General features: G+C 32.6%; 7 protein-coding genes, 1 long non-coding RNA gene and 1 other non-coding gene across 18 annotated transcripts in view; 2 read left to right on the top strand and 7 right to left on the bottom strand.

Annotated features, from left to right (window-relative positions):
• Positions 1–837: 837 nt before the first annotated feature.
• Positions 838–911, bottom strand: TRNAI-AAU (transfer RNA isoleucine (anticodon AAU)). Its single transcript has one exon. It is a non-coding gene; the product is annotated as a tRNA-Ile (tRNA).
• Positions 912–3253: 2342 nt separating this feature from the next.
• Positions 3254–6267, bottom strand: LOC108479996 (UDP-rhamnose/UDP-galactose transporter 1-like). Of its 2 annotated transcripts, XM_053023181.1 has the most exons (6): positions 6100–6267; positions 5595–5857; positions 4484–4668; positions 4132–4332; positions 3845–4006; positions 3254–3758 (listed from the first exon to the last, which is right to left on the bottom strand). In XM_053023181.1, the coding sequence occupies exons 2-6, from the start codon at positions 5725–5727 to the stop codon at positions 3417–3419; spliced, it is 1023 nt and encodes a 340-aa protein (XP_052879141.1). In that variant the 5' UTR covers positions 5728–5857; positions 6100–6267; the 3' UTR covers positions 3254–3416. The 2 variants fall into 2 exon arrangements, with proteins under 2 accessions (XP_052879141.1, XP_017638372.1); XM_017782883.2 differs by having other exon boundaries at positions 5595–6267.
• Positions 6268–6687: 420 nt separating this feature from the next.
• LOC108479995 (ankyrin repeat domain-containing protein 2B) lies at positions 6688–9724 on the bottom strand. The gene is made up of 9 exons (XM_017782882.2): positions 9551–9724; positions 9394–9449; positions 8843–9027; positions 8287–8499; positions 8022–8170; positions 7721–7886; positions 7546–7638; positions 7085–7224; positions 6688–6996 (listed from the first exon to the last, which is right to left on the bottom strand). Exons 2-9 carry the CDS (start codon positions 9428–9430, stop codon positions 6897–6899), a joined length of 1083 nt encoding a protein of 360 aa, XP_017638371.1. The 5' UTR covers positions 9431–9449; positions 9551–9724; the 3' UTR covers positions 6688–6896.
• A 1386-nt stretch (positions 9725–11110) lies between these two features.
• Positions 11111–19003, bottom strand: LOC108476631 (katanin p80 WD40 repeat-containing subunit B1 homolog KTN80.3-like). 2 transcript variants are annotated; one of them, XM_017778899.2, is made up of 19 exons: positions 18003–19003; positions 17737–17884; positions 17436–17566; positions 17053–17170; positions 16689–16915; positions 16039–16141; positions 15814–15884; positions 15581–15655; positions 15342–15485; positions 15004–15235; positions 13744–14436; positions 13202–13258; positions 13007–13125; positions 12785–12919; positions 12575–12649; positions 12356–12468; positions 11992–12108; positions 11833–11901; positions 11111–11688 (listed from the first exon to the last, which is right to left on the bottom strand). In XM_017778899.2, exons 2-19 carry the CDS (start codon positions 17762–17764, stop codon positions 11625–11627), a joined length of 2571 nt encoding a protein of 856 aa, XP_017634388.1. In that variant the 5' UTR covers positions 17765–17884; positions 18003–19003; the 3' UTR covers positions 11111–11624. The 2 variants fall into 2 exon arrangements, with proteins under 2 accessions (XP_017634388.1, XP_017634389.1); XM_017778900.2 differs by having other exon boundaries at positions 11111–11685.
• A 3587-nt stretch (positions 19004–22590) lies between these two features.
• Positions 22591–24699, bottom strand: LOC108479249 (ferredoxin-thioredoxin reductase, variable chain-like). Its single transcript, XM_017781726.2, has one exon. The coding sequence runs from the start codon at positions 23338–23340 to the stop codon at positions 22849–22851; it is 492 nt and encodes a 163-aa protein (XP_017637215.1). The 5' UTR covers positions 23341–24699; the 3' UTR covers positions 22591–22848.
• LOC108479248 (sphingoid long-chain bases kinase 1-like) lies at positions 24423–31310 on the bottom strand. Of its 2 annotated transcripts, none has more exons than XM_017781725.2 (9): positions 31109–31310; positions 30245–30969; positions 29773–30144; positions 28697–28790; positions 28550–28587; positions 27307–27453; positions 26879–26978; positions 25169–26106; positions 24423–24866 (listed from the first exon to the last, which is right to left on the bottom strand). In XM_017781725.2, the coding sequence occupies exons 2-9, from the start codon at positions 30710–30712 to the stop codon at positions 24717–24719; spliced, it is 2307 nt and encodes a 768-aa protein (XP_017637214.1). In that variant the 5' UTR covers positions 30713–30969; positions 31109–31310; the 3' UTR covers positions 24423–24716. The 2 variants fall into 2 exon arrangements, with proteins under 2 accessions (XP_017637214.1, XP_052879414.1); XM_053023454.1 differs by having other exon boundaries at positions 30245–30728.
• A 6863-nt stretch (positions 31311–38173) lies between these two features.
• On the bottom strand, positions 38174–42600 carry LOC108479595 (WD repeat-containing protein 26 homolog). Of its 7 annotated transcripts, none has more exons than XM_017782297.2 (6): positions 42292–42600; positions 41726–41789; positions 40732–41550; positions 40208–40309; positions 38995–39624; positions 38174–38620 (listed from the first exon to the last, which is right to left on the bottom strand). In XM_017782297.2, the coding sequence occupies exons 3-6, from the start codon at positions 41524–41526 to the stop codon at positions 38405–38407; spliced, it is 1743 nt and encodes a 580-aa protein (XP_017637786.1). In that variant the 5' UTR covers positions 41527–41550; positions 41726–41789; positions 42292–42600; the 3' UTR covers positions 38174–38404. The 7 variants fall into 7 exon arrangements, with proteins under 7 accessions (XP_017637786.1, XP_017637791.1, XP_017637788.1 ...); XM_017782302.2 differs by having other exon boundaries at positions 41748–41789; XM_017782299.2 differs by lacking the exon at positions 42292–42600 and adding an exon at positions 42183–42266.
• Positions 42601–55065: 12465 nt separating this feature from the next.
• On the top strand, positions 55066–56357 carry LOC128285320 (uncharacterized). The gene is made up of 2 exons (XR_008275818.1): positions 55066–55152; positions 56191–56357. It is a non-coding gene; the product is annotated as an uncharacterized LOC128285320 (long non-coding RNA).
• Positions 56358–59923: 3566 nt separating this feature from the next.
• LOC108476701 (uncharacterized) overlaps positions 59924–61548 on the top strand; it is a 2109-nt gene continuing 484 nt past the window's right edge. Inside the window, exons 1-4 of the mRNA XM_017778978.2 lie at positions 59924–60200; positions 60298–60329; positions 61018–61224; positions 61334–61548. The exon at positions 61334–61548 is cut by the window's right edge and continues 484 nt beyond it. Of these exons, the coding sequence (XP_017634467.1) occupies positions 60020–60200; positions 60298–60329; positions 61018–61224; positions 61334–61548 (635 nt within the window). The 5' untranslated portion in view covers positions 59924–60019. The remainder of the gene's footprint in view (positions 60201–60297; positions 60330–61017; positions 61225–61333) is intronic.

Genomic DNA, 61548 nt, shown 5'->3' with positions numbered 1-61548 from the left:
CTTGAACTCTTTCCTCTTAGCTAGGGTTTCCATGAAAATAATTTGGGGAAAGATGATGAAAAAGATGATATTTTGTTATTTAATTTAATTATCATCTTTTATTTTCCACTTTCCAGTTTAGTCCTTTTCTTTTGTTAAATTTCCATGGAGAATCATCATAAATATCTACTAACTTCTCTTAATAGTCTATTTTCCTTATAAGGACCTCAAATTTTGAATTCCATAGCTATTTAATCCTTCTAGCTACTAGAATTCAACTTTTGCATTTTATGCAATTTGGTCCTTTCTATAATTAAACATGAAATCGATAAAATTTTCTTATCAAAATTTTCATACGCCTTTCCTATTATAATGCAGACCATGAAATATTATTAAAATAAATTTTATTTTCGACTTGGATTTGTGGTCCCCGAAACTAATGTTCTGATTTCATTGAAAATGGGTTGTTACAGTATCAATTCAATTGTGAAATTATTAAATTATTCTTTCATATACATTTTACATTTATTTATCTACACTAGCATATACTTGTATTAAGGTTTTACTGAATTGATATCACGGGTCAATTGAACACTAAATTAATTGTGAAATTACTAAATTATCATTATATACAAATTAAATTATATTAAGATGGTGTTCTTTATTTTTATTGATAATAAATCAAAAAAATTGATCATAAAAATATTTGAACCCAAAAACCATATACAATAAATATTTTACTTTACGTTATAACAAAAAATCAAATAATTTTTAATAGATATATTTGTTACATATTTTTTTCAGGTGATTAAATAATCAAATGGTATATTCTCATCCTATAAAGCAAAATAAAACACGTGGCCCATGCAGGTCTCGAACCTGCGACCTTGGCGTTATTAGCACCACGCTCTAACCAACTGAGCTAATGGGCCACCGATATTTCTGAAGGAAGAAATAATAATGGGAAACAAAGTTGTGCATTTGGCAATTTGTTCATTTCTTCTGCACAGATAAGTTGGCCACCATGTCATATAAATTTATTAATTGGATAGTTTTTATATACATATTTGCAATAATGTCATTGATAGTATCTCAACATATAATATAAAATAGGTTTTGATATCTGATGTGCTTTTCATTAATAAGTAGTTTATATTTACTCACAAGTAAAATAAACACTTGAATTCTTTAGAGATCTAGAAATTACCATCGCTTACCTCTTCACCAATTTGATATGCTCATTAATAATTAGTTTTTCTTTACTTACAAACAAAATAAACACTTGAATTCTTTAGAGATTTAGAAACTACCATCGCTTACCTCCTCGTCAATTCGGTATGCGTCATTAGCAAGATACATAAATTTTAATGAGAATCTATGATTGATCAACAACCCAGTTTGGGAAGGTGGTTTAATGGCCACAATGCAATCTAATAAAGCATCAAGGACTAAATGGTTAAAATTACCCTAATCTCAACTTCCATTCATCTCATAAGACTAAAGGTCAATTTAACATTGTCTCTCAAAGCAATTTTGATATAAAAAAACATTTGATAAAATTATTACTAAATAAAATGCTTTTGAGTTTTTTAAAAGTGCTTTTGAGATAATAATAAAAATTTGTCAAAAGCAAAGTAGAAAATTTTAATTTTACTTAAAAGTGTTTTTGAGAAGCAATGCTAAGCTTACCCTAAGTTGAGATGTTGAAATATTTTTAAAATATTTATAGTATTTCGTTAAATAAAAATGAAAGGATTTAAGAAATATAAATTTATAACTTTTGGTTATTAATTAATAATTATGGCTATTCATGATAATGAATTATATCTCTTAACTATGAAGAGTTATTTTTAACAAAAAATTATAACTACTCAATTAATATTTATTACATCCATTTAAAAACGTTACTTGAACTGTTATATTAATTTAAGAGATATAATTATAAAAAAAACCTATTAAAAATTATTTTAATGAAAAGACAAGAGAATTTCTATAAATAGAGATACGGTTTCATCCGGATAATATATCAAAATATCGTTTGGGAAATACATGGTATAAAAAGGCTTATTACTATCTAGTGTCACGGGGTTAGAATTTAAGTCTGGCAAACTGTACAACCTTAAGCGACTAAAATAAAAAAAAATGGCAAATTCAAAAGACAAATGAACTCGAATAGAATAGAAAAGCCACAAGAAAATAATAGCACACCAAGTGTTTGAGTAAATGTTATAAAGTATTCTATTACTCAAGAATGAAAGAATGAAGTAATTACAAATGAATGAGGCGGACTCTATTTATAGTTGAGCTCTCCCAAATCCAACGATATAGATTGAATTACATCAATAATTGAGATTAATGCCTATCTACAATATGAAAGTTCTAAGATATTTAAATTTTATACATTCTTATCTCGTTAGAATTTACATTAATCATCTTGATAAACATACAAATTACTAGAGTGTTTACATTTTAATTAAGATCTAACTAGATAAATCTTAAGTCTCTTCCAAGTAATGAATCATCCTATTAAGTCGAATAATCCAACTGAATATAAATAATCTAAAATGTGTGCATCAATTATGGTCTCCTTTGCACGTCTATATTACTTTATATCACTACTTGAATTTTTTATTCAAAAATTATAAAATTTTTATTCAAATAATGGGTGTGTATATGCCTAAAGACATTTAAGCCTTTTACATTTTACTAAATAATTTCCGTAAAATAAACATTTACCGAAACTTAAATTTCCATTAATTGAATTTAATTCCATTAATTGGATTTTAATTAAAGTTTGTTATTTTTATATATTATCCACTAAAAATTCAGTTAGTGGATAATAATTGTCATTTGAGTCAGTATTAAAATTTTAAAATTCAAAAGTTTAAGAACTTAAAAATAATCCAATTGAAGATTATGAACTAAATTTACAACTATGTTTAGTACAAGATTAATAATTAAATTTAACCAAATAGATTTAACAGTTACTATTCGGATCAAGGCTAAAATTTTAAATTTTGAGAAGCACAGGGACTAAAATTGACCAAGTTAAAAATATAAAACTAAAATTGATCAAATTAAAGCATAGGGACTACACCTATAATTTTCATTAAGTATAAGGATTAATAGCAGAATTTAACTTTTTTCTTGAGACCTCCGATTTCAGTTTTTAAAATATTTATTTAAAGTAAAGAGAAATGACAAATTTTTCCTTGACAGGGAGGGAGGGAGGGAGGGAGAGGGGGGGAGGGGGAGAGAGAGAGAGAGAGAGAGAGAGGAGGAAAAAATCATTTTCCATTATAACTTAAACTACAACGAAATATCAAGAAATAAAAGGAGGAAAAAAATGAATAAAGAGAAAAAATTGAAGATTTTTGAAGAACCAGTGGTTAGCCAGTTATTGGAAAAACAAAAATCCCTAAGATTTTGGGCAACAACTATCCTTGAGATTTGCCAAGCTCAACGTCCTTGAGTAGTGATGAGCCGTCCACTTGCTTTATCAGTAGCTTTACATCTGATGTAGCATCTTTTCGGTAGTGCATTGGCTTATCTCCCTCAACTGCCCAACTATATATTATCATCCCATTCACAGCTATGCTCATCCCTAGTATGTTTTTCAATGTCAGCTCTGAGTCAAACAGCATCCATCCTAATATCAACACGCATACTGTTTTCATGTGTCCTAGCACTTGGAAAGACACCGCCGAGAATCGTCCAATGCACAGGTACTGGCTTATGTTGCAGAAAACAGCTAAGGAACATGACAGTACTATGAAAAACTGCAAATTCCCCCATTTCATACTCATATCAGATTTCTCCTCATAAAAATCGTCAACTTTGTTTTTAAGAGACGAGGAATACTTACAAATGCAGCTGAGGAGATCTTATAACTTGCTAGTAACTTGCCAGTGAGGAAGTAATCAACGAATGGACCAAGCAACAAAAGAGATAAAGCTTGGATTGGAGCTGTTTGGCTAAGCAGTTCAAAAGATCCTATTGAGTACTTCTTCTGTAAGGACCCAATTGACTATTCCACAAACATTGTTAATCAATACAAACAGAAGCATACATTGAGTATTAAATGATGATCAAAGGGGTAAAGGAGAGATGCTTTCAAGCAAACAAAAGAATGGTAGAATGAGAAATGCTTACAATTTGTTGTAAGGAGGTAGATAGGACAGCTACACAGGCACAAAGAAATCCATGCGCGTTAATTTTTACATCAGTAACTGTACAAACACCTACACCAATCACCACCACCACCACTGCCATCTTGACTTTACTCGAGTAATGTTTACCATTGAGGAGCCATTCCAGAAAGCAAACAACAGGAATCATACTTAGCTTTGAAATCTGTATTACAATGATAAACATGGAGGTTTAGCTTTAAAATCTAAATCATAATGATGATACCCAAGATAAGAACTTGAACTTTTATCAAGTAAATAGGAATGAAAGTTAGTACTATCTTTCTCCTGTTATGTTTAGTAAAGAGTCATTTTACCTGATAAAATCCAACTGAATTCAACATGAGGCTCAAGTTCATCGCGGTAATTGAAGTATTGGCAACAACCGAGAACCAAAGAAGCTCCCACAAAGGAACATTCTTTTTTGTTGTGTAACCAGTGGCATTTGACACCAAACCGATTAAGGCAGTTGTACAAAAGTGGAACCCAGTTAATGTTGTCGCTGTAAAAGCAGGACATTTTTAGATTTACAGAGGCTAAAACATGGCAAGACCAGTCCAGATGGGCTAAACTACAACGAAATGTTAAAAATTACAATATTAGCAAAAGAAAAAGGTAGCGCCTTTCTCAGATTTGATAAATTGGGATGGAAATATATAATAATTTCATTGTCTTAGGCTAATCTGAGCTTTCAGATTGAATACAAAGATATTATTAAGATTCTGGAAGATCAATAGTCATCTCAACTCATCATCCCATAAAAAATTTTTGAAGTTAAGGGATAGAAGTAAAGAAGATTACAAGCAGAAGCATAGACTAGGATTGTTGAAAATTGTGTGTATCTATCATGGCCATGCCATGAATCAAGGAAAGGAGGGTTCGAGGCGAAACGACCAGGAGAGTCAATAGACGAATGGAGTGATGAAGTAAATTTACAGGTGGTTCAGCTCCAGCAGTTGATTTGTGTATATATATACACGCAAAAACAGAAGGGAACATGAATTTGAAGATTTGGAATTGGTTTTGGTTTATGAAATGCATGGTTACGTATAAATTATCTAAAACTTGATATGAATTTGAAGAGGAATTGTTTTCTTGCTTGATAAAGCCAAAGAAAAAGCAAAATCGGAAGGATAAAAGTCTTTCATCCAGCATATACGCAGTTGCTGAAAGCTAGAGAAAGAAGTTTAAATAGAAAGAAAGCAAAAACATGGTGGTAGATCGGCGCCAACTCAATCGAGAAAGGGAATGTGCCCAAACGGTTTGCCATTTCCCCCAGAATTTCATTTATTTACGCATCGGAACCCAACAGGAATTCGGCTAATCAAAATTTCGAGAAATTCAATCACGATAACGACGTAACATTTGAGAAATCCACCGGCGATCATAAAACAGAAACCAAAAAAGAAGGAAATAAAGGAAACAGACCAAAAGCGAAGGCATGACCGGTAGGGGACATGAGTTGCTTGTTGACCATGATTAACCCGACGGAGCTAATAACGTTCATTGCCCAAGCTCCCACATTAGAAACGGCTGATGAATGTTTCTTCTCTGCCTCCATTGTCGCAATCCAAATCGAATATTACCAGTCGATTGGACTACAAAGACAGATCTGAAACTTCGCCGACCAAACAATCTCCGATCCTGCCCCCGCACGCAGAGGCAGCTCAGAGCAAGATATACGAGAAAATCTGAAACATGTAAATTTTGAACGATCACGACTTTATATACAGTAGTTGGATCCGAATTATGTTCCAATTTTCTTTTTTTATTAATAGTTACATAAATTTATATATTTACGATTTAATTCTCTTTGAACAAGAACGAATGACATGGTGAGTAGTAGATCATCGATTGTTAAAGTATTTGGAAAATGTCGATTGCCCTAATCTCTTTTTAAATTTGTGAAAAATAAAAATAGAAAGAAAGAAACCGGTGTGAAGAGTGTGGATCCTATTTTTACTCCAGTTTGGCAGATGGTAGCTTCTTGGCCTCCCCCCCACCTCCCTTTTCTTTTTTCTCTCACACCTTTTTTGTTCTTTCCTTTGAATTTCCTCTTTTTATTTAAATTTATCTCATCACTTATATAGCTTCCTTCAACGACAACATTTTGTCAACTATAAATTCTGTAGGTATATGTATACGTCGCACATGAAATGTCTTTTCTTTACATGAAGCACACGTAAACTTTGTTTAATCTATATTAATCTTATCATCATCTATCTAGAAGATAAATATACTCCTTAAATAATCAATCGTGACAAGATAAATGTAGACCATTTATGTATGGTCAAAATGACTATTATAATTTGTTTGTCACATTTATTGTTGATATCTTATCTCTTTTTTTGTCACATTTTCATCTTATATTTACATAAATTATTTACAAACGACCGATACATTTTGACTGATTAGACCACTAATCTAATTTCAAAAACATTGCTTTTAAGCCGAACTTTTTTGGCATTAAGCCCAACAAATTACAATTAGATTAATTTATCAATTAAGCATTATACAATAATTCTAGAATTTAAGTGATGAAACTGTGATTAACAAAACACAATAAACATTGTTGTTGTCTACCAGTCTTCATCTACAGATCTTTCGTTCATATAACTGTATTCAGTATATTTTATTTATTTATTGTTTTGAGTTCACCACTTTACCTTCATCCCATTCCCTTTTCCTCGAGGTACAATTTAATTCATGGGCGCAATGCCCCCTCCCAACTCACAAAAACGCATCTTCCTCCAACAACTTTACTACCTCATGCTGATTGTTCAGCTTGGCTACTTCAATGGGGGTCTTGCCATCCATGTTTTGGAGTGTGCTGACATAAAAAATAAAATAAAATAAATAAATTACATAAACAAGTCAATATACATATCAATGGTTACCCAACGAGTTTGTTTACTTACACAGCAGCCCCGTTCTCCAGTAGAAGGGCCACACAGTCTTTCCTTCCATAACCAGCTGCATAATGAAGTGCAGTATTCTTATTCTTGTCCAAAGCATCCACTCTTGCTCCAGCTTCAACTTGGATTTGTGCACATTTCATCTACAATAATAAAATCACTAGTGTATTAGCTTTACCCCCAGGTAAAAAACATGACATGGAATCTATCCCTTTGCCTGAAATCTTTTCTAAGAAACATAACCTAAAACTAGCCCAATAACCCAATCTCCTACAAACTCTCCTAAACTACTAGACTAGAGGTGTCCACCGGCATTTGAGACTAGTATTGAATACTTGTAACAATCAGTTATTAAACCCATCAGATTTTCCACACAAGTTTGTCCTCGATAGACAAAACTACTTCATTAGTCAGGCAATGCAGCAGTAGGGACTACCCAGATTTCAATTATAAAATTATCATACCTCGCCATAACCACATGCAAAATGTAATGCCGTCCTCCCCTCTGCATCTTCTTCATCCTTGTCAGCACCAGAGGCTAGTGCAGTTTTCAGACCCTAAACCACAAATACAGTCGAGACTTTTTAGATTATCTATCAAAGGCGAAAAATACATGTACAAAAATTCACTCTGTCCTACCTCAACATCACCAACACTAGCACAATGATGTACAATTGACTCATCCTCATTCCCTACATCATCTTCATCGGCTGCAGCGTTACCAACAGAAATGGCTGCATCTCCTGAATCTGCAAGACCCATTGCTTCACCCAACTTCTGGAGAACTTCTTTATCATTCCAGTACCTAATCCAGAAGCCTTTCTGTTATTAATTTAGTGAAAAATAGCTAAATGCGGACATCTACATACGTTCTAAAGAAGAAACTGTTGTGCCCACAACACTATAATACTATGATGCTACTAGTAATTTGATCACCCACCTCATCATGGCTGCGGGACCACCTGTCTCTATTTCTTCTAGAATATGTTTCAATGATGGATCCTCTTTGATACGTGCCATTCTTTCCTCAATCTGGTCTTTTTGTTGAGGATTGGACAAACTTTCAAGCATGCTAGACGTAGCAGGATCCTGAAGACAAAACTAAAACTTCATCTGCCAGAAGCGAGTTCATTTAATGTGATAGAAGGGTAAAAGACTAAAAGAACCGTGAATCCGCTTAAATGGGCAACTGAGATCACATGTACCTGCATTAATGCATTACCAAGGTGTTCAGCCATGGTCATAAACTGGGGATTCTGCATAACCTGTTGCATGGTCGAATAGTACTGCTGTGGTTCAAACTCAGGCAAACTCTCTTCGGCTGATGCCCCTTGAAACATCATAGTGAGCTGCTCTGCCATTTGGTTAAATGAAGGATCTTTTGCTATCTGCTCAGCTAGTGTCTTAATGCTTGGATCCTAAAATAGACCAAGATGGTCAAGATCCACAACACATAAAATTAAAATTTGTTCAGACTTGAGACTTAAAGACAAGCTGTTACGGAAACCGAATTGTGCAAAAATGAAAAATGAGATTAAAATCAAACCAAATGAATCACAAGAAGAATAAACTGCAGAACCCACCAGAGATGAATGGACAAAAAAGTAAAAAGACCTGAAAATGAACTCCGGACGTAATAATCTAGACTTGATACTAAAAACTAAACTTTTCCATTAAATTTAATTACAACTTCATTTTCATTTGAAACAATTCAGAGTAATCCATCCAGAGAATAATAAAATTAAAAATAGAGAAACTTACCTCAAGAAGGCCACTCATGGCTGAGAAATCAAACGGATTGGGGGGGACAAACCCAGGTCCCATATTGGAAGGGGAGGCTCCAGCCTGAGCTGGTTGGGAAGCTTCTGGTTTCGAAGCTTTGCTGTCAATGGTGGATGTTTCTGATTTCAGACCTTTGGTGTCCGTTGTCAAAGCCGATTTCTCATCTAACAAAGACAAGAGAAACATAAAGAACAACCTACATATCAATTTACAAATTGCCAAACCATGCGATTTGGGGTTTCATCAACATTAAACGAAAATAGTACTGAGGTACATTACAATACAAGGCCTAAACTTAGCACTTGGAAGGTACAATATAATTAAAAGGCAGCACTGAGATTAACTATGAATGATTATATCTTTCTTTTTTTTTTAATTCAAAACCAGATAAACTCAGTGCTAAAAGGGAATAATTAGAATGAGCTGAAAGAGTAAATTCATCTAATAGCCGATTAAGAAATAAGGAAATGGAGCTCGTATTGATCTCCGAACAAATTCAAATCCAACCAAAAGAAAGGAAGAAAGCTCACTGGAAGAAGTGGAATCGTGTTGCAAATTGGAAGCCATTTGAAAGAAGAAATTGGTACTGGAAAGGAAAAAAGAATGAAGAGAGACGAAAGTGTATTAGTTTGTGTCTCTGGGGAAAAATGTAACATAAAATGAGGAATAGAGAATCAGAAAACTCACTCGGACAAGTAAAGTGAAACACAGTAAGAGAGGAGAGGAGGCTAAAGCCTAAGGCAGAGGCAAAGCACCATTGCCTTTTAAGAGTGAACTCTGAATGCAATTAACACAAAAATTGGAAATTGGAGGTGAGCCACCTCCTTCTTACTCTTCTGCATCATAAATTCATAATATACTTTACTTTGTTTGACTTTTTTTAATAAAATAAAGCTTAAACTTCACCGATTTTACCTAAATAATTTTTTTTAAATATCAAAATAATTTTTAACTATAATTTATGGACCAAATTAACTATTAACCCTTTAAATTGGGGTATAACTCCTTTAAACGGAAGTTAATAGCGGAGAGATAAAAATATAATAATTTGATAATATTAATAATTATTATGTAATTTTTAAAAGTTAGACGATTAAAATTTAATTTTAAATAAAATTTAGGAGAGTTGGTATAATTTATCTTAAAATAAAATATTAATTTTTGGGATAAGTTACACTTGCAATCACTCAACTATTCCATTTTTTTGTCATAAGTTGTTAAATGATTGATCAAAGATGTCAAGACAACTTTTAAAATTGGCATAATAGTAACTTTAATTCTAAACATTTATATATTATGTCAATTTAATCTTGATTTTAAAAAAATTAACTCTAAACATTTACATATTGTGTAATTTAGTTTTTCTTTTTCAATTTCGCTTTCCTTTACGACCGTTTCACATAAAAACTTTAAAAATATCTATCAAGTAAATTTGAACGAAATAATACGAAAAATGAAAATACCAAAAAATCCAAGATAATAATTCTCATTTTTTCTTATTTTTTTATATTATGGACTTCCTTTTATATATAATTGTATAGGTATTTAAAATGCATACAATTTAAACTTAAAAACAAACTTTGGCCTGAAGTTATTTGCGGATATCCCAAGAGACATTAATAAAATTGCTGACTGCCTAGCCAAAATGAACTTTAATACAAACTTTGGCCTGAAGTTATTTGCGGACATCCCAACAGAAATGCTTACACTTTCTTCTATTGATCAAATTAGTGGCATCTTTGCCCAAAGAATTATGATGTAATTAGCTTATTATGATTATTTTCTTTAAAAAACACAGAAAATAAATTAAATTTTACAAAAGAGATGCGTATGATTTATTTTTTTAAAAAGGATATGGTTAATATTAATTTTAAATTTGTTAAAAGGTAAAAATCAATCCAGCTAATCTGTCAAAATTTTCTCAATATATGTCAATAGAAAATATTAGTCATATTAGCATGTAAGCACAAATTTTGTATCAATATTTTAACTTATCAATATAAAAATTATTTAAAAATCATATTCTATAAAAAAAATTTCTTAGATGCTCCATTTATGAAAATAAAAAAAAAATCATTTTCATCCAACAAAATGTTTATAATTTGGAACTTTTGGGTGCCCCATAAAATCAAACCCTAAACAAGAAAAGACATCTAATCAGCCCAAAAACAAGTTGCAGCTTTGAATTTTCAATACCAGGAACTCAAGGAATACATATGGCGTCATCAAAAAGTAAAACATAAAAAGGAAATGAATAGCTTAGCTTTGTCTTTCATTTTCTTTCAATCTTACAGAGTGAATCATGCAAACAACACAACCCCAATTCACCAATCCAATACAAGCAGCTAAATATTGCTCTATTTTCAGGTTTTTCAACAGCTTTAACACACGTGTATATATGTATATATATATTATATTATAGTACACAGTTAAGCATTACAAGCCAAAAAGGTGCAAATTGATGTGCAACATATTATTGGGTTAGAAGTTCAAAAAAATTGTGCAGCAATCGGTAGCAGTGTGACACAACTCCATTAGCCCTTCAGCCAATGCAGTAGAATCAGCTTACAGCTTAAATGCCTCCATTTACAAGGACCATTAGGGCTTGACAGTATGCATGGAAGTAGTCGTCGATGCTTTCACCGGCATGCATTTTAAATGCTAAAAACTTGCACTCCACATCAGCAAAAGATTTTAATCCATAAAAAGCACACGGAATAAGCTCAGTGTATGCATTCATGATTCTATGTGTTGGTTTCGGTTATGACACTTCTTGAAATGCTAGATTCAATTCCTGGGCAGACTTTGCCACCGATCCCCCTCTTCTATGGAGAAAACGGAAACAAAATAAATAAATAGATAAATGAATATGGAGATCTCAGCAAAATGTCATACAGTATAGAAAGTTTGTGCATGATTAAACCCTAGTAGAGCAGCTATCTGCATGTTTAAATAACCACCATGCTCACCTAGTAACTGAGGGGAGACATCGCTTTACTTTTTCAAGTTCTACAAAGCAGAGGTTGCAACGTTCAAACCTAGGACAATCAGCAACATGATCTCAGTTAATAATCCAATTACTGAACACTTGAATATTAAATTTGCAGTTAGGAAGCAAATAGGCAGACCTTTGCTCCGCCTCGATGTCTACACCAACAGGTGTTGAAGCAGATAATGTTGAATATATCATTGGACCAAATACTCTGACCAGCTTAAGCAGCACGTCAAGACAAATGCACAAATGCCTATATAGGAGCTGCAGTTAAATACCGAAACCTATTCTAGTGGAAGATACAATGAACAGAGTGAAGAGAACCTCAGAAAACTAATGCTAAAATACTACTCATTTTAACCACTTTACGGGTATTGCAGTTTAAAGTTGACCAAAATTACCACAGAGAATGGTGTTTCCAGAACAATTTGAGAGCAAAAATAACAGGCAGAGAGACTGCAAAAATGCATAAAAGTGCAAGATTATGACACTATTCTTACCTATCCATCTCACTTCCAAGGAGACTAGACAGGAGGGGCAGAAGACAAGTGCAAATGTCCAATGTGACAGTGTCTATTTTCTCAGTGACAATGCTCAAGACATCAGCAAGCACCTGCAATTCCCATCATCAAAACAAACCAATTGTAGCTCTTCAATAGGTTCAGGTTACACAAAAGTTTGAATCGAGATGCATGTATTGACAAACTTAAAGTGCTTACAGCATGATCAGCCATCTTTTCCATTGCACTGATTGCACCCTTTATGTCATTCCTTTCCCAGTAGCGATGAACAACCTAAAACCAATATAATAAACAAGGTTCAGCAATCTTCTGTAAAAACTTCAACATTGCCGACATTTTGAGAACAAGTGTAAAACAGAAGTATCTAAACAATCCATAGCATGACTTCCAGTTTGTGTAGGATTTTACCTGTAACTTGGCTAAATGAGACTGCATGGAACCAATGAATTGGTCATGCTGCTCCATTACATCTGCAACAGCATCCTCATCACTGGCAGAAGGCATTTCTATTTCGACAGAGGGATGGTATCCTCTTTGTTTATACTTTTAAAAAAGATAAGAATATGAATACATAAATTAGCATTGGGAACATATTAAAAAAAGTGAATGCAAGCTTAGGTATATTTTTACCGAATTGAATGAAGACATATTTGACACAGATGCATTCCCTGGAGATATACCAAAATTAGGTCTATCACAATTTGAAGGCTTCCCTCTTTTCTCCAAATTTATGACTACATGTGTTCTTCCTGGAGAATTAACCAAAGATAGTGAGTTGAGACTATGGAATTGTGCACAATATCTACCAGCTATGAAGAGATATACCTCCTTTTTGGCTTTCTAAAGGATATGCATCTCTATGTGTTCTTTTCACTTGTGAATCTGAAACAAAGAATTCAGGTTCAGCATGAATAGTTAAACATTTCAACTTGAGAAATGCATAACAACCTGCTTTAACCTTTTGCTTTTTCGACTCTTTGCTATCTTTTGCATTCCAATTTCTATTGGAAAAAACAAATGGCAACGTACAGAGACCATTGCTCCCAAACATGACATTTTCTTTATGCAACCAAAAGTACAGATGCCATTATTTGGATTTATACAAGGTACTATCCATTGTTCCCTCCACTTCACACTTTCAGTTGTTCATATTAAGTCTCAAGAAAACTTATGGTTGCTATCAAACAGTCATTTACTTAAAGCATTTTAATAGAAAGATTTTCAGTCATAATCTAATTCAGAAACTAATCTGACTGTCAAGGTTAGAAGCAAACAAGTTATAGCAATTTTAAGAAGTCTAGAAGAAGCAAAGTAGGAAAAGCTACAAACAAAGTTAGAAAAGTAAATTGAGAGTTTTAAGAACATACAATTTTCATCCCAGTAGTTTGGAGGCAACTCCACCACTGAGTTTGGTTCACTCTTACCAGAGCCAACACACATATCTTCTCTTGTATTCCTTTCAGCAACAGGCATTCCTTTCATAGGGCCTTTGACAGAAGGAAATATAATCTTGTCCAGAACACTGCTGAATCCATCCACCTTTGAACCTGCACCTTCAGAAGGAGCAGAGATAGCTGGCTGATCCATGTCTTCTCTGTTATTTTGAAATTTCCGAAAACTAGAGGTCTTTGACTGCAAAGAAAATGGCATTGTTCTTCCAACAATACCCAGTTCTTTTTTAGGATCAGTTCCTAGCTCCAAAGTTCTCCCAGCTGGTCCAGTTTCTTTTCTAGATTCAGCAGCTGGCTGGCTCGGCTCCAAACTTCTCCCAGCTATTCCAACTTCTCTTCTAGATTCGGCAGCCTGTTCCAAACTTCTCCCCGATATTCCAACTTCTTTTCTTGATTCAACAGCCTGCTCCAACCTCATATCATTTCTAGGCACAATCACAGGTATGACATCTAACTTGTTAAAATTTGGAGCATTGACAAATGAACTAGTCCTCATGGAACTCCTCTTTGGAGCTGCTCCACTAGGAACTGCTACTGAACTTAGTTGAGTTGTCTTAGGAGCAGTGTTTAAATTGACTCTCTGAGGGGTATCAGGCACATTTCCTGTGGCTTCAACCATTATGCAAAAGCCAGAATAAGATAGATAACAGCTGCAAACACAACCCCCACCTCCCCCGGCACCAGTCTTCCAGATATTTCATAACTTCTATAATAACTGTTTACTTATTGGCTGAGCATGTATTTGCTAATTAGCAAGTAATCATTTTTCTAAGATTTTTCCTTTTTAACAAATTGACCTATTACTACTGCCTGCTTACCAAAAGCAATAGCATAAAGTAAATCGCTTACAGAAAAACTAATGGACATAAATAGTAAGTGAAATTTTGCACAGTTCTACCATACATGTTCTATGCATCAATCCACCTTTTTCCATTCATTTTTTGATTGCTTAAAAAGAGTTGTGTAGTTTAGTTCAGAGTGACGGATTTCACTTGTCTTTCCTGAGACCTTTTTCAACAAATATACTTTTTTTTAATGTAAACTGTATAAATGAAAACTAATTCACCATGAAAAGTATATTTAATGATATGGTTTCTAAAGAAATTTGTGAGAATCAAGAAACATAAAGTGAAAGTGCTAAACCCCAAAACAAAATCAAAGTGATATGTAACATACATGCCAAATTTTTTGACTCCTTAGCAGGATCTGAGTTTTGCGAAATGGATAACCTCCCAAGGGATTTCGTTTCCTTCACTAAAGTATCAGAAATTTGTGAAACTGATAACCTTCCCATACTAGCTTTGGTCGTGTTCTCATTCAGTACAGTAGGGTTTCCACCAGAACTAGATTTCGGCTCAGAATGACTATTCACACAATTAGCATCAGGAACAGCATGAGGATCTATGCGCTGTACCAGGGACCAAAATTTTAATGTTAAAATCTTTAATACAATAACTGCCAAAAAAGAAAGCTGACTGGTTAAATAAATCGGAGTGCAGAAAACTAAACAATACCAAGATGTCCACAACCCAAACGCCAACACAGCTTTGATTATAGGAGCAGCCAAGAAGCTTTCCTTCATGAACAGTAAGATCTGACAATCTAGACCACCCCACATCCACACTATCATGACATCTTATTGGTTCCCATGAGAAAACCTGGAATTTGCAAAGAAAAATGAAGTAAAATGGGAATAGCAACAATTCATTGTAAATCATTAGTCTGATGAAAGTTGAACCATAAAAGACCTCACCTTCAGACTTTCATGTAATCCACAGAGTACAGTCCTCCCATCAGGGTTGAAGGTCAAGCAACGGACTCCAGTAGTCTAAAGTATATAGAAAAAAATCATGTATAAACTCCTCCACAATAAAACAGGAAATCAAAGATCCTATGTCCTAAATATGGAACAAAGATCTTATGATCTCAACAGAATCTCTAACTCTGCTAAGAGAACTGGCAGGTATCCAAGACCAGCTAAAATACCTCAGGCCCAGTTGAACCAATAAGCTCAAAGGTTTCTAGGTCCCAAAATTTAACAGTCCGGTCAGCTGAACCTGTGAAGGCAAGAGAACATATAATGAAAATTAGAGCACACAAGATGGATCTATAACTTCCTCACACAATATAAAGATACTTTAGGACAACATCATAGAATCACTTCTCAAGTGAGCTAAGTAAGAACTCTTTTCATAGAAGGTAATAACCAACCTGTAGCCAGTAGAAACTCATTGGGATGAAAATCTAAGCCCTGAATTTGGCCTTCATGAGACTTGAAATCATGCAACAGTTTTCCAGCAGTCAAATCCCAAACCTGTTGATATATACGACATGAAAAATATTATTGTAGAAGTTATCTTGAATCAACATTCAAACTCAAACTACAAATGTGCATTTAAATTTGTTTATAAGGTGAAAACTTTTTTTTCAAAGAAAACTGAAAGCAGGTAATCTATATACCAGTCTGACCATTATGATGTATAAACAATGAAATAGCATGCAGATATTAAAATACAAATGGGAGAAAGCCAAAGAACTGCACCTATGAATCCATTCATAGTTATATAACAGAACAGCCAAAGTTTCGAAGTTGGCTGAATCAGAGAATTAAAAACAATATGAAATAAAAGAGGCATGTAAGTTCATTCAACACCTCAGCTTTGCATAGCCTCACTCCAAAGTCTCAATTCCAGTCCCCAGGAAATAAGAGCATTGTCATGAAACAGGCTGCCGCTAAAAGTATTGAAAACCATTCTTTCTATGTTTATTCACCCTACCATGCCCCCAAAAGAAAAAGGAAGAAACATGTAGATTAGTACAAAATGACTAGCATCATAAACTAAACTACTGCAAACTCTGACCTTCACAATGTTGTCCTCGCCGCCAGATACAACCCATCGGCCATCTGGTGTAAACCTGATTGCATTGACTCCTCGATTATGGCCCTTGTACGTGTGGATACATCCTTTCTTTCTGATATCCCACACCTTGAGATTTGTATCAAGAGAACCAGATGCAAAAAACTCACCAAAGGGATGGAAGTCCACAGAGATGCAATTGGATCTATGACCAGTCAAAGTCCGAACAACTAGAAAAGTATCAGATAGCAAAAATAAATAAATAACCTGACACATATTTAAGACCAGCATTTAACATACAGGCAACAACATGCATATCTAGATTAAAAAAAAGGGAAAACAAGTCCACGGATTTAGATGAGCATACTTTTTGCCTCCTCCAAATCCCAAAGCTTGATAGTGCCACTTGCAGCACCTGCAGCTACCAAGACTTCTGAAGAATCAAAGCTCACTGAATCTATTCCACTCGTGTGTCCTGACAAACTCTGATATAATGGTTCACTTACAAAATTGTACGGGAATAATAAGAATTCACTGGTCACCGAATCCAAAATTTATCACAGGTTGAATTATTTAATCCTATTATTTACCGTATCAAATATTCCCCCCCCCCCCCCAGTGCCTAGTGAGCATAAAATAAATTGCAACAAATCATTGACAGTGAAAACACTGGTATTAACAGATAAAAGAATTTAAACGAAAAAGTATTTGAAATGAATTGCATTAAGCAAACATATAGCGAGAACTGACCAGTATGGCGTTGGGTTTTCCAATAGCCCAGAGATTAACCTTGTGATCTTCACCTCCAGTCACAAGAACCCTAGACGATTTTCTTCCAATCTTCAGGCAATTCACACTTGAAGAGTGTGCCACAAATTCCTCTGGTTATTACAATTATTAAGGCTACCCCGGGTACAAAAAATACCAACAAAAAAAAAAGAAGCTGAAAGAGACCTATTTCAGGTGATCGGGGCAACTGCAATGAAAAAATCAGATCAAGTATATCAATTGTAACATAATTTAATAAAAACCTTAAAAAAAAAAAGGATACGTAGCTTGTACGCGCGTTTGGTAGTCATGGCGGAAACGAAACTGAAGACAATACCCTAGCAATGGCTACAGCAAACATTCAATTTTTTTTCTAAAAAGAAAATCCTTAGATCTCATCTTCATTTCATTATTTTAGCCATTTCCAACGACTGCATAATTGAGAACTTTTGCTGTTAGACAGTAAACATTAAAAAAATACATATACAGACCAAACTTATACAAAAAGAGAGAAATAACCGACATTTTTACCGGGAACCATAGACTTACAGGGAAGACAATAATTGGAGAGATTGTCTCATTGTTGAATCTTCTTGCTTGGATTTCCTCTAAATTTACAGTTTTTAAAGAAATGGAGGAGAAAGTAAGTAGAAGTGGAGTTTGCTTCCGTTTTGCAAATTCAAAAACTTCTCCAATTTTTTCTTAATAAAACCCAAATCTTCAACTTCAAAATCAAACTCTACCAAATGAGATTATCCCCGATATAGAACACAGAAACAGAAGAAAAAAATGAAGAAAAGAAGGGGCCGGTTTTAGAATTCAGGTTTCACTTTCACCACTACTGCTGCTGCTGCTTGTTTTTTTTTGTTTTTTTTTTCAATTTAACTGATTAATAAGGTTTGGGAAGGGAGGGAAATTAAAATGAAAAATGAAAATTCAAAAAACAGAAGGGCCCAATCCAAGAATCCCTCCATCTGCAACTCAAAATCTGAAAAAGACTGGACAACCATACCCCACCATCCTACCACCTTTATTCTCAATTAAACTCTGCTTACCTTTTCTCTTTTATTATTTCTTTTCTTTATTTATTTCAATTCAATCTTTCAAATTGATTTTCTCTACTTAGTTTCAAAGTTTTTTACGTAATTAAAGTGGGAGCCACTAAAAACTATGGCTTGGCTTGGATCTTCTTGCATTGATTCATGTCAATCATGTTATTCTAATTGCACGCCACCTCCTCCTCCACCGCAAAAATTGCTTCTACTCATATCCCTATCTTTTTCTAACCCTTCTCCATTTGGAGAATTTGTGTTAAGCCCATCGATATTTGACGGCACCTCTTCAACTTATTACAATAACAGTTGATACATTAGTCTTGACTTTGCATTTTCCAAGCTTCCATTACGGCTTTACAAGCTCAATTTGTACATACCAAAATTGTTGCCTTGGACAAAAGAGGGATGGGAATAAGGACAAGACTTGTCTCATCCACCTCTGCTTCGTCTAATGTTTGCACCAATATATATCCGTAATCACTGTTTATGCCACTTCACCTCACTTCTTTCACTAATGATAATTTAGTATATAACATCTATAATTACTATTATTTACGTGTTTAATTAAATTAATATCACTCATCAACCGAAAGTTAATTTACCTATAAAATTATTAAAATTATATTTTTTTACAAAATAAAAAATATTATTATGTGAGTGTGAGATTTAATTAAAACTTCATCGGCTTTTTACGTAACTTTTTATAAAAATATTTATTTTATAATTTTTCTTTCACATCAATATTTATATATACGCTAAATACATATATAATCTATAAGAACTAAAATTATATAGAACAAAATAAGCATTTACCATTGTTGTCTTGCTCCATCAACATCCACCTTTTAAAATGAAAATATTCCCACTCAAAAATTCATATCAAATTCAGAAAATAATTTGAGAGTTTTTGATTTGTCGAATCTTAAATTACGTTCTATAATAAATAAAATATGAGATTACCTTGTTTGATTCATTTAATTAGAATGTAAAGTATATCTTTAATTGACAAAATGTATGATTACATAGAAACGCATTTTATTCGATTATTCTTCTTATAACAATTTTTAAACAAGTTAAACTTTTTAGTCTCAATTTTCATAATAAATTGTTAGAATTCTTGCTTTTATTACAATTTATATATTAATAAGTAAATATATTTGTGGTTAAATAAATTTATAAATTATAATTATAATAATTCATGAAAAATTATTACAACACTAACCATAATTATAATTATAACTATAATTAATATATTAAATAAAATATAATGATTATAATTGTAATGTATGATATCACCTGTTCACTATAAGAAAAAACCGAAATTGACTGGAACAATAAAAACATTCGACAAATTGGTCCAAAAATTTAATACTACACATGTAATCTAAGATAATCTAAGAAATGAATTGTAATGAAATTACATCTTATATTGTAGAACAACCGGAATATTAAAATCCAAACACTATAATCTTATTTTGAAATGTAACATTCGGCAAACCAACCAAACCCTTCAAGTTTTACCATCCCACGTTTGGGTCAAATATGCAAATAGTCCCCCTTATATTTCATTAAATAATTCAAATAATTTTGCTCCTTTTCCAAATTTTGAAATTAAATTAACTTTTTCTTCAAAAAAATCAATTTACTATTAAATGATGTCAAGTTTTCACCATTGGGGAGGTTAATGCCACTTTCCCAGTGAAAATTTGACACCATTTAAAATTGAATTGAACTTCAAAATCTAGAAAAGTAAAGGGAGCAAAATTATTGACTTAATATAGCACTAGATCTACATTTTGACTAGGATAGGAACAATGTGCACAATTTTACCCACTCTTTTCCTTTCAAACTTGAAGAAGCATCCATGATTCAACCACATTAAACTTTCAAAGAAAATACCATCATTTCCACCACTACATAGTGAGGTCTTTAAATTTTATAAAAGATGTTAATTAATACCATAACATAAACTTTAATACACAACCGACAGTCAAGATTAGACATGTGGGGCAAGCAATCCATTTGATTGTGTGAAAGTGAACGCAGAATTTTGGAAGATAAAAGATGGAATGCCACTTGTACTAACGTTTAACCAACTCATATTGTGGATCATTACAACTAGGGGTTTAAACTAAGTCTATGTGGTCGAGTTAAAAGGAAACTCATTAAGCTTGATCATTGTCAACTAAACTCGAGTTATTGAGTCCTAACTTCTGGCTCAAATAGCTAATGTCACTAGAAACACTGTGCCAAAATGGTAATTTAGGTGCTGCAGAAGTGTACATATCTGCAGCATATTCCACTGTTGCATAGCAATAAAACTATTCACATACCGGTACGTGAGGATCCACTTCAAAGGCATCAGCAACCATCTGTACCAAATCATCTAATAGCATTATGCCAAACCTCTCAATGAAATGCAGAAACTATGCGTCCCGTTGCTACCTCCTTACAGAAATAATAAATGAAATGCACATTTAACTGAGGTAGAATCCAGCATGATAAGTGTATATCATTCAACTGAAAACTGCAAGTCTAAAAGGGCATAAAAAGGCTGGATATGCAAGCAACCATACTGCTCCCTTTTTTCACTTGAGATTAAAGTCCATGTGCTAGCAAACTAAACAAATACCCAACTAAGCTTTCAAGAAAACAGCAAGCTTCCGGTATAACAATTCATTGCCGTAGAAAAGCATAGGATCACATATAATACATTTGATGAAGAATTAAAATGCTGAAGGGTTAAACCCTATTTGCTTTTGCAGTTCATCATTGCTTTCCAAGAGTCAAATATTACAATAGCAGGGGACTTAGATACACAACATGGGGTAGCTCTCTGTTGAATAAGATATGGCTAGAAATTCAGGAATGAAATTGTGAGAACAAAATAAACAAAAAATTATGAAGGAAAACGCATCTGCAGACATACAAAATGAAAGATCTACTTTTGATTGAGTCAAGTTTTTCAGCTAATTAAATGATAATGCCACAGAAATTAGCCAATGCATCTGAAAAAAGTGATGACGAATGTGAGATGAGCTCAAAATGAAATCACCTAGATAAATCAGCAGAAAGAATGCCTAGTATTGAACAACATGAATGGACACCAATAGCATGCGGAAAACACAGTTTACGGAAACTTTTAATGATAGACATGTAATTATTTTTATCAGCAATGCTAGTTATATTCTGCACAATAAATATTGACACTTCAGCAGGAAACCAAATGGAGATGCTACGCTATGTTCTCAGGTAAGAAAATTCTAAATTGAAAATTTGATATCCAATTTATATATCATTCACCAATCATTATGTAGAGAAGTAACACCCAGGACATCAAAGGTAAGTGACTCTGACCCATTCATACCGTTAACCTATGTTATCAAGGCCACTTCCCAAAGCAAATCAAGTTTGTTGTATTGTTTTTCTTTCTTTCCTTCTTTCTCTATCAGATGTGCAAGCACTTGTTTAGTTTCAACAAGAAGAGTCTTTTCCTTAATTCACATTGCTGTAAAAATATGTCAAAAATACACTATTCATCTTCCATTTTAGTATATAGCTCTTTTGGGGATGATTACCACTAAGAATCAACAAAATCACTTTTGCACAGAAATAGCAGACATTTTTTTTACATTAAGTCTAAACCACACTCTCACTTGGCACTTGTTTTCATTTGTTGTTTAGTGTTTTGAAAGCATAACGAATCCAAACCGAAGAAGAGTTACCAGCCTAAACCAATTGTGACAGAGCACAGAATAACTGAAAAACTAATAGAAACAGAACAGAAGCCAACATGAGCCTTGTAAAGGGATAAAACAAAAACTCAGCGTAGATACTATGACAGGTTCCTGATGGCATTTTAAGTGTAATTAGAAAAGATAACCCATTTTGACTGAAATCACACAAAGGAGAAAACATCTAATAGTTGTTAATCTTACCGTATCATTACAAGAATAAATTCTACCAATAGGTATGATACCGGTCGTAGTACATCTAATACATTATACATAATAGTTGGAAGATAGAGAATCAAGTACAAGTCATATACATAAGTAAGCAGTAAAATGAAGGTAACCCTCGGATATAAGAACTTCAATTCTATTTAAGGTAACTCTAGATATAAGAAGTTCAAATCTATTTAAGGTATAGGAACTTCGATTCTACAAAGTAACGAACAGAAAACAAAAACAAAGAAATCAGATTCCCAGGTAGAACTGAACGGTAAAGGTAAAATATATACAACAATGAGCAGTTATTGGCTTTTGGTTATAAGAAAGAAAGCAAAAAGACGCTTAAAAAAAGAGTAATTTTGCCTGGCGTACGGAGAAGAACCGACATTTCTAATCAAGGAATTCCAATTCCTCCTCTTTAAGATGGACGAAGAACTTGACAGGTCCTCGGCCTTCAATTTCCTTAAGAAACTCCACCTTGTAAGGAAGATTAGCTGAAATCGGTTTCCCTTTCCAGATTCCGACGTACTGCTTAATCACTCCTTCCATACCGATCAGATCCAACTCCGGCTCGCGAACGACGTGATACACTTTGAGCGGTACCTTCACCTTAACCTTGGCCCCTACTTTAGCTTCCTCGTCGGCTTCGGCGGACCCCGAAGCCGACGCGTTTTTCTCGTCCTTGTCGAGGGAAGCGGTGGAGACAGCTTGGCAAGAAACGATCCTCCGCGCCCCGGCAGACACAATGACGGCGGTTAAAGGGGAAGGAAACGACGCTGGTTTCAGAGTCATGAAGGTCGTTTTGATAACCGGAGAAGGCTTTGCATTATGACGAGTGATGAAATAAGAAGCAGACGTTGCCGAAGAGAGAGCCAACGTCATAATCTCTATTCTTCTTTCAACAACGTCTTCTACGTCTTCTCCTTTCCCTCGCTTTGGCTTTGGGTTTTCTACGTCAGGTATGCTTGCTGTCGGAAAAGAACTTTCTAAATCGAAACTATCGAAGCGCAGGTGGAGGAGGGAGCGTGGAGTCTTTTATTACCAATCGTTACTTACTATTGTTATCTTTGGGATGTGGCGGACCTTCAACGTCCTGTATTTTGTTCTTCAATTTCGATTTCTTCGGATTTTTATATTTTTCATTATTAAAAAATATTGAAAAAGTACTTCTCAAATCCAAATCTTAAATCAAATCATTTCACTATTATTTGCAATAGAATTGTGCCTTTTAAAACCCGATTATGTTTTTTTAAGAAAACAACTAAGAATAGATTAAATTTCTAATCCGGAGTTAAATAATTAATAAGCTTGCAATTTTAGATATTTGTAACCCGACCAGAAACACTTGTACTGAAAAGAATAAATCTGACGATCAAATGGTGTAACGAGAGTCTAGATATCATCATCAGTGCCATTCCATTGCTTGCGACAGAAATTGACCGGACTGGTGACGAGGGGATGAGGAATGAGAGGTGGGAAACGCAAACCCCCACACTCTACAACAATAATTAATTTATGGATAACCTACGAAACCCATGCCAACCTAACCTTTTCCCATCCATCAACACAATCAGCCATGCATCACCGAACAGCGACTCCAAGTTCCAACTACTGCCACATTCAAATATCTACTCCACCAAACCAATCCCACGCTCTCCAACAAGAATCCTCCCCAACTGAACTAACAATACTAACACAAGGGATCTAAGCAATAAACAAACAACTCAAAAACTAAAGCTTAAAATTGATCCAAATTCCAAATGCCTGTATCAAAATAATCCATACATATACGCACCATTTTTAAAACCAACTTACATAGGCGATTTGCCCTGCCATGGCTTGGAAGCTTCCCTCAAATATGATATACTTAGCACTGATTAAACTAAGGACATAGAAAGGAATGAGATATCAGAGGAAAAGCTCTAATGATGATGGTGTAAAGAAATTTAAAAGATAAACAAAGATGGGTAAATGTTTAATACATTTAGAAGCTCACAGTCACACAGAATCTAACGGGAGGAAAGTGTATTTACTGTAAGAGTAAGAACATAATAAACAAGCAACAGATACATAAACCCAACAAAAATTTACAGGGATCCTCACTGTATGTATGTAATGGCACAAATGGGGAGGGATTAACATGAAAAATATATCACAAGACATTGTTTTTGTATAAGGACACTCACGAGAGGAGAAGGGAGCACCGGCATCCAAGATATTGGCAAAAAGAAATTTTCAAAAAACACATCTCTTAATCATTATACATGACGGTCAGGGAAGCGACCAATTAGTCTGCACTGTTCTGGAAGCAAAGATGATGCCACTTGTCCATTGAGGGGGAAAAACTCACCATCAATACCACAACCATTATGCGTGTGTTTCCCAGCCTTAATCTTAACTGATTTCACCTGTATTTCAATGGAAGTTAAATCATGAGTTGATATTTATGCATACCGGACCCAGTTAACAGATATACCATAAGAATCAGCAAAACACCCATCGTACATCCCAAAACAAATTGAAGAGGATGGGGCAACTATTCTTATGCGAAAAACAGTGCACAAACTACAACAAGCATGTTCAAACCAGCCATAACTCTGCCTTGACAATTTTACAAAAAACTTTGGATGGGATTTATGGGCTCGACGACAATGTTTCTATATTTGAAATATGAAGTTTTTTATTGACTAAAGGAAACTGATGCCTTTACCTTGACATATTCAACATATGGCAGTGAAAGGTGTTTACCCATCTGTAGCAGCAAGAAAAATCTCATCAACCTCAACCGCCCACTCCCATGAACTAAGAGCATATCCATGGTATTGTCATCATGTTCAGCTCTTGGAGCAACCACCTGAGAACTTTGCACGGTTCTGCATGCATGGTTGCACACAATGATGCCAAGAAATGGCCCCTTGGTCAATACCCATTTATCTTCAAGTCTTGGGACAACTTCCTTATTTATTCCTGAATCAACATCATCTGATGGCCCTGGTAACTCGATTGGATTTTCCACATCCCAATTAGCCTCAGTGTCCCACTTTGGTTCAGCATCCCAAATTGGACCAGGATCGGACAATGTTGACGATATATCCTCTCTATCATTTGTTGCAGCATTACCCCAAGAACATCTCGAAGGATCATGTGCTGCAGTCAATCCACTCCATCCTTTATCTGTCCTTGATTTTGATCTGGTCCGTGGCCAGTTTAGAGTCGATGAGAGTGGTAACTGAGGATGAATAACTTCAGGCTCAGCTGTTACATTGCTTCTGCTAGATGACAGCCGTTTAGTCTTAGGATCAAGGCCTCGTACATATTCAGATGGTTCAGTGCTGGCATGCATATTACTAGAAGTGTCCATCTCGCCTCCAGACATTCGGCTAGGAGTCATTATTGAATCAATACTAGATAAACTCGAGGCTCTAGGAATGCCATCTATGTATGACCTCCTTATAACGTCTGTGTACAGGTCAGACATGTCAACTACTTCCCGATCAGCAGAGGTTTTACCTTCTCGATCCTCTTTCTCTGCAGGAAGATACTCCACTTCATAGTTGTATGTTGGCAAACACAAAAACTTGAAGAACCCAGCAACAAAATATCGTAGAGGACCAAATCGTTTCTGATATTTCTCAGAAAGCTTTAAGACTGCAAGCCAGAAAAAAAGATACAAACATACAATTACAATTTCCTCACTAGGAACCCATAAAAGATGGGGAAATTATTTTATGCACTCATCAGTGTATATGCTAATAAAAGATTTCACTCAATCATTCTATACATAGAAAAGCATGCATGTGTTCATCAAGTCTAATTTGCCTTCATTGTTGTTAATAATAAAGATCAAAGCCAAAAGTTACTAGAATGCAAATTCAAAGTAAAAAAGAACCATCTGACATAAGTAACTAAGAATGAAAATTTTCTAGTTCAGGATTACAGATAATTTTAAAGGAGTGCAAGGTGCTCAACCTTAAATGGGCAAATTGAAGCCAAAATATTCAAAAAAAATCTGCAAATGATAACCAAAGGCTAGTCTAGGAGTGAAAAGCATTTTCTTAATGCAGAGAAAATGGAAACAAGTGAAAAGCAAAACCAGTCACCTTCTAAAAGCCAATAACAGCTACTAGTTGATGAGTATAACATATGTGAGGCTGAATGCTCAAGTCATTCTAAAAGGATAATCATAGTCTAAGTGTAACTCACTCGAAATGGATGCAACATGGTAAGTATTATTTGGACAACATGCTCACATGGTAATGCCTGTTAGACTGAAGCATCAAAAAAGCAAACATAGGCCATTCAAAAAGGAATAAGAAAAAAAAGGATAGTTAAAAGAAGACAACAGAGGTCGATGGAATATAGAAACCAACAGACTTCTATCGCATCAGCCAGGGTGGATCATCATGTCACCAGTACATACCATCACTGACAAATCCATAATAGGAAACCGTCATTCCAAAGTGAATAATACCAGTCTGAATCCACTCAACAGCGAAAACATCTGTAGCTGTAAGACCTCCCTGAAACATAAAAGGGAGAACCACAATTGTAAGCAACAAAATGATTACCGGGAATTTAATGTTTCTATAACAAGAAACATGTAGTATTCTTAACTCTTTTCCTTATTTCGCTGGTTATTAAAGAGAGAAGTTTCCACAAACAGAAACACAACAGCATGACATATTTCTCCCAAACTTTGCATAGCAACATGTTAGGGTCATTAAGGTGTTGTTAAACAATTTCAGACCCATGTTTCAAAAAGGTTTTGAAAATCAATCAGTAAAAGGGAGAAACAGAATAACCAGCAAGTAAAGCAAATCCCATCTTGAATTTCCTAAGCAGCTTTACCTTCACAATAGAAATCGCAGCAGAGACAGGATCTCTAACTCCAAGAACAGTCCAAACCAGTGAATTATCCGACCCTGCTGGTATAATTCCAATGGGTATAGAAATTCCTTCTTTCTGATTGTCTCTACTAAGCAGACCATTTAGAACCTACAAATATGAAATATATCAGGATGACATAACTAGTTAATAATGAAACTGAAATATCAGCAGAATGCCTAAAAGACCACAACCCCATCCAAAGGACTATATTTTCTATTACAATGCATTTGAAAAAGCATCGAGTCCCTATTCAGTACTGTGAAATCCTCACACCAGTCCCCCCTAGAATGAAAAAGGAAAATCTGATGGTTTATGTACTAATAACAACGAATAATCACAGGGCTTATTCAGAATCCTATATAATAAGTAAGTCTCAACTAAATAAATGGACAAAACTTTAGTGTAGGAAAGAAAAAAGAACCGTGGGTGACAATGAAAAAGGATATAATAGAATCCAATGTAGCCAATCCCTGTTGCTGGAATAAGGATAGCTAACTAACAATTTCAGAGGCTGTTTGCTATTAAGGAGTAATACATTTCTAAATTTAGGTTGATGAAATCTCAAGATAGACAATTTTGTATCATGTTGAGTGATTAGGAAAAACTTCATTCGATACAGATATTCAGATACAGCCTCAATCGAGAAGAAGTCCTCTCTACATTCAGAGGACAAGTGGTCATACTAGACAAGACCGTTAAGAATATTAATTTGAAAACCAAAGATGATTTATGTTACAAATTCAGAAACCATTCTATAAGATGCATGCATAGAAAACTGCATGGTATTCTTACCTTTATAAGGTCAAATTCATTATAAGCCCATGTTTATTTTGACTCCAAATCTTTAATACCATAAATAAGCAGGGGGAATATACTAGCGTAATGAGTAAACAGCGACCACAATGTACTTACAGAAACATAGTTATTAGTCATTGCCTAAAACTATGTTCCATAAATAGATGGTCATTAGAGGTAAGTCCCTCAAAAAATTGATCCAGGAATCACACAATGACACAACAGAATACCAGTTACCTTATAAGGTTTTTGAGTTATTTCACTCATCAATTTAACCAAACAATACTAATGGTGTTGAAATGGGTTTATAAATAAATAGAGCAAATGAAGCGAAATGTTCTCTAGAAAAAGAGAAAACAAATAAATAAAAACAAATATGAAATTCTTGAATAAAGTTGAAAGAACTAACCTCGTTGATAATGCCATCACCACCAACGCATATTATTCCTGAAAGGAAGTAGAATTATTTAAATTCGTGCTAATGGAGATGATGAGGGCAATCTTTAAAAATATAAGCAAAGCTAGAATAACGAAATAAATGATCAAGTATTACTACCATCAGGACATGTGCTGATATCAACTGTAGATGCCAGCTTCTTGGCATGGCCTGCAGATGTTGTTTTGACTACCTCCAATTTAAACCCTGCAAGCTGCCACAGTTTGCATACAATGTCAAACTCTATAAAGCCCAAACTCCAAAACAGCTTTTTCTTGACAATAATATATATATATACGACAAGGGAGGGAAAGCAGTGATCTTACAACAAACGAATGAAGCAATATGTTACAGAAAAATGAAGATTAAGCATGTGACAAAACAAAATATCATTATCCAAAAAAAGTACCATATGATCGATCAACATTAAAGACTAAAGAAATCAGTAAATTATGCATTATTTTTGTACACGACATATGATGCCTTTCTATATTTTACTTCAATTATATCCATCCTTATAAGGAAATTCTATCAATCAAAGTCTGCCAAACATATGTCGTAGAATTGAAAGGTCCAATCACATGCAATGCCAAATATCCGAGTATCTACGATACTAGGGAGAAAATAACAGAGGAAAGATAAAACATACTTCAATATTTATCAAGACTTGGTCAAAGGCTATACATAGCTAAATAGTTTTGTTCCAGATTTTCATTTTGACTATGATGTCATAGTAAAATATTCAACCTTCTATAACTGTCGCAAAGATTCCTACGGCATCTTCAGTTCAAAAATTCTATTTTATCCAACCACTCTTTCCCCCTGCAAATATTTCCCAACAGAAAAATCAAGGCATTCATACTTAAAGCAGTTATGCAGAAATGCTCCAACTAAGATCATAAAGAACAATTTGACCAAGGAACTCCAAGATTTAGATGCATCCAAGTAAGGTAATCTAGCAATCTGAATATCTGATTCCCAAAGCATCAAGTTCATGTAAGAGAAAAAACACACTAAGGATTTTATTTACTTATAGGTTGATATGGTAGAGAGGAAGAGAACTACAAAGTAACAACCAACAACAGTAATTATGATCAATGACAACCAATTCCAATGTATTAAAACTATAAATTATGTTGAAAGTAACAGTAATAGAATCTATACAAATCTGTAAAGATAGAAGACAAGGGGCATACCTTAAATATTGGTTCGACAATTCCATGGAAAACTTTACTAGAACGACCCCGACCTGACCTTGGATTCAATATGACGAGCATTTTTGGTGGATTCCTGCACCTGAAGACGAGCTCGGGAGGAGCATCTATTGGAAACAATTCAGAAGAAGCTTGCTTCTTTGAAGAAACTAAAGGGTGAGGCAAACAATTGATGAAACATTGCTGGTCTGCAAACCCACCAACCCATTGAACAGCTTCTTCCACACTAGAAGCCAAGAAACGAAAATCCTTTCGACTTCTCTTTGGTTTAATAAAGCATGAAAGGCCATAAGAACCCTTTTTTAGAGGGTATGAATGCACAGTGAAATGTCTAACACCGACATTGTAAGATACCTATAAAAAAAAAACTGAATAGACTGATTGCAAACCCAAAAAGCCCAAAAATAAATACTTAATTCATTGCAAGGGTCTATTTCAGAGATTAAATGTTTACCGAGATAACATCATCAAGAGACAAGACATGCGAACCCCAAACCAACGCCTTGCTAGTGAGTTTAGCAGCAACAGATTCTTGTTTGGCAATATCGGTAGAAGAATTCTGCTCTACATCGGCGGGATTAGCAATATTTGGGGTATTCTTTCTCTTATCCAAAATGAGCTTCCCTGTGTAAACCACATACCCAAGTAAATCAGACTTTTCATCCCCTCCGATGTCGATTCGATGCTCTTCCCCCTTAGATTTATCAGTCTGATCATCCGTGACAGGGGCTTCGCTGCGTTTGGAGGAAGCCTTGAGCTTCTTAGTACGTTTCTCTGGGAACACAATTGGGGAAGAGTGGGTTGCTATTTGGGAGCACAAGCTCAGCCGCCTCACCGACTGCTGAGAAGGCGGCGGAGGCGGCGACGACACTCTCACTGAAGGACTATTACTACTTCTCGACAGACTCCCACTCTTCTGCATATCCGTTCACGCGCTTCTGCTCCGTAATTGTAACCACCAAATTTCACAACCACGGAGAATAAAAAACAGATGGAGACATACAACAGAAAAAAGGAAATCTTTGTTTGTATTTTTGTTTTTTCTTAATTTTATTTTTTCCTTTCTTATAATCACACGCCAGCTGTAGTAGAAGACCTGGAGATTATGATGACGGTGGGAACTCGAAAGCCGCGAATTGCGATCAGAGGTCCCCCACAGCGCGAATCGTAGGATTAAATCTGGCAGATCAGCTCACGATTTTCAAATTTTACTTCTTTTTTTCTTTTTAATATAGCTTTAATTTAAATTGTGAAAAAATATTATGAAATTATTTCGAGAGTCGACATGGTTTAAAAGAAATGAAAATTGAAACCTCACCTTAAAAGGAAGAATACGGAGGTTAATGCGGCGGATTGAGCGGCTGCCGGAATGAATTGAGTTCAGATAAGCGGATTCGTTGATTGAAACCTAAGGCGATGACGGTCCCTTCCTTTTTCAGTCTCATTTTCATGTCTATAATATATGAGCCTACCTTTTTCTTAAATAAAATTAAAATATTATTTTACTCAACCACTTTTTATTCCACTATTTTTTTAAATATTATTATCTTTTATAAATATATATATATATAATATTAAAAGGAAAATTAAAGAAGGAAAAAAAAAAATCGTTTTGCGAGTCTTCCCTGCGCACTGGCAGCCATTGACTTTCTTTTTTGTTTTTTTTTTAAATTATTCTAACATGTTTTTTTTTTTAAATGACCGTATTAAGCGATTATATTAGATAAAATTCTAATCAAGAGTAAATAGACATATTGTGATCTCTTTCTAACAAGTTCATGACCGAAATTAGTGGGGATCTAAATAAACGTATCAAAGAGTTATCTGTATCGGCAAGGACGAAGCTAGAGTAAACTTTTAGGGGGGCCAAATGAAATTTTAATTTTTTTACAGTCTATATCTTTATAATTTTTAAAAGATTAAATCAAATTTTTATAATTTTAGGGGGCTAAAGTATAATTTTACTTTTTCTAATTTAAATTTTTTAAAAAATTTCAATGGCCGAAATATAAATTTTCCATTTTAGGGGACCAGGGCCCTTGCCAACCTGCATTTATCCTCTTTTGTGTATCAACATATTTAGTCATGTGATCAATAACACCATTAAAAATTCTCGAGATATGTTAGATACGAATCTCCTGCTTCCAATAAAAAATTTGATATAACAGTCGCAGATCCACTAAATTATTCAAAATGTTTCATAACTTATATACCATCAAAGACTTAAAATTAATACATTTTAATAATTTTTATGTAAAATTTAATTCATATAATATAAATATTATAATAACGTTATTTTAAAATATAATTAATATGAAATAATAGGACGTTCCAATACTATTTAGAGTTTAATATGAGGAGAAATAGAAGTAATGTAGATTCTTTTCTAGATTCCAAATTATATTATTAGATTTTTTGTGATTCTTGATATTTATTTAATGTAATAAAAATATTTATTTTTACATTATCAATAAAATAAAAGAAAAACTCACAAGGTTGACATTTTCTTTAAAGTGTTTTGTTAATAAATTATAAGAAATTAGAAACATTTATTAAAAAAATTAGATAATGATTAAATTAAGGAATAAAAGGTTAGAGATAAGCATCAGCATTCCTTTAGATTTATACATGGTAATCAAAGGATAAATTTCATGATTCTTTGAATTAAATTTATACCCAAAAGGAAAAAGTTGGTTAAACAACCACCTCTTCCCAAAAATCATTTTAATTTTAAATTATTTTAGATTAAGTTTATATTATATTATTTAAGTTGTTGATTAAATGTTAATTATTAACCCAATTAAAAAATATTAAATGCTTTTCAATTTAACAAATTTATTCATTTCACACTTTTATATAATTTTTATAAATATATGTTTTACATGATTTTTTCATTCAGTATCGTGAATATGTTTATGAAGGAATAAACTATTCTTTTCTTCTTTAAATTTCGTTGATGAGAGATATTAATATTGTATGAATTATTTGCACTGTACTCACTTTTATCAACTCGAGAGAAAATATAGAATGAACATGGATAATAATTTCATACTAATCCAAATTTGTCCATATACTCCCATTTTTAATAAAATTCTAGCTAGAAGCAAACAAATAGTATAGTGGACCTCCCTATGGAGATCCGGTAACCACGTATGTAAGGGTATAATCATTGATTTAACAACAAAAACAAAAAGAAATCCAATATAGAATATTAGTTCCAATGCAACAAGATAGAGTTGATTAGCTAATGTTTCAAAATTCATTGTTGGTTCATTAGAACTGTATAAACCAAGACCTGAAACTCCCATTAATAGAAAAATGAAACCCCTACAATGTACAAAATAAAATTTGTAGCTAAGAATAGACGTTTCTTCCAACCCCCCTCCCAACATAGATAGAAGTAAATAAATGAGAATTAATTCGAACTCTCACCTGATGAGAAAAAGTAAAACGTCTCTAGAGAAAAATGATCTTATTTGACCACTGGACATTGCTAGCATCAAGAAATGAAATAATTGTAAATCATGAGCAATTGGCGAAGCCACCAAAGTTGCTAAAGTGGTGATAAATATTGTCAATAAAATGGATCCTATAGAATGTCCATCTATTCCCAATCTTCATCAAAAACAAAAAATATTCATTTATAATCTTCTACCAATTAGATTAATGGTTCCAATCAGTAATGATAACAAAATGTATAGGTTGTTAGAAGAAGTTTGAAAATAAATACAACGGCAAAGCCCAAAAATATTTTTTTGGGGGGCGAAATTAAAATGTATATTTTTACGATAGTAAAAATGCAATTTCATCATTTTAATTATCTATATCTTTATAATTTTAAAGAATTAAATTAATTTTTATCATTTTGAGGGGTCAAAGTGTAATTTTACTATTACTAATTTAAAATTTTATAAATTATAAAGGGTTTAAATTAAAATTTTACCATTTTAGGGGGGCTATGACCCCCTAGATCTCTACTACGCTCCGCTATTGAATACATATACATATTGTATACCACTTAATTAGCTTACTTCCTCTATAAAAAAAAAGTAAAAAACCTGCAAATATTAATAAAACTACAATTATTGTTAACCAAAGAAATAATACCCGTGCTTAGAAAGATTATTTTAGCATCGATTTTTTAGTAGAAAAAATTAGATGATTTCAAAATGTATTCAACTAGGGTTTTTTGGACCGTATCAATAAGCTAAAGTCTTACTTCAAGTTGTTTCATGCGATAAATAACTCAAACGCTCAAGAAATCCTTTGGACAAGCATTTCTGCATCTCTTACAACCAACATAGTCTTTTGTTCTTGGAGCGAAAGCAATTTGGTTAGTTGTACATCCATCTAAAGGTACCATTTCTAGCACAGGTGGGACAGGTTCAGACACATTAAAAACACCCAATACATGTATCATAATTTTTTACTAAATATGACATGAGATCTATAAATTTTTTAGCATCATAATATTTTCAATCTAGTAAACTTGTAAATAAATATATAGTTAAAAACTAGATGAATCAACAATTTACCAGAAATTTTCTAATCAATTTCCTTCGAGATCAACTCATAAGAAAGGAACAAGATACTTTGATTTCTTGCATTTTCAAAAACATGATGTAGATTCCAACATATGTTGCAAAAATCGGTTTAGAAAATAGTGTTTTTAGGTGCAACATAAGTTTTAAATTTTTTTCTTAAATCAACCATTTTAACCAAAATTATACCAGTGCAAGGCACTGTTAGGAATCATGATGGTCTAGTCATGGCTTCTTTAGTTTACAAGAACAAATTTATACCTGATTCTTCTGCCACCCAATTCATGTTAGAATTGGGATTCCAAAACGGCTATTAAGATGCAAATGAAAAGTCTTTATGCATGAATTTTGCAAAGTGTTAATTCAACCATGCACGTAGAGATTAGAACACAAGAAAGGGTTTTAGCAACAAATGTAGCATTTATGGGGTAGAGGAGGTGCCATTCATGAAAGCAAATCACTGGTGGATTGATCTGTCTGAATCGCCTTTATAGGAACACCTTTATTTTTTTCTTCTTCTTCTTTTTGCCATTCTTCGGGTATCCATTCCATGCATGTAATTTCCTCGTATTTCTTTCAATGATGCAAGGCTTTCGGTGGGAAGAGTTTGAGGTTTCATCCACAAGTCTTGCTAGTTCTCTTTGGTTTTGCAGTTTTAATTTTACCCTCTCTTTTTTTTTTTTTGTTTTTTTTGTGGTGTTGGGAATGGCCAAAGTAGGCGGCTATTGCTTTTTCCAAGTATTTCTTTTCTCTTTTTTAATGAATACCAACCTTCTTACACTAAAAAAGAAAAAGAACAAAACAAAGAAACAAGATAATGAGAGACCAAAATACATACAACAAACCATGATCTCACCCTCTTAAGTCATGTTCAACCACTACCCAAAATCACTTCCCATCATGAATTGGAAAACCAAATCCGATGTCGAAAAGCTCCTACTACTATAACTACCCTCTAATGCATTCACATGGTATTTTTCACGCAAAAGAAAAAAAAGCATCAACCATCATCAGATCAATAACCTTTGAGGTGGTTTAGGCCTGAAACACAAGCTCACAATCAACCAAGGAGCTTTGGTCGTGCTCAATGAGGCCCTTGCTCTTGTTCCTTCTCAAGTTCCTTGTTCTTGAATTGACCGAGAAGGAGCTTTGGTCTTGCTATATGAAAACAAATGTTTTCAACTTTAATGATTCGTTTAGTTTTTTACATATTTTTTAATATATGACTTAGTAATAAGGGAATTTAATTGATACTATTTAGTTACATGGCAATGGCGTATTTAGGGGTTGGTAACGGCCCCATCCCCTTAAGACGGAAAATTATTCATTTAAGTTCTTTAGAATTTTTAAAATTTTAAATTAGTAAAAAAAAATTATATTTTATCCTAAAAAAATAATAAAAATTTGATTTAATCCATTTGAAAATTATGAAAATATAAATTATTTAAATGGTGAAATTACATTTTTACTATCGTAAAAATTACAATTTAATTTCAGCTCTTCGTAACAAAACTTTTTGACTTCGCCCTTGTCTCATGGCTTATTTTTGGCAAAGAGGGGACAAGTTTTTTACTTATTTTGAAGAGGTATTGTTTTTACAAGAGTTTTACTCGGCTTTTTAATTTCAACTTTAAATTTGTATTCGTTATTCTTTATTTTATATCTAACTATTGTAATACATATGTAATAAATAAATTTTTTCTCATATTATTACACTCGAACCAAATGAAGCATATGAATTCACATGAATAAATCCTAGTTCAAACACACGAAACACAAAATTATTCTTTTATTAATAGTTTTTCAAATATTTAACCTAATACTCTAATTTAAATCCATATAAATGTAAATTTTATTTTATTTTACTTCTATTTTTAATATATAAAATAAATACCAAACATATTTTTATGTTTTCACTATAAAACAAATATTTATTTCTATTTAATAAATATGCTTTTCAAAATTTTAAAATAAAAATATGTTACAAAAATAAAAATAAAAATACTTACCAAATGAAGGCAAAAGAGTTAAAAACATAAGGATAAGTCCATAATCTTAGAGAAAATATCAAAAAATAACATAATACTAACCAAATTGAGTAAAATTGTAAAATAGATATTTAAATTTTGTAAAATTGGTAAAAAGGGCAAAAACTCATGCAAAGGAGATTAATTATTTGTAAAAATACTATGGAGGTTCCTGTTTTAAAAGTTGACAAATGTTTGCTTAGGTTGTTGAAGTTTATCTTAAATGTGTTTTTTAAATAATTACTAAAAAATATTTATTTTTAGGGTTTTTTTTTTAAAATAGATATTACCATGTTAGCATGAGATACACGTATCATGCCATGTGTCACTACATAATTGTTTTGCCATTCATATCAGCTCTTAAAAATAGAAATAAATTAATTTTTTAATAGAAGAATTAATTTGTTATTTAATCTAACATAAATTATACTCCGATTTTTAGTACAGTACCTCGAGAGTACTTTTACCATTAAACCATTAGAAATCAATAAACCACTAGTATCATGTGAAAGTAGCCCACAAACTTGAGGTGGCTGATCAAATCTCTGTAAGACTCCATTAGGATCATATTCAAGTGTCGACATAAAATAAGGAACTTTATTAGCTTACAACCCCCTGATGTTCTCTAACAAAAGCTGAAAGAGGCATCCCGCTTGTACTTCTGCCATCCACATGATGTTCCTCACCCAATTGAAAGCATTTCGTAATAACGTCCACACAGCTGAAATTCTGGTTCTTGAAAAGGAATGCATTCCTTTGTTCCCATAATATGCTCCACCTAAGATTCCAGACAACGATCCCAACTCAGTCTTGCCATTTACCCATCATCCAATTACACAAATTTGATGAACTGAGACTAGAATTCTAGATTTCCAGACCAACGTATGTAGGCAGGCAGCTTTTGGTCGCTAATCCTCACACCACTACTGCCCATAGTTAATACACTCCTGAACGGGCTTAAACATGATATTAATACATTTTATATTTGTTAAAGTTTAGTTTAGCATAAAATATGAATCTAAATTAGCTCATATTTGTAAATTGTTAACTCATGCTCATTTAGACCTGTTCATATTATTTTAACTTAGTATTTAACAATTTTATATATTTTTTATTTATTAAAAATTTTTATATAGTTATCGTAACATTTTTTAATATTTATATTCTAATAGTATTATATATTTCGGATAAATTTATTTTGTGTTATAAATTACATAATATATAAAAATAATATAATATAAAATATTACAACCATTAAAAAACGAGTTAGGCTGACTTGTGTCTCGACCCATAGTTTAAATGGGCTTAATTCATTTCGCTACTTGATGCTCTCTGTTAAATTCTAATTGATTTATTATCCATATTTCAATTCAGTTCTAAACAAAATCCAACTGTTTTTCGAACGAGAATAAATCTAAGTGACTGAAGTAATTTGTTTAAAATTGATTTTAACTAATAAATTGTTTTTAAATAAGCCTATCCGAGTAATAAATCCAAACTAGAGAAATTTTGTAGTGTCACGTCACGTAAATCAGCAAGCGTGTCGAAATTGAAGTCACTGACGAGCCACTTAGAAGAGGCGGTGTTGTTAAGCAAGTAAAGGGCAAAGCTACAGCAGATTCTCCATTTTTGGTATGCTATGAATGTGGAAACTTTGACGCAGTGAAATTAATGGCGACAAAACCCTTAAACCTGGAGGATACCATACTATGGTCATTGCCTTCGGACAGAACATATTGCCGGCAAGGCAATTCCGATAGAGAATGTTGCTAGAAAGGCCAAGCTGAGAAGAGACTGGTGCTAGAAAGACCGATCTGATAAAGATAAAACTATAATGGATATATAATATTTGAATACTAGCAATACAATAACCCACGTCAGGAAGGAAGACAGTGAAGAAAAGAAATGGGTATCAAGCTGAAAGTGTCATATCAGAATAGCATTTGGCCTTTTTCCTGCTTTAGGATGTCAAAGAACAGAAACAAATAATTGCATAATTTACACCGATTTGAGAGGAATCATTTGATAGACTATAAATTGTTTCATTTAGCTCCTTCCATTGCACTGGTGGTTGCTACCATTGCTCTGCTCTCCACCTTTCAGGTTAAAGCGATCTAACCCCCAAATCCGGATTGTTCCGTCATCACTAGCTGAAGCTAGCATGTGAAGGTTTCCTGGATTCCAGCTCACACAGTTCACTGCTCCAGAATGTCCAGGCAATGCCAGTAGTAGCTCACCTGAGCATCTGTGCCATATATACACCTGCAACAAGAAACGATACACTGCTTCATTGTCTACAAAAAGCTGTCTTCTTGATAACTGTGTATGTGCACACAACTTCATTAGCGTTACAGCGGTTACATAATAGTTAACGGAACATAACTGTGTATGTGCACGCAACTTAATTAGCGTTACAGCAGTTACATAATAGTTAACAGAACATACTCAGTTGGAAAAAAACATGAACCTAAATGATATACCAGCAGACTCTCTCTTGGACTTACTCTACAAATGCATGTGCAAGAAAATCAACTTTCAAAGCATCAAATGCAACAAATTTTACAGATAGCAACAGTTCAAAAATAGTATCATCTATTATGTTCGCCTAATGCTCCTTTCTAGTCAAAGAGGAGTACCTGTGAATCCTCACTGCCACTGGCAATAAAAGATTGATCGAGTCCACCAAAACAAGATCTAATTACAAATCGGGTACGTTTGTGACCTTTGTATTCTGAAATAAGTTTAGGATCACCTTCTATGCTCCAGAGATGGATTTCTTGGTTCATAAGATTAACCAATAAGAACTTGTTGTCTTTTGATAATGAGAAGGAAGTAATCATATCCACCTCTTCGATCAATCTATCAAATTTTGCTTCCCTGTCGAGCAATAGAATAGCAGATTCTCTGCATACACTAATAATCCTCTTTCCATCATCAGTTATGGCCATATCTGAGATTCTAAGCGTCCTCTGTCCTTTCCAGCACTCCAAATCTCTTCCATCCAAATCCCAGAGACAGATGCTCTTGTCGGTCATCCCCGCAAATATACCTCTACCATCCGGAAACCATCCACAAGAAATCAAACCGACACCAGTTTTTTCATAAACATGGAGGCATTTTCCAGAACTAACATCCCAACGCCTAATAACCTCGTCCTGTCCACAAGTAAGTATTTGACTATCATCTGGGCTCCACGAAACTATTAACACTGGTTTCTGATGACCGCAAAGGGTATGCTTCAATAACACCTGACCATCTTCTTTAACCTAAAAGGTTAAAAATACTAAATTTAGTAAAACAAGATGCTATGGGGTTGCATGGGATGCCAAGTTCAATATAATCATTTTAAAACAATTAGTTTCCTCAAAATATTCTTAAGAAAGTGTAGCTCAATTCAAACCCACTAAAAATCATGGTTACAGGTTGCACAAACTCAGAAACAGCTAGGCCAACAACATTTGATAAAATGACATTAAAAGTTTGCATGCCAATATGCAAAAGAAATAGGAAAATTACTAGTTAATTATTTTTAAGTCCAATAACATGGGAATCATTGAGGTCACACATCACCACTATTAAGCTATTCCCAACTATGTCATCATAGATTATTTATTGTCACTGAATTGTAACAAGTAAACCAATAAGGCAAACTCTACCACATATCATTCAATCTTATCCACATTTTTTCTTTGCCTCATAAGAGTAGCACATTACCACAAAAAAAGAGAACAAATGATCACTAAATGGAAAATCCCACGAATGCGTGCTGTCTTAGCAAGTTAAAGCACTAATACCTTGGAATAGGACAGAAAAAGCCAAAGCAAAGCCAATAATAAATAAAAAGCTTACCTCCCATATAATTGCTGAATGATCTTTAGATGATGAGCCCAAATATTTGCCATTATGTGAGAATTGCACAAACCAAACTTCATTTTTGTGTGCTTCTAGTATCTGATTTCATTTATATAAACATAAAGTTTTAATTATGGGATTCCTTTGTTAGCTCACGAAAACGAAATGCACAGTAAAATTATGAGAAGTTATAATGCATTAGAAAGCAATTACAATTTAAATGAACAAATCTGTTTCTTGATCAAAACTGAGATGAGATTAACAGCAACAATAAGGATACCAAAAGAATAAAAGATGTCCACCGAACATAGCTGAAATCCTAATCAAAGGATGCAGTTTCTCTATGGCATAATACAATGAATCAACACATGACCATTCCCACGTGCTATACCCTTGCTAAAATAAATAACCTGCAGAAAATTACACCCTAAACCCAAAAGAGAAAGTCCAATTTATCATCTTTGACCAGAAAGGACAGCTATAACAAATGCGAAGGCAAATTGAACTGCCATCAAACTAACCTGCAATGTCTGGGAGGGAATCTGATTTTTTCCACACTGGTGATCAGAGTACAAAGAGAGATCACTATCTGAGGTATTATGGAACACGCAAGCCTCTCGTTGAACATCAAGAGCCCTTTCTACTAAATGCTCTAATCGTTTTTCAGGAATCATGATTGCAGCAGGAAGCAACTTCTGTAGTTTTTCTAGAATCTTTGACCCCGACTTTGTACCCTCAGTATCTTGACCAGAAATACCAAGTCTTATGCATTGCGAAGGAGAGATGATACAGGAAGCAAGCTTATGAACACGGTCGAGATTGACATGAAGAGGAACGATCTCATTCCTTAGTGTATCCAATGCAGCAGCAACTTTTTCCATTTTAAGAAGTTCAAGGAACTTCTGTTCCAAAATCAAGAAGGATGCTGACTTCATTATTTCATCTGAGAGACCAATCGTTCGCAATGTGGCCACACTATCATCCCATTTCCCATTGGTCACTTGCCCCATAAATAGATTAACAACCGAAGAATGCAATGGTATTCCCGATTCCTCCTCTAGAAGGGCACCACTTTTGTCATAACCAAGCGAGTACAATGCCCTAGTTATAATTTTAATAAATTCTGCTTTTCTTATAACACCTTGTGAACCAATTGTTTCCCCATCCCCTTGGGAGGTTAGAGGCCTAGCCATCTGATCTCCCAAAGAGCAAGAAACAGATTTTGTGGTTGAATGATCCTCCGGCAAGCCCTTGGATTCTTCCACGGGCCCTTTCACACGTTTCAAGGGTGGTTCACTATCTTCGGCGACTCCCATGAAATGCCTAAACCCATAAATTTCCTACAAAGCAAGCAAACTACTGCCATAAGTCACAAAATCACCGGTAACATGATATAAACAAGATGGCTAACATCAAACATTGACAATAACAACATCATTGCAATCATCTAACAGAAAAAAAGAAAAAGTTTCAAGCAACAATTTCCTAAAGATAGTAAAGTGCACAGAAAATTACTTGTAAGTTTGTAACTAACAACCTCTTATGGCCCTTCACCAGTCAGGATTAAAGGCTCCTTTAACTGAGACATGAAATACCTTAAAAGTTAGTGAATTCGTACTATATAAGTAATCAAAATAATGCAGTTTGAACCATACCAAATTATCTATTTCACAGTAATTTTTACATAACATAAACCAAATTCCCTAATTGCTAAAATGGAGAGTAAAACTAAACTTAAAAACATCAAAACTCACCAACTTCCTAAAACAAGCAGAGAAAAAAAGGGGCAAATTCGATCGAATCACATATTCAACATGAGTAAAATAAAAATGAACTAAAATAACTTTATCAAAAGAGAAAAAAAAATCATTCATAGATAGACGAGCAGATTCAATGATGAAAGAGAACAATCCGGAAAGTGTGAAGATAAAAAGTACACAAAAATACAAAAGCGGCAAGGGAAATTTATTACGCAGCAAAACACATTCCGAGAGAAAGGAAAGGAAACGAAAGGGAGAAGGCAAAGAATCAGTTGGAATAAAGAGAATTGAAGGAAAATTAGAATATGGAAAAGCACCCACCACCGAAAGTTATGGATAGAGACTGCAGCATGGAGAACTGTGACAAAATTGGCGATTTTACTAACAATATTTGATTATTTTCCCTTTTTCTGCTTTCAGTATGCAGATGGGAAAGGACTTATAAAAATTGGTTATTAATATTAAAAATGAATGAAGAAGATAGACACAAGGGCTGGTTTGGGTTTTGGCTAAACTTGTTGCTTTACATTTTAGCTTTCCATTTGATACGGATAATTAAAACTACACGCCATTGTCAATTTCTTTTTATCTTACTGCTACTATCATAATGCATCTATATCTACACCTATATAAAATACTATCCCCAAGAGACACAGCTGTCCTTTTTTCTTTTCTTTTTTTACTCTTTATAAGGTAATGGTCTATTTTCAATTTTGGTCCCTCTATTATGTTCAAATTGGCATCTATATAATGGTCGATTTTCAATTTTGGTATCCTACACTTTATTTAACATAATTTTATTCATTTATAAATTAAAATCAAAACAAATTTAGGTAATCTATATTATTTCAAAATTTTATCTCAAAATTTTGAATAAAATACGCTTGTAACAATTCATCACTGAATAATATATGCAATTATTATATAAATAAATTTAAATTTGATATCTTCGATACTTATTTAAATATATACTCTTAATCTATTTAATTTTAATATTTTCAATCTACTAAGCCTACTATCCCATGCTTGATTGACCCGTCCATGATTGGAGTTTTACTAAAACCATAACATATCTAAGTGTCATAAATTTCACGCAAATTGAGCAATAAAAGGCATAAGTGCCGACTTTAACACCCATGCCTAGCCACATGATATATTCCTACTATCAACTCATCTCATAAAAGCTAAGCTAATATTTATAAGGTAAAAGGTCCAAAATCATTTCTCACATAAATAGGTTTATTCTAGAAATTCGTAAAAGTTGGTAAATTTCATACCAATTAACATCTTCCTATCATGGCATTTTGGGAATAGCAAGGAAAGGTAAGCCAAAAACAAAACAACCCAAATAAGCTATTAGGGATAAAAACAACCATTAATGAAAGAACTTTTATTGACATGTCAAAGAAAGAGTGCCTAACTAGATGCATTTTCTTAGAATTTTCAGAAAACGCTTACAGTTGCACACGCTTTTTTTATATGTCGACAAAAGTTCGTCCAGCCGGACGCGCTTTCACATTCTCTAAAATCAACCTATTTTCTTAAATCTTGAAAAAAACGACCTATTTGACTAATTAACAAAAAAAGACGACATATATGCACAATTTAGCCCAAAATATTCAAATTTTTTTCTTAATTACTAAAATCAAGCAAATTATATTCTTAACTAAATTTCAATAGATTGGATGGGTTAGATAATCCTACTTTTAAATCGCTTTCATTGATGACGATCCAAAAATATTTTCGAACTTCTAATAATTCTATAAAATGCTTCTAAACAAATCTGTATTAGAATTGCAATGGATTCAACTTCTATATTTAGAAGTAAAAGCAATTGAAATTCAATTAAGTATAGACTAACAATGATCAACATAATTATGAAATATTCTATAAATTATTAGAAAAGCATATAAACAATATCGTTAAACCCAAATTGGAAAAGGGTGTAAGATTTTTAGATCCAAAATCTTGTGTAAATTAAAATTTTAAAATTGTATAAAAAATATTTTAAGATTTTTAAATAATATGATTTTCAAAAGTTTAAGAAATATTTGACACGTAATTGGAGTTGGCCATGGTAAAACATAAAATTTAATGGAATAAACGTTGAGTGCGCATAAAAATAACACTTATCATAATTAACACATTATAGTGAATTGCAAATGCAAGTTGTAGTAGTTGTATACAGCTTTAAGTAACATAGTTCCTTCCATATATTACAACATTACAACTCAATATAATAGGTCTTTAAGTAACTATAAAGGTTTTTCCATTTTAAATAATTTTAAAAATTATGTGCACACAATCATAATATACATGAAATACATCTATTTTATTTAAAAAAAATATCATAATTGAGTTCAAAGTGTCAAAACATCATAAAATTTCGTTCATCAATACAACCAAGATCATTTCTATGTACATATTCTTTAAATGTCTTTGGTTGTAAGTCTTTAGTTAACGGATCTGCAATCATAAGATCAGTTCTAATATGCTCTATAGACATTCTTTGTTTTTGAACTTCCTCCTTAACGATAAAATATTTTAGTTCCATATGCTTTGTACCTTTGGAATATTTGTTGTTTTTGGAGAAAAATATTGCTGCGGAATTATCACAGTAATTTTTCAGCAGCTTGGTAATGGTGTTGACTACCCCAAATCATGAAATAAAGTTCCGCAACCATAATTCATGAATAATAGCTTCAAACATGCTACAAACTCTGCTTCCATCGTAAATGATGCAATGACAAATTATTTAACACTTTTCCATGATAAGGCTCATTTAGCAAGTAAAAGTAAATAGCCAAAAGTGGACTTTCTATTGTCAAGACATCCGCGAAAATTTGAATTCGAGTATCCAGTTACTTCTAACTGATTAGATCTCATATACGTGAGCATGTAATTCTTTGTTCTTTGTAGGTACCGTAAAACTTTCTTTGCAACCTTCCAATAATCAATTCTAGGATTACTTTGATATCTACCAAGCATCCCAACTACAAAGCTAATGTCGGGTCTTTTGTAGGTCTAGACATACATTAAACAGCCCACAATTTATTGTTAGGAATTGGTCCCATTCCCTTTCATTTCACATAATTAATTGGACATTGCATGGGACTAAATTTGTCCCCCTTTTGTATAGGAACAATTCCTACTGAAGAATTATGCATATTAAATCTATCTAGAACTTTTTCAATATAGTTTTTCTGAGACAATCCTAACAATCCATGTGATCTAGCACAAAACATTTTAGTTCCTTTCACATAGGATGCCTCACATATATTTCATTTCAAAGTTATTTGAGAGAGAAACTTTTGTCTCACGTAATATACCAAAATCATTTATAGTAAGCAAAATATCATCAATATATAGAACTAAGAAAATAAAATTGATCCACTGATCTTTTAATATACACATCAATCAACGATGTTTTTTGAAAACCAAAAGACTTTATGGAGTCATTAAACTTGATGTACCATTATTGTAAAGCTTGTTTAAATCCATATATTAACTTCGTAAGTTAACATACCATATGACATTTTCCTTCAACTGTAAAACCTTCAGGTTGGTCCATATAAACTTATTCCTCAAGATCTCCATTAAAAGGTTATTTTCACATTTATTTAGTGTAACTCTATATCATAATGACTTACCAATGCCATAATAATTTTTAATGAGTATTTCTTAAAGACTGGTGAGAAAATCTCTTTATAATCAATACAATATTTCTGAGTGTAACATTTGGCAACAAGTCTAGTTTTATATCGTTTGATATTTCCATTTGAGTTGCATTTGGTTTTAAAAACCTATTTACATCCAACTTGTTTTGAACTTTTTGGCAATTTGATAATATTTTAGATTTTATTTTGTTCCATAGAATTCATCTTATCTTTCACAACATTCAACCATTTATTAGATTCATCACTATTTATGGCTAGTGAAAACGAAACTAGATCTTTATTGATTCCTATGTAAAAATTTGACTCTTGCAAATAAACCATATAATAATCAAGAACAACCAATTTTCTCTCTCTTTGAGATTTTAATGGCATTATTTGTGGTTCATTTTCATCAAACCTTTATGAGTTAGTTTCTTTCATGGGTGTTTCATCATTTAAATGTTGTTAGGACTTTCATTAATTGCTAGAACAACATTTGTGGTAGTTGTGGATAAAAGAACATTTCTTTTATATCCACAACTTATTTTGAAACACTCCCACTAACTTCACTATTCTTATGAAATCTGGCATTGTTAGTTTCTACAATTCTTAGACTATGATTTGGTATGTAAAACCTATATCCCTTAGATTTCTCTAGATAAAATAAACTATCCACTTATCATACTAAAACCTAATTTTCTTTCATGTGGATTATATATTCTTGCTTTTGCCTGACAATCCCAAACATGTAGGTGCCTTAGGCTAGATTTCCTTCCAATCCCCAACTCGAAAAGAGTTTTTGGAACTGCTTTACTAATAACCCTATTTAATAAGTATATAACAGTTTTAAGTGCATGCATCCATAATGATATAGGTAATAAGGAGTTACTAATCATACTTCTAGCCATATCTAATAAAGTTCGATTACACCTTTTTGCAACACCATTTTGTTGATATATATGTGTCTGGCATAGTATATTGTGCACATATGTCACGACTTTCAAGGAATTTAGTAAATTAACCTGGACATTAGCTTGATTTAGTAAATTTTCAATAAAATTCACCATCTTTATCAAATTTTACTATTTTCACTTTTCTATCTAATTGTCTTTCAACCTTAATAATGTATATCTCAAGGGCATTTACTAATTGAGATTTTTCATCAAGAAAATATATATAACAATACAATGAAAAATCATCAATAAAGGTGATAAAATTCTTTTCTCTACTAAAAGATGGAACATCAAAATATCCACATATATCGGTGTGTACTGTCTCAAGAAGTTGGGTACTTCTTATGGCTTATTTCTTAGAATGTTTGGTTTGTTTTCCCTTAATGCAATGCATACATACACCGTGATCAATAAAATTTAGATTCGGCAAAATCTCATTCTTCACTAATCTTTCTAACCTTTCTTTGGATACATGGCCAAATGTTTATGCCACAAGTAAGTAAAATTTCCATTTAGCATGCTAAGCTTAATTCGAACATTGATATGATCAACAAGTAAGGATTTTATAAAGACATTATCAAGTTTAAAGTTATATAAACAATCAAAAAGGTTTCTTGAACCTAAAATAGTATTATTCTTAAATAAATTGAAACAAACATGTCCAAACTTAACATGAAACCCAAAAACATCAAGTTTTAAAATAGATATATAAGGTTCTTAGAAACTGAAGGTATGTAAAGAGTCTGAAATAGGTCTAAGTGATAATCAGTATCTAAGACCAAACAATAAGCCCCTATATCTTCAATTGAAACCTTCATATGGTTTTCTATATGTAGAAAATCTTTAGTTGGGTTTATGGTTTGGATTAAAAGAAATCCTTGCATTTTTGAATCAAGCCACCAAGTATTATTAGGAACTTTAGTTAGGTTTGATTCGAAACATACATAAACATAAAAACCTTTCTTTTTGAATCAAGCTTTGCGTTTTTGGAAATCTTTCTGATAGTGTCCTTCTTTCTCACAGAAGTGGCACTTATCTGCAATACGTTACTTTTTCTCGCAATTAGAGATATTGACACACGAGTGTTTCCTTTTCTTAAACTTGTTGATTTTTGTCTTAAGTCTTTTGCCAGCTTCTTAACTTATAAGTTTGATAGAATTACTTCCTTGACTCTTTAATTTTGCTTCCTCCTAAATGAGGTTATTGGCCATTTCATTAACATCCCACTTATCTTTAATAATGTTATAGTCAATTTAAAGTGGCTCATAATTCCAAGATAGTGAGTTCTATATGAACTGTACTAGAAAAGAGCCATTTGTTGTAATCCCTAAGGACTTTAGCTTTGCTACAATATTAGTCGTCTCGATGATATGTTTTTGCATTCCTCTCGACCCATCATACTTAACGGTCGTGAGTTGTGTCAATAAAGTATCATTGAGTGACTTATTCGCAAAATGTAAATATTCTTCTACAAACATAATATATTCTTTTGCACTTTTAGTTTGTGAAATTGTAGTCTTAATGTTGTTAGCAACAATCATTCGCAACAACATAAGGCTTAATATGTTTGACCGTTCCCATTGTTTATGGTATAACATCTCTTCCTCACTACTTGAGTTAGTAATAGCAGCAAAATTATCTTTTAATAGAGCCAAATCAAAATCCAAAACACCTAAATGGAACTTGACTTGTTCCCTCCATCCAAAGAAGTTTAACCATTAAATAAAGTAATAGGTGAAGCTTGCGAATGAAGAGAAATTGCTTCAAAATAATACATAAAAGAAAAACAATACATAAATGCTTAAATATCGAATTAAGATATGCAAACAATCCAAGCATATCCTAGTTCTCCTTTGAATAGATATAATAATATACTATCATAAACAAATGTATTGTTTATCAAATAAATAATTTTCATCAAATATATACTTTATCTCTAACAAAAATATTCATTTGTCACGATAATATTCACTCTTAATAGAATAAATAATTTATCTTTGGGCAAATTTCAAATTCTAATGAGTAGTAAAAGTCAATTATCCACTTTTCTATTAAAAACATTTAATTCATTAATTGCATGAATATTAATAATTTACATACATGATTTAACTCATACGTGCACACTCAAACTCGCATATTAAGATTTAATTAATAATTGTTATAGTTTTTTTATTAAGAAAAACATCATGAAGATATAAATTATACTCTAAAATTCTAATTAACAAAGGAAAAATAAATAATATATAAAATTATATATTCTTTAATCTAAGTTTAATATTAGATGTAAGATCCTTTAGATTTAAATATTGTGCAAATTATATCTTTAAAATTATTTAAAGAATTATTTAAAATATTTAAAATAATATGATTTTCGTAGAAAATTAGTGTTCACCATTAAACTTACGAAGAAACAGAAAGACAAGAGGGAAGTCTCTTAAAATTGGGAGATTTTTTAGGAAGTAGGAATTTTGAGAGAAATTTTGTAACCACGTGTATAGGCTATTTGTAAATTTTCTTGGCTTTCTCATAGCATGCATTTTGCCACATTTGAGAAAGCTAACATACGCACGTGTCACATTTACTCATGTTGCCACGTGGTGTACTCTAAACCTATTTAATTGCATGCTTAGCTTCAATGTAAACCACAGTAACATACCCAAATTCAAAAGAAATGTTGGAAAAGAGCGAGCCACGTGTCAGGATAAGAAACTATTGGACACTCTCTTGGCATAGGTTAACAAAACTTGTTTTTAATAAACTAATATTTTTTATATAAATTTTTGGTAAGTTCGTATTTTTTATATATTTTTTGGTAAACAGTAAATTACTTAATTAGTCACTTAACTTTTAGGGTGTTTTCATTTTGGTTACCTATAATGAAATTCTTGCAATTTTATTATCTAACTTTTAGGATACTTTCGTTTTACTCACCAAGCATTTCATGTTTATACTTTTCTTTTAATCATACAACTTCTAGATTACTTTTATTTTGGTCACCTCAAAAATATACTTTTTTTTTAAATATTGATAGGGATAAAAAGCAATAAAGTATTAAAGTGAAAAAGTGATAAAACTAAAATAATGCATTAAAAAATGTCAAATTTAATGGCAAAGCCAAAAAAAAATTTGAAGGGGCCAGTGTAACTCTCCAAACTCGGCCTAGAAATTATGCTCAAATTTGGAGAAATTACATCGAATTGTTTGGAAAACTGATTTCGGTAAATATTTAGCAAATATGACTTTCGCAAACAGTCATTAGAAAGCTATTTGTTTGTTTCTAGAAAACACTTACGAAATTACTTAAATTGCACCCAAAAACCTTTTGTTGAAGTTTTGGTTTTGAAAACCAAAGTCCGTTTTGTCCACTTAAGTGATTTTGCAGTCTCGCGTTAGAGAATATCAATTACTGATTAATGAAGCAAAAACCCAAAACAAATTCAAAAACAAATTCCAAACCCAAAAGATCAAAATAAATAATTACGAAATTCACCATATTTACATTAAATGCAAAAACAATCTGAGCTCCCACATGCTGTTTGATTCTAAGTTAGAAGTCTACCTGAGCAGACAAAGAAAAAACAAAGGGGTGAGCTAAGAAGCTCAGTGTATAACTAAACTCAAACGGAGATCAAACAAAACACAATATACAAGTCAGATAATGCAGAGAATTTTGTATCAATCATATAACTAGAGCGGAACAAATCAGAGTAACACAGAGATTTTCATAACAATCGTACAACAGAACAAAAGATGTATGATTATGCCAATGCGGTGTTTTTATGAAAATGAAAATACAGATTATCAGATATGTACATATAGATATACACGTTTATTTTGGTAGAATTGTTAATGTTAATGTTATCTACTTAAATTATAAAAATAACACTAAATACTTTACACAGCATTCGGTCTGTTTTCTCCGTGCGTAGTTTAGATCTAAATCAGGATTTTCATATATTGACTTCAGCATCCAATCCGCAATTCCGGCCTCAATCATATTTGTTAATTTTCAATAATTACTTATATTTGGCATGTACCTAATAGGTTAGGTTTTGTAGCAGTTGAATGATGTCACCATCAAATGTTATATTTTATATTCTAATTGTAATAAATATATACGGTTGATATGTATACATATAAAGGTATATGCAAATTAAGATTTTCATAGTTTGATTTTATCATACTTAGTGAATATATATTACTTTTGAATTGATTGTAGTTGCTCCGGCAACGAATGTGGCACATCATAACTCAAATTCGGTGTTCGGGTCGAGTTTAGGGTGTTATAATTGGGGTTGAATCGATTGAATTAGAAATTGCTCAAAAATAATAAAAATAAAAATAATGGGACAAAAAATAGTAGTTGAACAAGTTGAATTGATTTAATAATTTTTTTTATTTTTTAAATCTTTTATGAATTTTTAATTATTTATTTAATTATTTTTAGCCTAGTAGTTGAACTTATCAAACAGATTGAATCGGGAACCAAGAGTATGATTGGTTCAACCACTGGTTCAATTATTAAAACATTGTACATGACATTATAAGATTATGCCATGTCATCACTTGAAATTTTAAATAAGAAGGACCACAACAACAATTTGAACAAAAACTATACCTAACACGATCACCTTTATTTTATTTTCTTTAAAAACAATAAATTTAGATGCTTTCAAGAATCTAATATGAAATATTTTCATTTTAATTATAATTATTGAAAAATAAGAATGGGATAGAACTCAAAATTGCATATGAACTTTGATTTTATATGCAATTTGATACATCAACTTTAATTTGGAGTAATTATACACATGAAACTTTAATTGTGATTCAAATGTATAATTGCAACTTTGATTTTGATTCAATTCTATGCATTTAAAGAAATGAACAAGTCAATTTATTTTTACACTGGATAAATATAATTATTTGTTTATGCAATAAATAAATATAAAGTAGTGTTACATCGATAATGACGTTGATGATTTATGAAAAGTAAATCAAATAAAAATTTATTTATAAAATTACACAAAATCAAAGTTTATGTTACATAAACTTTTCATAAATCATTATATTAGATCAAAGTTCATGTGTAGTTTTAATATTTATCCCAATAAAATAAACGTACAAAGAAAAAAAGGAAAAATTTTAATTTTGTTTTTGTGTTGTTTTTTAAATGTTTAAAGTATTATTAGATCACGATATATCTACAATGTGAGTGAAAAAATGTAACAAATATATTTTTAGAATAAATCTTAAAAGTAAATAAGACTTTAGTTGAAATGATAAAATTAAGATAATAAAAAATTAGTTTTTGGGTTTGATTTCCATCAAGTATATTTTTCTTTCAAAATTTTAAATAATTTAAAATGAAAAAAAATCTTCATAATAACTTATTTTATAAAAGAAGGGTTTTAATAGTGGAGAGTGTTCAATCGAATCAAGTCGAATTGAGTGAAAAGATTTTGAGTTAATCAATTTGACGAGTCCTATTTTATCATTCTAACTCGATTTGAAATTTTTTGAATTGAGTAAAAGTGTTCAAGTTAAATTAAAAATTAAATATGTCAAATTAAAATCTTGTTACAAGATAGTTAATTCCATGCTAACATATAAATTTGAAACCATATATATTTTTTAAAATTCAAAGCAAAATAATAATAATAATAATAATAATAACTTTAATTTGATAAGTTTGAATCATTAATTAACCTATTTAGATCCCTAAGATTATTATTCTAGAAAATGATTAATTTTTAAATTTCTTTATATATTTTTATAATTTTTCTAAATTTGAAATCATAATTAAAACATTTTTACGTTTCAATGTATATTTTAATTTTAAATAATGTAATTAATACAAAACAATATTATTCAAAATATTATTTAATTAGCATAATTAATATATATATATATATTTAATGTTTGAAAGATGGACTTTTCTTTATTATTTTCATCCCTAAAAATTGATATAAAAATAGTTAACTTTAAAAACAATTAAACAAGGTAAAGTAAATTATAATATCAAATTAAAAAATTAGGTAAAACAATGTGCAACAATTTTAATCATTTAATAAATCCAAAAAATAAAAAAAATTATTTATAATAAACGTGCAGCAATATACCGACCACCAATAGTTTCTCTTATGAAGTGAGTGGCTCTTCGTCAACTTCTTAATTTGTTTCTGGTTTGAGAGTATTTCAAAATAATAAATGATTTATATGCTTTTTGTTTGTTTTTCCATTGTTTAATAAGTCTTTAGTTTTAGAATTTTTATCTGCTCTTGTGGCACGTTGTTTAATAAAAGAAAGTCCCTTGCATATAAGTGATTTATTGTCCCCTTTTTGTTGATTTTTATGTTTTCTGCATCGTTGTAGCTTAACCTAGCTAACTAGGGGACTGATTTGCAAAACTATTGAATAGTTTGAGATTTGCCATTGATGAATATATTAGGGTTTTGAAGTTTAATGAAAGAAAATGAATTTTTGTTGTTAGTTAAACAATTTTTGTTAAGTTATTTTTAATGAAATTGTCAAATAGGGATTAAATTGAGAAATGTAAAAATTGTGCGGTGAACGTGTGAAATAGTGAAATATATGGGTTGCTATAAGCATCTAGTAAATTCGGCTAGGCCTGGTTTGCTATAAGCATCTAGTAAATTCGGCTAGGCCTGGTTATAAGGGAAATTGCATAAATTTTATTTTACGAGCCTAAGGACTAAATTGTAAAGAAGTCAAAAGTTTAGGAGCAAAATAGTAATTTTACCATAACATGAATTTTGGATTGAAATGAATAGATTAAGAATTAAATTAGTTAAATTTGATTATATAGATCAAGAAAAGCAACCTTCGGAATTAAATCGGGGAAAAGACAAAGTAGTGGATTAATCAATCGACTTTTTTCGTATTCATTCGAGGTAAGTTCGTATGTTTAATAAGCACTAAATTATATATGTTTTAAATGTTTTGTTATTATATTCTTGATGATATGACTCCACGGAAATACTCAACGAAGATTTGGCGACGTATGGAATCCCGGTTGAACCTTAAGAATAGATAGGATACAAATGACATGTCATTAGGGGTTACCGTGTTTTGGGTGCTAGTCTCGTACGTCCTACCGGTGGCTGAGCTTTCGGCATGTGTTGTGGTTACTTTACAGCTTGTGTGAGCAGTATTGTGTAGCTACGTCTTGACTGATAGCTTGTGTGAGTAAACCCAGTTATGGCTCGAGAGTGAGCATTGATACGAGATATGAGATGATGGTGGTTTTAACCACGTATTGGCACTTGGTGTGCGAGATACCTGAGTATTCGATAATATTCCAAATGGTTCAACGGGCACAGTGATGATACGAGGTTATAAGAGTTTGATATGAACTAGTACAGGTATTCATGTGAAATACGATAAGTGATTTATATTTGATATATAAATACATGGCTAACATGATTGTGGATTATGTGTTAGGCTTTGGGCCAAATAGAGTTAATTATGTCTTAATTTTGCTTACCTAAATTGTGGATGAATGGTAAGTTGTATCTTAGTTATATGAACTTACTAAGCTTAGTTGCTTACTCTGTTTTACTTTCCGTGTTTTATAGTGAATCGGAAGCTCGTTTGGATTGGAAGCTGTCAGATATTGCGTCACACTATCAAACGCTTATTTTGGTATTTTTGGACTTTATATTTTGGGTTAAATGGCATGTATAGGTGTTTTTGGCTAATGCAGCCTATATGTCTTGTTGTGTTTTGGCCATCTGAATTGGCTTGTATGGTGAACATATATTTTGATATGTAAATATGTGTAAATGGCCTTTTTATTTGTGGTGTATGGTTGCCATGTGAATGCATTGTTTGTGAATTGGTATTTTGGGTACCAAATGGTTGAATTGGAGATGTGATATATATGTTAAGTTTTAGGCACAATGTCTCAAATATATGTTTGACCATTTAGGTAGATTTTGAAGACATATTTTTGTAACAGCCTAATTTTTAGTGGTATCGGAAATAGAGATTTGAGATCACCAAATCCGACGGGTGAGTTAAAAAATTTAATAAATTAATACCTATGAGTCAAATGCGAATATAAAAGCATTTTTGAATTAGTGAATTTGGTGATTTAAAAGAATTAATTAGGTAAATATGGTCGAGAATGAGGTATCGAGACCTCAACTTCATAAATCGAGCCATAAATATTTTTAGAAATATTTATGGAGTGTTGGTGAGGTAGTATTAAAATTTAGTCAGAAAATTTTTACGTTTGGGTGGTTAATTAAATAAAAAGGACTAAATTGAAAAGGGTGTAAAAGTTGCTAGAAGGATTGAATAGCTCAATTGTCAAATGAGGAAGGACCTAAAGTGAAAACAGTCCTAAAGGAGATATTTTGGGCGGCAATAGCCGAGAAAAATCAGGAAATGGATGAAATAACGGCAAAATTAGAAAATTGCCAAAATTGGCCAAATAAAAATGGGACTAAATTGGAATATCTAGAATTCTCTTCATTTCTCTTCATATTCATCAGCTGAAAAACAGCCATGGAGGAGGGTTCAAGCTGGTTTTCATACTCTAGCTTCATGTAAGTTTAATTCTTGCTTTCTCCTTGAAATTTTTATGTTTTTGTGACTTTTACAACTAGGTCCACTTGTTGAATTCATTAGTTTTTGATTCTATGAAAGAAATTGAAAGTTTTTATGAATATGTGCTGAAAGTATATGATGATTTGGAATGGAATTGGAGCTTTAAATTATTTATATGCTGATTTTATTAAAAGAATTGAATAGAAAGTGAATGTTTGGGACCTAATTGAAAAAGAGTTTGAAGTTAAAGTTTCATATGGAAATTCTGAATTTCAATAGTTATGAAATAACTTATAATGTCTAGAAAAAGTGTTAATTGAGAAAATTATCTTAATTGAGGGGTTAATTGAGCAAGGACTGAATTGTATGAATTGTGAAATTTGGGGCAAAATGGAAATAAACATTTTGCACTAAAACTGTTTTAGACAGCAGCAGTAGTCTAACTTTGAAAAATCACTAAAAATTATAGAAATCAAATTAGAGGATGAATAAAATATGAAATTAAAGCTTATTGAGTCTAGTTTCTTATAAAAGAAATTATGTAAGCAATGGAATTGTAAATCATCAGATACAATAACTTTCGTGAGACAAGGTTAGAATAATTTCGAGTTCCCCTGTTCTAACTTTGGAAAATAATAAAAAATTAGATAAAAATAATTAGGGGCTTAAATTTATATGTTTAGAATCCTGAATGAGTCTATTTTCAATAGAAACAAACGAGGACATCATTCGAATCCTGTACAAGAAGATAATTAATTTTTAGTGAAGAAAGGTCGGATCTGTCAGACAGCAGAACAGGGGAGACTTCAATGAATAAAATGTATTAATTGGCCCAACCAAAAATTATGAAATTTTTATTGTGAGAAGGTATATGAGTCTAGTTTAAGAGAAAATTAGCGGATCTTAATTTGGAGTTCTGTAGCTCAAGATAAAAATAATTTAGTGACTATGACACAGATGGATAGCTTGAATATTCACATAAGTAGATAATGAAAATTATGGATAATGTTACTTACAAGTGTGTTGTTTATACTAAGGATGTGGATGGAGAGGAGGAGGAGGAAAAATATACATATATATGAATGACTCGTGTATAAATTGATCACATGCCCGGTTATAATCGATGAGTGTTGGATTAGAAATGATATAATGTTTTATTTGGAATATTTATTATGAAATTATGATTATCGTTATAATACAAAAATTGAACTTGTGAATTTATATGGCTAAATTTTAGTGATTATTTGTTAATTTTATGAATTTTATGATGAGTTATTTCATATGTATTGATGATAAAATCGTGAATAATGTAAAAGCATGAAAATTGAATAAATGATCAAATTGAGCATTTCAGTTCAAAGGACAAGATGAATTGAAGGAAAAGACCATGGTTGGACCATGGAAACAAGTGATAAGTGATAGCTTCGGCTACACTTATCGATCAAGGACAAATGAAAGTGATAAGTAATAACTTCGGCTACACTTATCTGATTAAGGACAAGTGAAAGTGATAAGTGATAGCTTCGGCTACACTTATCTGATCAATGGCAAATGACAACTGAAAAGTGGTAGCTTCAACACCGATCGATGAAAAGTGGTAGCTTCAGCTACCTGATCAGTGAAAAGTGGTAGTTTCAGCTACCTGATCAGTGAAAAGTGGTAGCTTCGGCTACCTAATCGATGAAAAGTGGTAGCTTTGCCACCGATCAATGAAAAGTGGTAGCTCGGCCACCGATCGATGAAAATGGTAGCACCAGCTACCTGATCAGTGAATTGTGATAGCTTTGGCTACAAGTGACAAGTGACAAGTGACAAGCGATTTATGTATAAGACCATATATGGGATATGACATCAGTGAGATATGTGATTACGTGTAAGACCATAATTTCGTTTTTTTTTTCGATGCTATAGTTCAACTATGGTTTTACACATCTTTACATAATGATGCCATAGCTGGGCTATGGCATCATTATGTAAAGATGTGTAAAACCATAGTTGAACTATAGCATCGAAAAAAAAAACGAAATACTCAATTCCGTAAGATGTTCACTAATTTGAAGAAGTTTGGTAAGTATTACATGGAATTATGTGACATAAGGAAATACGAGTTGATGAGACATGAACATAAAACTTGGTTGATGGATGAATTCATTTGTGATTATATATTTCTACGCCTTGAGTGTATTATCCGTATGAATTGATATTCTAAATGGGTTAATGAGAAAACTTCTAGTATGAAATAATCTGAGTTCGAAATGAAATATCATGAAAACGTACTTGAAATACATTGGTATGTATTGTCTTTGCTATTTGAATTCATAAATGTGGAAAGCAAATGTATGTGGAAATATAAGATGATGATATTTGTACATGGAATTTATTGATGAATACGTACATCAAAATTTATATGATAAATTTTAGTGAACATTGAAATTAAATGAATAAGTGATTTGGCAATTTAAATCGTAATTGGTAGGAAGAGTTAGTGAATTGCATATTTATGAATTGTTACACGATTTGTCGAAATACGAGGAAGTGATGGTAATTGATACATGGAAATATGAAACTATGATATATATATATAAAACATGGAATATGTTTAATAAATGTGTTCATTCATAATTATAGAATTATGTACCTCATGTGTGCTATTTGCATAAAGATGATATTTCAAATACTTTAGTGAATAAAGCTTAAATATGAGATAGTATGAAATTGAAACAAATTGTTATGAAAATGTATTTAAATTATCTGTAAGTGTTTCGTGCTTCTCGGTAATGCCTCGTACTCTATTCCGGCGACAGATACGGGTAGGGGGTGTTACAATTTTGGTATGTTATAATTGGTTTATTAAGGTACCTATGATTATCATGATTGTGTGTGATATTATAACATGTTATAAACTTGATATTGGTTGGTTTTGAATGCCTATTTATGCCATGGTTGTATGTAAATTGTTGAGCTTTGGTTGGTACCAATTTGGGTGAGAAATATGGCTTGAAAAATGACCTATATTTGTCCACACGGGTAGAGACACGGGCGTGTGTCTCAGTTGTGTGTGACACACAGCCAGGTGACATGGTTATGTGTCCCCTGTGTTTTCTAATTGTTGCAAGTCAGTAGCTTCACATAGCCTAGCACACAGACGTGTGGCTTGGCCATGTGGCACAAGTCAGTATACCTTTCAGTTTTCACACGGCCTGGCACACGGGCGTGTGAGGCCATTTCGAAGGATACACGGCCTAGCACACAATCGTGTGGTCTGGTTGTATGACCCAAGTCAGTATGCTCACTAGTTTAGACACAGGCTAGGACACGGGTAAGGACACGGGCATGTGGCCCCATTTCATATGCCCACACGGCCTGGTCACACGAGCGTGCGTCCCCTATACATTTGAAAATTTTATATGTTTTTTGAAAATTCCTTGAGTACTCGATTTAGTCTCGAACCATTTTTAATGTCTATTTTAGGCCTTGAGGGCTTGTATTAGGGACTATATGATGGATTATGAATGGTTTTTGATTTGAATGAATGATGATCATGAAATGTATGATTGTTTGAGGTATAAGTCCGATAATGCTCCGTAACCCTATTTCGGCGTCGGATATGGGTTAGGGGTGTTACAAATTAAATTACTATAAAATATAAAAGTGAGAATATATAAAAGTGAGGAAGCATGGGACATCGTGACGACGCACCGTATTCTTCAAGTAAGCAGTCGTGTTTTAGACTCTAAGCAAGGTTTCGTCTCTCAATTGAACTTTGATTACTTGAGGGATATTTTAGTGGTTTTAGCCTTTCAACATTAGTCTATTTAAAGGGATCGTTGTATCATTATTTTGGAAGGCAATTAAAGATGTAGTACTACAAGGCTTTTCTTTTAGGGGTGACAAGATGTAGTCGCAAATGAATTCCATTTCGATCCGGCCTCATAAATCGTCTCTGGAACCCTCCCCAAAAGTTCGTCACATACATCTCTCCAGTCGGCTGCGTGAACTGACCCAGTGACTACCTACCCATCTACCGGTAACACGAGTTATAATTGCATGTCCTCTAGAGTGATAGTACACTCGTTGCATGGAAGATGAAATGTGTGCGTCTCGGGTCTCGACCTTTCCACCAAAGTGCTTACGAGTGTCGGGTCCAACTTACGCCCCTTACCTCTAAGGGCCACGTGCGAAAAACCAACATCTCTCAAGTAGGGTTCAATCAAGGGTAATAAAGGAGCGGGTATATTACGAATATAAGCCTTCAAAATTTGATCTTCCGCATATATAAGTAAAAAAATACAAAATATTAAATTAATATATAACAATAAAATAGAAAAATTAAACAACATTAAAATATAATAAAAATATTCTTACCATTTGCAATTGATTGACGGAAATGTGGTTGTCATCAAAACGGATTAGAGATCTAATTTGAAAAATACCAAATAATTTTCTAATAGAAAAATAATTTATGAAAATATTAAGATAATTTTAATAAAAATAAAATTTAGAGATAAATAATTTATTTTGGATTTGTTTTTGTTTCTTTATAAATTATAATTAGGTGGATTAAAATTTAGTTAAAATATTTAAGAAAATATATTACATCGATTGATTCGTAAATAGATATGAGATTACGAACTAATTAAATCGAATAAAAATTGATTAAAATCAATTAAATATTAATTGAATCAATTAAATTAATTTTTAATATTTTTATTTTTATAAATTTATTTAATGGAATTTATAAATTGAATCAACTTAGATCGAAGGATTACATATTAACTTCATACGGATATATTGGAAACAAACAAAGCCCATAAGAGCTATTAAAGGCAAAGCCGAAGTCCGGTTTGTAAGCAAAGCTTAGTGAAAATGGAGAATCACAAGGAACTTTTGAGGGAAGTATTCGGTGAATCATCAGACAGCGAAGACTTGGATCCCCAAAACCCAATCCCATCATGGGAACAGATCAAGGAAATCAATGGTTTATGGCTATGCAGAGGCTTCCTTTCACCTCAACACCAATCCTCTCTGGTTTCCGCCTTGCTAAACGGTTCTTTTTCTTCCTCATTCCCCCTTTTTTTTTGCACGTCTCGAGCGCCGAGTCTTCGCTGATAAGTACTAGTGTTTGGTATTTGATTTTGTTGCAGAAGGGTGGTTCAACGAAGATTCTCACAATCAGGTTCGTGTATCCATTTTTAGCAGCTTAGCATATATATTTTGTTCCTAGTTGTTAATGTCTGAATTTAAGGGGTTTGAGGGACACAATTCAGTTAGTTAGTCTGCACATTTGGGTGGGATGATAGAATTGCCATTGGTTCATCGTTGAAATAGATTTGTCTTTGTATCAATTGTGTCTTAAAACTGTTTCTGGACTGGTTTATCTAATCAACACTAGCAATTCAATTCAGTAAAATTAGCAATCTCATCAACATGTAGTTTACTATGCAGTTATCGAGTAAAACAAATGATTCATGAACTACAAAATTTATATAAGTTGAAGAACTATATAGCTTTGGCAAATGCTAGGGCCATGGGATTTTGAGTTTCATCATGCATAATGGTCATGGCTGTATTTTCAGCCCTACTATGTGTGTATACCATTTGTGGATTTTGTCAGGTTTTTTCCAGTTTAGTCCGTTCTTCATATGTTGTTCTTTGTATTGGTTTGATTCCGTATTGATAGTAAAACTTCCAAAAATTTTGTTATGCTCCTATAAATTGTATGTAATTTTTACTAAATAAATAGGAAAAAAACTACCTTATCAAATTAGGTTTCATATTTTTGTTTCTCGAATCGGACTGAAACGCTTTCCTGGTAATTGCTATTACGTTCCGTCGGATTTATGTTCTTAACCAGTTTTTTTCAGGCCATGAGATTTGGAGATCTTCCTGCATGGGCTATTGAGCTTTCTAGCTCTATACGTGAAGCAGTCTTCCTTGAGGATCACGTATCTGAACCCATAAACTCGGTTACCTCCAATGGGGGCACCAAACCCTGTATTTTACCATCAAATTTATTGTGGAGAGAACCTCTGTTTGATCAACTAATTGTGAATTTATACCATCCAGGTGAGGTGCGGCATTATGGAGTTGTTTATGTTGTTCCATAATCAATGTGAAAAGTATTTTTTAACTGTTACATTGTGCAGGGAATCTGTATTTTTTAACTGTTACATTGTGCAGGGAATCTGTGCTCATGTCGACCTCATGCGATTTGAAGATGGAATTGGCATTGTGTCATTAGAGTCATCATGCGTGATGCATTTCACTCGAGTTGAAGAAGGTGGTTCCGACATTGTGGAGCATCGTGAAAATCATCCACTCACGACCAAGGTTCCTGTTCTATTGACTCCAGGTTCTCTGGTTATAATGTCGAGAGAAGCTCGATACCTATGGAA

Source organism: Gossypium arboreum, chromosome 12, assembly GCF_025698485.1.
Source record: "Gossypium arboreum isolate Shixiya-1 chromosome 12, ASM2569848v2, whole genome shotgun sequence".
Taxonomy (NCBI): Eukaryota; Viridiplantae; Streptophyta; class Magnoliopsida; order Malvales; family Malvaceae; genus Gossypium; species Gossypium arboreum.
This window is presented reverse-complemented; position numbering and strand designations above follow the sequence as displayed.

What these genes read in the sequence shown, in the direction of transcription:
- LOC108479996 (XM_017782883.2), bottom strand. Translation starts at nt 5,727, where the DNA reads ATGGAGGCAGAGAAGAAACATTCATCAGCCGTTTCTAATGTGGGAGCT. An exon ending in CGGTCATGCCTTCGCTTTTG is followed by an intron (nt 4,669 to 5,594) that starts GTCTGTTTCCTT and finishes CTGCTTTTACAG; the next exon opens with CGACAACATTAACTGGGTTC. An exon ending in AGATCTCCTCAGCTGCATTT is followed by an intron (nt 3,759 to 3,844) that starts GTAAGTATTCCT and finishes GGGAATTTGCAG; the next exon opens with TTTTTCATAGTACTGTCATG.
- LOC108479995 (XM_017782882.2), bottom strand. Translation starts at nt 9,430, where the DNA reads ATGGCTTCCAATTTGCAACACGATTCCACTTCTTCCA. An exon ending in TTGGTAATGCATTAATGCAG is followed by an intron (nt 8,171 to 8,286) that starts GTACATGTGATC and finishes TTTTGTCTTCAG; the next exon opens with GATCCTGCTACGTCTAGCAT. An exon ending in CTAGTGTTGGTGATGTTGAG is followed by an intron (nt 7,639 to 7,720) that starts GTAGGACAGAGT and finishes TTTGTGGTTTAG; the next exon opens with GGTCTGAAAACTGCACTAGC.
- LOC108476631 (XM_017778899.2), bottom strand. Translation starts at nt 17,764, where the DNA reads ATGACTACCAAACGCGCGTACAAGCTAC. An exon ending in AAACTACTGGGATGAAAATT is followed by an intron (nt 13,259 to 13,743) that starts GTATGTTCTTAA and finishes TCTTTGTTTCAG; the next exon opens with ATTCACAAGTGAAAAGAACA. An exon ending in AAAAGATGGCTGATCATGCT is followed by an intron (nt 12,469 to 12,574) that starts GTAAGCACTTTA and finishes TGGGAATTGCAG; the next exon opens with GTGCTTGCTGATGTCTTGAG.
- LOC108479249 (XM_017781726.2), bottom strand. Translation starts at nt 23,340, where the DNA reads ATGACGTTGGCTCTCTCTTCGGCAACGTCTGCTTCTTATTTCATCACT.
- LOC108479248 (XM_017781725.2), bottom strand. Translation starts at nt 30,712, where the DNA reads ATGCAGAAGAGTGGGAGTCTGTCGAGAAGTAGTAATAGTCCTTCAGTG. An exon ending in CTCTTGATGATGTTATCTCG is followed by an intron (nt 30,145 to 30,244) that starts GTAAACATTTAA and finishes TTTTTTTTATAG; the next exon opens with GTATCTTACAATGTCGGTGT. An exon ending in TTGTCGAACCAATATTTAAG is followed by an intron (nt 28,791 to 29,772) that starts GTATGCCCCTTG and finishes AAACTGTGGCAG; the next exon opens with CTTGCAGGGTTTAAATTGGA.
- LOC108479595 (XM_017782297.2), bottom strand. Translation starts at nt 41,526, where the DNA reads ATGGGAGTCGCCGAAGATAGTGAACCACCCTTGAAACGTGTGAAAGGG. An exon ending in TTCCCTCCCAGACATTGCAG is followed by an intron (nt 40,310 to 40,731) that starts GTTAGTTTGATG and finishes AAATGAAATCAG; the next exon opens with ATACTAGAAGCACACAAAAA. An exon ending in ATTCAGCAATTATATGGGAG is followed by an intron (nt 39,625 to 40,207) that starts GTAAGCTTTTTA and finishes TTAACCTTTTAG; the next exon opens with GTTAAAGAAGATGGTCAGGT.